Below are 72089 nucleotides of genomic sequence, written 5' to 3' on the forward strand. Positions count from 1 at the left end.
TTTTGGATCAAGTTTTGGTAACTTTTTTTGTTTTACTCCTTTATCTTTTGGTTATGACTGCATCAATCTCTAATTTCCTAACTCCAAACCCTCTTCTCATCTCTTTCAAATGCCTGACTCCCTTTATTCATTAGGTATTAGTTAGTAGTTGCATATATGTATTTGAATACAAATATGTATTCATTATTACCTAGTAGTTTGTGTAATACTGTGTCTATGCATGTTTTTAGGATTTATTTTAAAATTTAGGACATGAAATAACTTGACCTTCTGTCTTCTTTCTCTTTCTCTGACAGATCAGTCGTTGTGATTTCTTTTAATTATTAATTTTACATTTTTCTTCATGTATTGTTTTTCCTTTGATTTTAGGTATCATACTTGGCCTTTCATTTTTAACTTTTAATCTGACACTACACAACACTTAAAATGTCACATAAACTAAAATTTATATTTATTTATATATGCTTTAGGGAGCATCCTCCCAGAATTCTATTCTCTTTCTCTAAGATTTGCAGCAATGTTTCAAATATATTTTATGTTTTATTCTTAGTTTAACTTCTCCCATTGTGTTTCTCATTGGGCAAATTTTTCAGTATTGGTTTTCTTTATTATTTTTCTGTGTATGATAACTAATTCTACATCTTTGTTTTTTATAAATTATTGACAATATTTTCTCATTTCAAAATTTCTAATAATTTGGTTTTATAGAAGTGATTATTTTATACCTAATTATTTTATGCTTAAACCTCAGCATATCTAAAATATTTATGGTCTAATGTGTGTCTTAGAAACATCACAAAATGAATGAAAGCTAAAAGATAAACCCAAAAAGTTCCCTTTCATCATTCTCATCAATAGAGAGCAATGTCAGAAAATACCTCTTCATGAACTAGAAAGAGAACATCTTCAAACACTCTACTTCCCAACACTTTGATCTTTGTTCCTCAGTCTTTAAACTGGAGTAAATAATTCCCCTTTGTCTCTATCATCCCCACTATACAGTATTGTTTTAGAATATAATGCTAAACTAAGAATATCATTCCCATTCCACACAGGGTTCAATAGCTGATTGACTTATCAGCATCAATTTCCAATTCTAAACTCTGGTTTTCTAGTTCATGTAGAGTGAATGGAATTTTCCCCTTGATTTGACTGTGTTTTAATTTTATATATTATGTGAGATATTTGTTACATTTATTTCACTCAAGTAGTAGCAACAAGACCTTAACAATTTGACTTTCAATCTACCCAATGGTGACAATGGCATAAGAAGGTCTGAACAAGACAGAGAGCATGACTTTATCTAAGTGACTACAACTTATTCCTTGTCTGCATTATTGAAACAAAAGGTCTAATAAGAACACATTTGTTTAATTGTCCTTCGAGGTAAGTAACCCATCTTCCCTTATAAATTTTGTCAAGAAGCTATGGCAAAATTTATTGTACTTTTACTTTGAAAAAAAATAAAAACGGAAGTATGCACATGACTTTTAGAAACAGAATCCAAACTCTTAAAACAAAATGCAACTCTGAGGGAAGGCTAAGCAAGAACTTGAGCAGAGGAGACTTCTGCCTTGTGTGAGCCCCTGATCTTTCCTGGTGCCTAGGCTTTTGCAATAACCAACCCCTCCCCCCGGGGGGGGGGTTGACACAGCCGATGGAACAGCTGTTCAATGTTTGCCTGGATATTATGGTTTTAGACCTTCTTAGCAGACAAAAAAAATGCATCTCATATTTTCTCTCAACACCTTCAAACCAAAGCATGGAGCTGTCATGGTAGACCATTGTCCTTTTCCCTTGTTTATTTACCAACTCTGAAAATAACAGGCTTACTTTTTCAAACCTGATAAAACTTGCTTTTTGCTTTCGGTTTGTATTTTATTTAAAATTAGATGCGTGTGATTTTTTTCTTTTTGGATATTTTTTATTTATTTACATTTCAAATGTTATCCCGGTTTCCTGTTCAGAAACTCCATGCCTATCCCACCCCCTGTCTGCCTTCTTCTATGACAGTGTTCCCCTACCTTTCAACCCACCCCTTTCTGCCTCCCTACCCTGACATTCTCCTACTCATGGGTGTGGAGCCTTAGCAGGTCCAAGTGCTTTTCCTCCCATAGGTGCTTGCTGTAAATGTTAATGGCTCATTTAATACTATTTTGTTCATAATATTTCTAACTTCATTATATGATTAGAACTTTTCGCAGGAGTTGGATATTTTGAGTCCTACCATTTGATTCATTATTGATTTCAATGTTTTTTTCAAGTCTTATATGTATAAGCAAGTGCATGCGTGTTGATATAAGTGGCCAATTGGATGACAAGTGTTCTCCCTTTCTACCACAGGGTCACCCAGAATAGAACTGAGGTCATCAATTTTGGCATCAATTGCTTTTATAAAGACTGGCAATGGCTTCTTTTTTTTAATATAGTTGATATATCATGAAATAATCGTAGTCCATTTCAGCCTTGAACTCAGGGATTCTCCATCCTTAGCTATCTAAATCCTGGGATTATAGCCATATGATATTGTAACAGGATGAGAAATTGTTTCACAAATATGTTAATAGTTTTCCGAGGCATTTCTCTAGGGAATTCTGCTGACTCATCTTATAATCCAAGCAACATGAAACACAGACCCTACAGCAAACAAAATGTTATAGACTTTGTAGGCTAAAGAGGAAATATTCTATTTTACCAGCTAACATATTACAACTAATATAGTTATTTAGAGTAATAAATACATTTTGTATTGTACCTGGTGTTTGTTTTACATCACTGAAGAAATTACAGGCAGGTAAACATTATGGGGTCCTCTGAGTCATCATTTTGTCATGTATAGCTCCTATATGATATATTTAAAGATATATTTTTATGTTGAACCAAATACCACCAACTAGTAGTAGAAAACGCACTGTCTTCTCTCAAAGTACCACAAATTAACATACGTTGTTACTACTAGTATACACCTAATCACCATCGTAATATCTGGCTTCAATACCAGTGCTGCAGTCAACTCCCACTGTTTCTTTACTGAATATGTGCTCATGTAACATCAGCACCAACACTTTCATACCAAATGGTATCACAAGGGACAGAATGTCGATCTCTTGGCAAAAAGGACAATCATCAGTTTTTGTTCCTCTGATTTCTCTTTCTTTTTCTTCACAGCCTTCATGTTTTTCTCTAAAAAGTCATTTCTCAATTTACTGTCTACAATTATCACATAGATCCGTTCTTAGCAACTCCACAAGAACTCTGTTTTTATATTACCCTCATGTGTTTAAACATCATAACCATTTTCTTTTTTACTGCATAGGTGCTATGCTTTCCATTGTGAGCATTTTGATAAAACGAGCCACTACCGTGACATAACACCAAATTCAGGATGAAAATAATTATCAAATAATGTAATGTATGTTACCTGTGTTGATTTATGAGATGTAATTTGTTAAATTCAAGCCATTCTAATTAAACTGCAAGTGCAATACATTTCCTAAATTCTATAAATTCTTCAATCGCAGACATAATGGATACCAACCTCTGTGTAGTCTATATTCTGGTCTTAACCTCCTCCCTCTCTTAAACATTTAGCAACATTTTTCCCACTTTTACTTGGCCTTACATCATTTCTCAAAGGTATTTGACATAAGCTTAATGAACTGATCATGAAGTTCACTCAGTGCCCTGAGATATCATTTTTCGGAGCCAAAATTCTTAAATGCATTAGTAAGCTACTTACTTTCTTAGAATTTTTTCAATACATTTGATTTATTGTGTGAATTAATTTTCCTACCAAATGCCTTTAATCTCCTTCCCAAATTACAGCTCAAGGACTTAATGCCATATTTTTCTATTTGGTTTTGACCATATCTTTTAATATCAGACATTTTGCTTCTGCCTAATTTTTTACATCACTTTTTATAAACAACACTTTCCATTGCAGTCTGCAATTCTGTAAGAAGCGTTTGATTATATTCCAAATACTAGGTTTTTTATCTTATTCTGATATCTCTATAGAAACAGAAAAAGTAGGATACCTGGGGCAGAGGCAGGGTTGTGTTGTTATTAGAGAAAGCGTAGAAGGAGAAAGAGAAATAGTAAGAGATGAAGGAGAAGAAGAGGAAGAAAAGCTTATTTTGAAGGCTTGGCTTACAGCTGTATTGAAGCTGTGAAGATGTCTAGTATAAGTCATTGAGTAGTGTATGTAAGCTTCATACCTAAAGGCTGATAGAAATAAACCCGTGAAAACCTAGTCCTCCCCTTTAAATCTAACCACGTAAGTTGGGGCAGAGAGAATAAGACAGCAGCTTGAAGACAATCAGATCACATAAATTGTCTCATTCTTGCGGAATCAATGTTTGTCATTCTATTTAGACTTTCCACTTTTGTATGATGCCTCTCATGAAGGTAGAAAACCTATTTTATGTAATGGCCGGCCTTAACTGGAAGATTCATTACAAAATCTACACAGAATCAAAACAACCCCTCTTCAAAAAAAAAAAAAGTTTCAGCACATATGTCGATATATCTTGTTCAGTATAGATTAAAAAGAAACCCTGTAATCATGTTTTCTTTTCATTTCTTTTTTGATACTTTATGTATTTACATTATGAATGTTATCCCCTTTCCGATTTCCCCCCTCCCATTCCTCCTCCCCGGAATCTATGAGGATGCCCCCCCTCCCACCCACCCACTCCCACCTCAACATCCTGGCATTCCCCTACACTGAGGAAACATGAGTTTTCACAGAACCAAGGGTTTCTCCTCCTATGGATGCCAGACAATGCCATGCTCTGCCACATACGCAACTGGAGCCATGGGTCCCCCTATGTGTACTCTTTGGTTGGTGGTTTAGTGAGCTCTGGGGGGTCTGGTTGGTTGATATTATTGTTCTTCCTTTGGAGTTGTGAACCCCTTCAGCTCCTTCGGTCCTTTCTCTAATTCCTGCATAGGGGTCCCCGTGCTCAGTCTGGTGGTTAGCTGCAAGCATCCTCATCTGTATCAATAAGGCTCTGGTAGAGCCTCTCAGGGGACAGCTATACCAGGCTCCTGTCTGCAAGCACTTTTTGGCATCAGCAATAGTGACTGGGTTTGGTAGCTGTACACTGTAACCATTTTTTAACTTTGACTTATAGACTTTTGCCAATTAGAATTTATAGTCAGTTATGAATTCTATCCATTTTCCTGAATTTTATTCTTGTGACTGTGTATGCTAGATAAATGTACACTATTAAAGCATTAGCTATTTATATTCTCATTTGCATCTTTTCATATTATGCTTGCAAAGTATATTTTAATTTATTTGTGAAAAATATGAATACATCAGAAACAAATGCAGTTACTAATGCCAACTTTAAAAAAAAGTAACTAATGCCAGAAAATCCTAAAGGGATCCATAAGAAAATATCTGATTGAATTTGCCTTACTGTTTTCACATTTGAAAATTCCCCATAGTCTCAACCTTTGAAAATTCCCACAATTTACTGCAGCACATAAATTCCCAAGGAAATATTCCATTCTGCCAATCATAGTATAATTCTAACATATCAGTATGATTTGGAGAAGACAAAAGCTCACTCTGCTTTTACTTTGGGCTACGATCTTTACAATAGCTTATGATCATTATGTTTACTTTGGATACTTATTTTGCTGCAATTTTTCTGATTAATGTCTAGAATATAAATCATTCTAAACTTTTGTTTCTTAATGGTCATTAACGGTATTTTAGTTTTCATCTCATGTTTGTCAGGGAAGTCCTCATACACTTTAAAAATTAGTCTAATGTTGTAATAGTAGCCTCTTTTTGGTTTTTCAATATTTTAGGATATAAAACACACAAGCTTAGTCAGAAGTATTTTACACAGCTGGAACATTCTGCCACTTTTCTGTTTAACATGGCCATTTCCTGGCCTTGATGTAATTCGGTATGGTTTAGTGAGAGCACGCCCCTCATTTTATCCCATTTGGCCAGTTTGTGGTTTTCTCTATTATATTATGATGTTGCTGCCAATTCTAATTTGCTCTGCTGTTTTCATTTTTTTCTGTGTATTGTTAACTAAAACCCCCACCTCTCAAATCATCCATTGCACTGAGCACATAATTGCTTCTCTGACTGAGTGCAGGAGAGACAAATCTAAGTAGCATAAAAGAAATGCTCTTGTATTCTCTTTTCTAACAATTTTCTGTTGTTTTCCAGGCAGCATCTGGGTGATTTGCAATACTGTGTATAATATTGTTTTAGTCATCATTTTTTCTCCCTCTATTTGTTGTTTGATTTAGTTCTTTTTATATATAGTTAGAATTTACGTTTAAACATTCTAAATGGCATAATGTCACATACTATTTTAATTTCATCTCTGGGTCCCATATTCCAAAATGCAGGTCAGAGGAGTCTTAATAAACACAATTGAACTTCCACTATATTTTGATAGTTTTTATAAAATCAAGTTCACCTTTGAAATTTATATATCACATGAATTAACTATAAAATTATATAGATATAAAATTATGATTTGGTTTATAGTAACTTTTCTTTATGTATGTATGGGGCTGTTACGGTACAGTGTGCAACCATGCAAAATAAGTCTAGGTCAAAGCAAGATTGTAAGCTTCGTCACTTATTTTCCTCTTTGTTACCATGAGAAAAGATCTCTCAGTGATCTTGGTGCTTGTAATTTCTGCCTTCCTGATTGTCCAGGAAACACTTAGGATCTATTATCTCAAACGCCCAGAGATGGCTTACTTATATGTCCAGTCATACCTAGCTTATAACAAAGGTGCTGGAGATTTGGGTAATGTCCTCGTGTTTATAGAGCATGAATTATATATGCTGAAGCATCTCCCAAGTTCTTATAAGTAGTCTCTTTTTATAAGACGACTGAGTTTTGGTTTTGAATAGAGGAGGAAGGTAAGGCATGGAGGGACGAAGGAAATTAAGAAGGAAAAAGAAACAGATACAGACATAAACACACAAAGAAAAACACAGAGAGAGAGGGTGAGGGAAAGAGAGGTTGCAAAGGGAGAGAAATATTTCATAATCTAAACCCTGGGAAGGGAAGAAAAAGGCCTCTTGTTTCTTGTGCAGAGGCACAGGTATAAAAACATGTCAAGTGCCTCAAGGCTACCTTCCTCTGTGAGTTATGAATATACAACCTAAAGGAGGATGCTCTTTAGTGATCTCCCTGTGAGCATTCAGGTCTTTTCTTTATGATAAGACTATTAGATGTCCTTGTAAGGAAAAGAAGTTTCATGACTTTAAACAAGTAAAAACAGTCTACATTAGTTTCTTGATTTCAATCGCTAGAGTCATCAACTAGCTACCAAAAAGAATGTACTAGACCCATCATTAACCAAAGAAAATAGTGTTAAGGTTTCTGACCTGTAAGACCATATTTCTGTCCGTTTCTTCTTTACTAAACCATGCCTTACAGTTTGTATTAGTGAAGCCATATGAATAATGATTTTCACTCTTCAATATATTATGTTTAAAAGACATCCTAAATATTTTAACAATATTATTAAATGGATATGGTGTGGGTGATTAAAGGTACATATCATATGTACCCGTATATGTTTATTTTTTATGTTTGTATTTTCAATTGCGTGTGCATGTTTGTTTGTGCATGATATGTCTTCACTCTTCAATGTATTATGTTTAAGACATTCTAAATATTTTAGCAATGTCATTAAATGACTGTGGTATAGTTAGATGATAGCTCAATTGTTAGAGGTTTATATTCTTATCTATGTGAGTACCCTTCTAGCTTTTCAGATAACTTTACCTGTTTTTATAAACATCTTCTTCCTTTTAGCTACCTGATGCTAGTAAAGGTGCATTAACTAAAGAAAGCATACTACTCTCTCGTTTTTGCATTCTGTGACCAGTATGAACTATTTAAATCTTTTGCAGAAGGAATTATTTAAAATTCATGCTTAGCAGGTAGTTTAGTCTATAATTGCTATAAAAAGAGAATGCAGTTTTTAATCATGAAGTTTTAACAGCAATATAAAAGCAACACAACCATCAAGACTCTCGTCCTTTAGAAGGTGTAAGCCAAGAAAGCCATGAACCCGTGCTGCCATATAGAGCCCTTTTCCTGTAACTTGTTCCAAGCACTGGATAAATTCTTATCTCCATATATTGGGGATATGGCAATATTGAATACAAATGCTTCCAGACAGAATCTAATGGAAAGTTTAGAAGAAGATATTGTTGGGATGTCGGATCACCATTACACAGAAACTTTTAAAGTCATAAGGAAAGACATTATAGCCAGCTGGCAGTTGCTCAGGAAACTTGTCCAAATCAGGCAGGTCTGAGACATACAGACATTTTTATGTCATTGATAAAAACCATATCATGGTCAACACACTTCAATTAGCAAGAAATTAAACAATAGAAGCCACAAACAAGACTTTATTACACTTAGGGACATATTAGATTGGATTATTTTAGGAAAAACAGGCAAGGTCTTCTTACCATCATGACAGGTTTGGGGACCTATATACCAGCTTTATGGTAATAATAGGATATCAGTGGGAGGAGAGGTCCTTTTCCTGTGAAGTCTCGATGCCCCAGTGTAGGGGATGCCAGGGGAGGGAGATAAGAATGGAGAGGTTGGTAGGGGAGCATCCTCAGAACCAGGGGGAGGGAAAATGGGATAGGAGGTTTCCAGAGGGGAAACCAGGAAAGGGAATAACATTTGAAAGGTAAGTAAATAAAATATCCAATAACAAAATAAGACAGAATAAATTATTGTTGGTAGTGTTAAGTTCTGAAGGTCTGTTAGGAAAACGTAAGGTGGTATTCGCTGGGTATTTAGTATACACTGGGAAAGAGACAACAATGAGATAAAAATCTTAAAGCTACAAATACATATCTACAAGTATGAATTGTTTTCACAATTAAAAAGTTAAGAAACTATTTTTTAATCCCAGAGAATTTTTAAGCTGTTTTATATTTATATGTAGAGAACCAAGCAGACCCCCTAGAGCTCCCAGGGACTAAACCACCAACCAAAGAGTACACATGGAGCGACCCATGGCTCCAGTCGCATATGTAGCAGAGGATGGCATTATCTGGCATCAATGAGAGAAAAGGCCCTTGGCTTTGTGAAGGCTCAGTTGCCCTAGTGTAGGGGGTGCCAGAACATGAGGCAGGAGACATTGGGTGAATGGGTCAGGGAGCAGCCGCAGAGAAGCAGGAGAAGGGGAGATGGGATAGGGGTTTTCCAGAGGGGAAAGTGGTAAAGGAGATAACATTTGAAATGCAAATAAAAAATAAAAATAAAAAGAACCCATTCTTCCAGATACTTTTTAGGCTACGGAAATTCAGATGAGAAAACTCTTATTTTAGACACACATTTCTGAGTGGGTGAGAGTTCTATTCATAATGCAAATCTATGAGATTTATATGATCACCAGGGATGCATTCTTAGCATAACTATGGCTTCTGTAGCATACAAGCTTTATAGACTGCCTCACATTTGACAGTACCAGAAGAAGGTATCTATGAGTTTGGGGTTATTGCTTCACTCTATTTTACAATAGGACTTCCATTGTTTTCTCTTACCATTGGACCATTTACATAGCAAATGCTGACAATAAGTACATTGTCTATCAAGCATTTCTGTCAAAAGAAAAGCAGTATTGATAATAAATAAATAGACAAACAAGTAATTATACAAACAATTAGCTATCCTTAACCACCACACCAATGTTCTATTGTCATTGTCTGTAGTTGCTTGAAGGGAGCCTTCAGTGTGGAACATCAACCATGTTTCTTCTTTGAGGTCAGCCATTTTAGGTGCTGAAGGACCATGCCACATTTGACGAATAATACACTGTCCCTTATATTTAAAGTGGTAGCATGGGAGCCCATGAGACCATTTTCTGTTTTATAGAACCATACTGGGGTAGATAAAAAAGGCATAGTCTCTCCTAGTTCCAAGTGGCTGTGGAAAGCATTGTTCCATTTGAATCCTTTCTGACACCTAAGGTTTCACTAAGAGGACATGTTATTATGTGCCTGGAGACCTGCATTATTTACTAGAATTAAGTCTAAGACTTGGGCTTCTATACCTGTCATTGCATTCACCAGCTGTTTCAGGCTCTCTTCACTGTGTTTCTGATATAAAATCCCAAGTTAAATTTAAATGTAAACTTTGGTGTCTGGCTTTCTATTGTATTAACTAATATTTTAGAAAAAAATATTTTATTTAACAATGTTTTTTTCCACTTTGAATTTTAGACACTATAGAAGGAATTTTGAAATTTTGAGTAAGTGTTTAAAGAACTTAGAAGACAATATCTAAGAAGGTTGTTGTATGTATCTACATTATTATAATTCATATCAATCAAAAATTTTATAAGAATAAGAACTGCATAAAACCTTACCTCTTGAAATTTTCTCAGATGTCACATAGAATCTTGATATTTTTTTCTCTCATCGGGTCACTAATAAATGACTTTTGTCATAATTGTAGAGTTGCCATTTTACATGAGTCCACTTATTTAAAACAGATACTAAGACAATATTTTAAAGAAGCAGATTTCAAAGCATTGAACTACTTTGAGATGCAAAGTAGGACATGTAACCTTCATACTTTTGTGGTGAATTCATGGCTTACCACAATTCAATCAATTGAATTCATTTATTTTGCAAAAGAAGCGCTCTAGCAAACAGTAAATAGCACATTTTAACATTGAAAGGTTACAAAAGCCACCATGCTGTGCTACAGAGAAACATTTAATTTAGTGAAAAAGCAAAACAGAAATCATCTTCACCAACAATTACAGCAATTTTCCTTACAAAGTCCAAGAGGGGTTTATAAATAATTCTTCTTTTTACAAAAATAGGATAAATGTTGATCCCTGCTAAGGATAGGGAACGCTGTAGAATAGTACGCAGAGAAAATTTATTGGTATTTTAGCTGTGGAAATGGTCTCTATATTTCTGAGAATTGCTGCTGTAAAATCCAAAAAGCAAATTGAGCTAAAGGAATCTCTCCCACCACCCATGTCAAATAAAATAGGCATATTCAATCTATAATAGGCTATTTTGATGATCTAAGGCACACTTTTCAAATACAGCCAGTTTTTTCCATTAAGTTTTCAGACTTCATTCAGAAAATGAATTCATACATATATATCAAAGCATCTGTTAGGGGACTAAGACTTGAATCAGTATAAACAATTGCTCTGTGTCACTATAGGCATGGGCATCTGGATACTGTTGGCATTTTATAACTATGGCTGGTAATCACAAAATGTATTGGTGGGTTTTGCTTAAATACTTAAATATATATAAAGTCTCTGCACACACACACACACACACACACACACACACACACACACACACAGAGAGAGAGAGAGAGAGAGAGAGAGAGAGAGAGAGAGAGAGAGAGAGCGCCAGCCCTGTGACAATGTGCTGAGGATATGTTGTCAAAGTTGATCAAATTCCTTACAAAAACTGTAGCCATTTAGTTATATTTCAATGAAAAAAATGAATTTTCCAATCTCTTTCTAGGGTCTAAAATGTACAGAAAGAAACAGAACTCTAACAATATCTTTAAAAATAGTATCTAGGGTCCCCTCTCCAAGATCAGTTATTTTACATCATTGTAGTAGTACACATGCCAACAATTTGTTCATATATGTTATAGAGAAGGATATTCTAGTGGTTGTGAATAAAAACACTATTTTAAAGACATAATCACTAATGATGCATGAGATCTGTCAACTTTCTCATTTACATTTCTAGCATGTACAATTTCTGTTTCTCTGAAAAATTCAAACTTATTTTCCTGTATACACATTGACAAAACAAATTACATTAGTCATTCTGAATCTTATTTTTAGCCACACCCAATTGATTTTTATATTAATGGGACAACCTCGATCCAACTATATTAATGTACCATTAACAGGTTTGTGTATAGAAAAGACCATCTTTCTCCTGAACTGCTTTTTGCATTTATTTTCTACTTTTCAAAATGTGTTTTAAGGATTTGCATCAGCATCATCATTAACACATAAGGAATTTAGAAAAAGGGCTAGTATACAAAATATATGTAGCACTCAAGCTAACCAACTAAAAGCTGAACAAGACAATCACAAAATGGGGTATAGAACTAAACCAAGGAATCACAGGAAGCTTGAATGGCTGAGAAGCACCTAAAGAAATGTTCAAAGTCCTTAGTGATCAGGGAAATGCAAATCAAAACGACCCTGAGATTCTACCTTTCACCTATCAGAATGACTACGATCAAAATCTCAGGTGACAGCACATGTTGGCAAGAATGTGGGGAAAGAGGAACACTCCTTCATTACTAGTGGGATTGCAAACTGGTACGACCACTCCGGGAATCAACCTGGAGATTACTCAGAAAATTGGAAACAGATCTACCTGAAGATCCAACTGTACTATTCTTGGGCACATAACCAAAAGACGCACCACCATGCTACTGGGACATATGTTCCACTATGTTCGTAGCAGCCTTGTTTGTGATAGCCAGAAGCTGGAAACAACTCATATGTCCCATGACAGAAGAATGGATACAAAAATATGGTTGATTTACACAATGGATTACTCAGATATTAAGAATGAGGACATAATGAGTTTTATAGGCAAATAGATGGTACTAGAAAATATCTTGAGTGAGGTAACTCAGACCCAAAAGGATATACACTAACATATACGTAAATATTAGTCCGTGAAAAAGTACAGAATACCCAAGATACATTCAACAGAACTCAAAAAGGTCAACAAGCTTGGGACCTAAGGGAGGATGCCTCAGTCCCACTTGTGAGAGAGAAGAAAGCAGTCCCAGTAGGGGGGAGGGAGAGATCTAGGTGAGAAAGTGACAGGGAGAGTAAGAGGGGGAACTTGAACAGGTATTGGGTCGGGAAAGTGGACTGAAGTCCTGAGGGCCAACAGAAAGAATGGAAACAGGCCACCAGGAGGTAGGAGGACCATTCAGAATATACCAGAGACACGGGAGGTGAGACTCTCATGATTCAAAGAGAGGGACCTTAGGGGAAATGCCCATATTGGGAATTGAGGACTAGTAGAGTCTACATCCACCAGAAAGACAGGATATCAGGAAAGAGATGTGGTTGACATCTCACAGTCAGAAACTCTGATCCATAATTATTCCTGTCTGAAAGAACTGCAGGGACAAAACCGGAGAAGATTCTGAGGAAAAGAAGGTCCAGCAACAGATCCAAAGTGGGATCCAGCACAAGGGGAGGTCCCAAAGCCGGACACTATTACTGAGGCAATGGAGAAATCCTAAAAAGGGAATTATCATGCTTATCCTCCAAAAGACCCAACAAGGAGCTGAAAGAGTCCGATGCAGATCATTATACCCAATCAGTGGACAGAACCTGCTGGCTCCTGTGATTGAATTAAGGAAAAGCCTGATGAATCTAAGAAGGAGGGTGAAACTGTAGTAGAACTAGCCGGGCCAAATTAACAGAACCACTGATACCTCCTAGACACTGGATCACCAACCAGGCAGCGTACACTAGCTGAGATGAAGCTACCAACCCATATAGAGCAGAGGACTGCTGGGTCTAGATTCAGTCAGAGAAGATGCAGAGACTGGAGGCCCCAGGGAGTAGAGTTTTCTGGTCAGGAGGGGGTTGGGGGAGAACATCATTGTGGAGAACGGGGTGGGGAGGAGGTTTGGGATGCAGAACAGTCAGAGGGTGGACCTGGAGGGGGACGAAATCTAGAATGTAAAAAAAAAAAAAGATAAATAAAACTTAAATAAAATGACTGCATGTGCAGCTCTTACTAGAAAAAAAGTAAACAATAAATAAATAAATAAATAAATAAATAAAAGTTAAGTCCTGTGAGAGAACTCAAAATAAAATCGGGGTTTTAAGGATTACTAAGTTATTTAAATAGGCATTGATGTAAGGGTAATCTTCGTATTATCTAAAAGCTAATATTTTCTTTATTAGTGGCCCAATAATACAAAAAAGCTTTATTTGTAGTTTTCAAAATATTATTATTTTATGGACATAGAAATGAGTTCAATATTTATGCTGTGATTAACATAAAAGTAAAACAATGACGATAAAAACTAGTATCGCTCTGATTAAATAATCTTGAAGAGAATAAAATAGTACACTCAAAGAAAGGATATTAAACACACTAAGGGAAATAGGTCAATTAACATATATAGGCAGGCCTATCAGAATTACAACAGATTTCTCAATAAACACTATGAAAGTCAGAAGATCCTAGCAAAAAAAAAAAAAAAAAAAAAAAGAACAAAAACTAAAAAACTTTTCCAAGTAAAAAAGTAAATGATCCCAAGAGACAAGCTGGAGTAGCCATTCTAACAGTGAATAAAATCAACATTCAACCAAGAGTTAACAAAAAAAAAAAGTCATATGGAAGTATACTTCATATTAATAAAACAAAAATCCAATTTTGAACTCTCAATTTTCAACATCTATGCTCCAAATTCAAGGGCACCCACATTCACAAAAGGAACATTATGAAAGCTCAAAGCACACATTACATCTCATAAAATAATAGTGGGAGTTTCAATGTCCCACTCTCATCAATGGACAGATCAAGGAAACAGTAACTAAACAGAGATATAGAAACACTAACAGAAGTTTTGAACCAAATGGATTTAACAGATATTTATAGAGCATTTCATCCTAAAATAAAAGAATATACCTTCTTCTCAGCACCTCATAGTACCTTCTCCATAATTGACCATATAATCAGTCACAAAACAGGCCTCAACAGATAATAACAAATATTCTCATGCAACCTATTAAATCACGATGGATTAAGGCTGGTATTTATTAAGAAGAAAAATAAGAGAAAGCTCAAATACCCATGGAATCTGAACAATGCTCTACTTAATGATAAATTGGTCAAGGAGGAAATAAAGAAATTAAAGACTTTTTAGAATTTAGTGAAAATGAAGGCACGATATACCCAAACTTATGGGACACAGTGAAAGCAGTGCTAAGAGGAAAACTCATAACTCTGAGTTCCTACAAAAAGAAACAGGAGAGAGCACACAAAACTAGCTTGACAGAATTCCTTGAAAGTTCTAGAACAAAAAGAGGTAAATAAGCCTAAGAGGAATAGGCAGCAGGAAATAGACAGCAGGAAATAATCAAACTCAGGGCTGAAATCAACCAAGTAGAAATAAAAAGGACTGTACAAAGAATCAACAAAACCAGGAGCTGTTTCTTTGAGGAACTCAACAAGATAGATAAACCCTTAGCCAGTCTAACCAGAGGGCACAGAGACAGTATCCAAATTAACAAAAGGGAGACATAAAACAGAATCTGAGGAAATTAAAAAAATCATCGGATCCTACTACAAAGCATTTATTTAACAAAACTGGAAAATCTGGAGGAAATGGACAATTTTCTAGACATATACCAGGTACCAAAATTAAATCAGCATCAGATAAACTATCTAAACATCCCCATATCTCCTAAAGCAATAGAAGCTGTTATTAAAACAGAAATATCTGGAAATCATTCTGGGAGTTCCTCAGGAAACTGGACATAGTACTACCTGGGGACCCAGATATACCACTCTTGGACATATACTGAAAAGATGCTCTAACATATAACAATGACACAATGGAGTACCTCTCAGCTATTAAAAATGACTCCATGAAATTTGTATGCAAATTGATAGAGCCAGAAAATACCATCCTTAGTGAGGGAACCCCGTCACAAAAGAACACACATGGTACATACTCACTGATAAGTAGATATTAGCCCAAAAGTTCAAAACAGCCATGATACAATGCATACACCGTATGAAGCTCAAGAAGAAGGAAGACCAAAATGTGGATGCTTTAGTTCTTCTTAGAAGGGGAACAAAATTCTCACAGGAGGCAGAGAGGGAGGGACTTGGGAGAAAAAAGAAGTGGGAGAGGGAAAAGGGGGGTCAGGATTAGGTATGAGAGGAGAGGGGGATAATATATGTGGTGGTCTTGAATCCCCAGTATAGGGGATGTCAGTGCAGTGAGGTGGGAGTGGCTGGGCAGGAGGAGGAGCATCCTCATGGAAGCAGGGGAAGAGAAAATGTCAATGTGGGGAAGCAGGAAAGGGGATAACATATGAAATATAAGTACATAAAATATCCAATAAAAAATAAAAGCAGGTAAACATGGAAGACAAAATCTAGTGTACACCAGTTGGCCAGTGCTCAAGAGGGCCTCCCATTATTCATGGATCACTGCTGTATGTGTTACAAAATGGACCACAGCAAAAGAATCCAAGCAGTTAAATATAGGTTTTATATCCCCACTATGTACCATGAGACATCTGGTCATGATGACTCAAGGGTATGCTTCTTTAGTGGGACAGAGACTGCACTGTCCCATTTATCCCTCATTTGTCTGGGTATAATCTATTCTGAGCACAGAGTCCTATTATTCTTAAAACTGACAAGTCAGAAAGGAAAGAAATGTGAGGACAGGTAAGGCATGTAAGGACTTGCTACATTCTAAGATAAAAGAAACAAAAATTGGGAGAAAGATGGCAATTGTATAAATAAGAGAAAACAGTCAGGAACACAGTCCTTTTAGAATTTGAAATGGAGAATGAGTAGTAATTGGAAAAAAGACTTCGCTACATATGATTGACAGTCCAAATATGTATAGAGGTTGTCTTCTGTTTGTTTGTTACTGTTTGTTTTGTTACATTTTTTGTTTGTGTAAATAAACGTGACTTGAAATATATAAGTGTATTAAAATTAATACTAGGTAATAAATTCATTTATTAATATGCAGTTGCTAGAAAGCTATATTTTGTATTATTATGATTCAGAAAGTATTTTCACTAGGACAGAATACAAAGAAAAAAGCAAATGAGTCATTACTCGAATCCCTGCTTTCTCAGGACATTGAAGTGCTCCTACGTGCTCCAGTCTGGCAACCATACCTATTCTGACAGGATGGGATGTCTAACCCCATAAATATTCTCTCCTCTCCCTGAAATTTCTTTTGTAAAGCATTGGGATGAAGCAACAAGAAACATAATTGAACCATATTTTGCTTTCTCAGACCATGCTCTGCTCTAAGTGATAATATATTTAAAAAAAAAAAACAAAACAAAACTGTTTTTCTCTGTCTTCTTTGCCTGACCCTAGGAGTCTACATTTCACCAAGAAATGTTTCATTACTATGAAGGAGGATGACTCTAATCCTGCCTGGTTAGACTTGCAAATCACTTACTTTATCAACATTGTCAACATAGACTGATATGTTACATTTTTTTAAGATAAAAATCAACCCATCCTATCAATTTAACAGTTTGAATTAAAACTGTCGGAACACTTGGTTATATCTGAAAACCAGGTCCAAAAACCAAGAAGAAATAGCCAAATAATAAAAGGTTGTAATTTCCTTATTGCTCCAAAATATCATAGAAATATATACATGGTCAAGGTGTGGTCGCATCCTAGTCTATTATCTTAGAGAGTGTGTGTGTCTGTCAAGCACTGGACTGCAGAGGATTCACAACTGTCCCTAGAGTGAAGTCCATTTTCTTTTTTTTTTTTACTTTGTTGTGAAGATATTTATTTTAAAAATGAGATTAACCTTTTTTTTTTTCTTTTGAGGTAGCCTTTTTTTTTTCTTTTGAGGTAGTCTTATTATATGGTCCTGGATGGCTACAACACACTACGTGAGACAGGCTGGCCTTGAACTCAAATCCAAAGAGATATCCCTACCTTTGCTTCTGTAGTGTCCAGAGTTTTTTTTTTTTTTTTTAATTAACTTGAGTATTTCTTACATACATTTCGAGTGTTATTCCCTTTCACGGTTTCCGGGCAAACATCCCCCTAATCCCTCCCCTTCTTTATGGGTGTTCCCCTCCCCATCCTCCCCCGCTTGCCGCTCTCCCCCCAACAATCTAGTTCACTAGGGGTTCAGTCTTAGCAGGACCCAGGGCTTCCCCTTCCACTGGAGCTCTTACTAGGATATTCATTGCTTCCTATGAGATCAGAGTCCAGGGACAGTCCATGAATAGTCTTTAGGTAGTGGCTTAGTCCCTGGAAGCTCTGGTTGCTTGGCATTGTTGTACATATGGGGTCTCGAGCCCCTTCAAGCTCTTCCAGTTCTTTCTCTGATTCCTTCAACGGGGGTCCTATTCTCAGTTCAGTGGTTTGCTGCTGGCATTCGCCTCTGTATTTGCTGTATTCTGGCTGTGTCTCTCAGGAGCGATCTACATCCAGCTCCTGTCAGCCTGCACTTCTTTGCTTCATCCATCTTGTCTAATTGGGTGGCTGTATATGTATGGGCCACATGTGGGGCAGGCTCTGAATGGGTGTTCCTTCTGTCTCTGTTTTAATCTTTGCCTCTCTATTCCCTGCCAAGGGTATTCTTGTTCCCCTTTTAAAGAAGGAGTGAAGCATTCACATTTTGATCATCCGTCTTGAGTTTCATTTGTTCTAGGCATCTAGGGTAATTCAAGCATTTGGGCTAATAGCCACTTATCAATGAGTGCATACCATGTGTGTTTTTCTGTGATTGGGTTACCTCACTCAGGATGATATTTTCCAGTTCCAACCATTTGCCTACGAATTTCATAAAGTGATTGTTTTTGATAGCTGAGTAATATTCCATTGTATAGATGTACCACATTTTCTGTATCCATTCCTCTGTTGCAGGGCATCTGGGTTTTTTCCAGCTTCTGGCTATTATAAATAAGGCTGCTATGAACATAGTGGAGCACGTGTCTTTTTTATATGTTGGGGCATCTTTTGGGTATATGCCCAAGAGTGGTATAGCTGGATCCTCAGGTAGTTCAATGTCCAATTTTCTGAGGAACCTCCAGACTGATTTCCAGAATGGTTGTACAGTCTACAATCCAACCAACAATGGAGGAGTGTTCCTCTTTCTCTGCATCCTCGCCAGCATCTGCTGTCACCTGAGTTTTTGATCTTAGCCATTCTCACTGGTGTGAGGTGAAATCTCAGGGTTGTTTTGATTTGCATTTCCCTTATGACTAAAGATGTTGAACATTTCTTTAGATGTTTCTCAGGCATTCGGCATTCCTCAGCTGTGAATTCTTTGTTTAGCTCTGAACCCCATTTTTAATAGGGTTATTTGTCTCCCTGCGGTCTAACTTCTTGAGTTCTTTGTATATTTTGGATATAAGGCCTCTATCTGCTGTAGGATTGATAAAGATCTTTTCCCAATCTGTTGGTTGCCATTTTGTCCTAACCACAGTGGCCTTTGCCTTACAGAAGCTTTGCAGTTTTACGAGATCCCATTTGTTGGTTATTGATCTTAGAGCATAAGCCATTGGTGTTTTGTTCAGGAAATTTTTTCCAGTGCCCATGTGTTTCAGATGCTGCCCTAGTTTTTCTTCTATTAGTTTGAGTGTATCTGGTTTGATCTGGAGGTCCTTGATCCACTTGGACTTAAGCTTGGTACAGGGTGATAAGCATGGATCGATCTGCATTCTTCTACATGTTGACCTCCAGTTGAACCAGCACCATTTGCTGAAAATGCTATCTTTTTTGCATTGGATGGTTTTGGCTCCTTTGTCAAAAATCAAGTGCCCATATGTGTGTGGGTTCCTTTCTGGGTCTTCAATTCTGTTCCATTGGTCTATCTGTCTGTCTCTGTACCAATACCATGCAGTTTTTATCACTATTGCTCTGTAATACTGCTTGAGTTCAGGGATAGTGATTCCCCCTGAAGTCCTTTTATTGTTGAGAATAGTTTTAGCTATCCTGGGTTTTTTGTTATTCCAGATGAATTTGTAAATTGTTCTGTCTAACTCTTTGAAGAATTGGATTGGTATTTTGAAGTTCATTTTCATTCAAATGCTGTCAGTCCATCCACTCTCCCTTCTGAGCCTGTAGAAAACCCACTGTGTCCTGTTCTGCTCCCTGTTGAGCCTTCGCCTTGTTGATAGCTCTTATATCCTGTTTCTAGTACTGCAGCTCCATTTTCTACCTGACTCTGCTCTGGTTCGTCATCTCTCTCAGTCTTTTCTTTAGCCTTTCAAACCCTGCTCTGTTCATTCTGGAAACCAAATACATTGAGATAGATATAATCTTGAATAATTTGTCCTTTGCAATATGATACAGGATTCAATATTTGTAATTACTATTCTAATAAAACAACTTGTAACCTCCTAGGCCAGATTATTAGGGTAGCTTCATTTTTCATGAATGACACTGCAACTTTTCAAATATGATTTTGAAAGTAATGTTTCTATAAGCTTATTCTCTTCGCTTGCCAATGTTTTTTTTTTGTTGTTTCATACATTAAAGTTCAAAACCACATCATTTCTATGAATGTGTTGAACTACATTTTAACCATATTCTCATGAAAATGTACAAAAACAGCAAGAACAAAACTAATAAAAACTCAACCAGTCTTATTCTGTAAGGTTGTGAATGAGGTTTGTTAATAGGTAACTTATAGACACTTTAGATGACCAAAACTGTCCAGTTAGCTTCACTGCCTCTGCAGACAATTAATAGAAAGAACTTCACTGTATTAAAACTGAAGAAAGGAGAATGGGTGAGGAGAAGAGAGGGAGGAAGGAAGGAAGGAAGAACGGACCTGGAAAGCATGTAAAGGTATTAAGTCATCAGCTGGTTAAGAATCAAATATTATTACCTAGTATGCAAATAGGCAGAACTCAGAGTTTCAGAAATATTCTGCCAAAATGTTGCAAGCTACTGTGTATTAATCTGCTGAATCACATCCTGTAATGTCTTTGTGAAGCAATTCTGGGAGAATATTAACAAGCAAATATTTCAGTATGATTGAGAATACAGCACATACCTAGCTCTTAGTATTAAATACGAAATAAACATAGTATTTTAGTGTTCAATTCTATTGTAATTTCAGTGTTATATTTGCACACTCAAATTTTAAAATTCTAATTTTATTATAAACATATATATGCAAAGGCAATTTTGTTTAATAACAATAACACAATTTCCAATTCTTCTTACGAAGGAAAGATGAAGTTATTATACGATGTGACTAAAGAGACCAGGTTTTGGGTTTTTTTTAATACTAATTGGCATACAATGCAAATTTAATCCAATATTTATCATGTATACATAATATATATTCACAAATGTGTGGTAACAAGTAGTAACACGAAAGGTCATTTAACATAAACACATTGATATGTTTAACTTATAAAATGCTGCATCAATAATTTCTTTATTTCAATATTAATAAAGTAACTACTATGGGTTTTCATGTTATTCAATAAAACTAGTTAGCCTATCATGGTAATATTAAAGGTTAATATTATTGTACTTTTAATAGATATATAAAAATCAGAATTAATTAATTTTCAGTTAGTATAAATATTCATCAATGTTTCACAACAAAGATTAATGATCCTAAGTCAATATGCCTTAGACATGTTTTTCTTATGCTATGTTACATATTGTAACATAGGGGTATTAGCCTTGGTACTCTATTCTGGTTTAGTTCTATTCAAATGCTTACCTTATTGTACCTGCTTAAAGAAGCATTTTAAAATATCAGAATATTATTAAAAAATCTAATCCTCATGAAATTGAAGTATTTATAGATCAAAAGTCTGAATGATTTAAGTTACATTACAAATTGGGAGCCAAACACATCATTTACCAGAAATATTGATGTTTCTATACTTAAGAGCTCATCATTGATTTAATCATTTTTAGCTACTCACGTGTTGATATTTCTGATAGACTAGTCCATAAGCGTCAGGAATTCAGACAAATGCATGGAAATTTTCAACCAGCAAGCACAAGGCTTTCTTCCTCTTTACTCTCAGTATACAGACTTCTCGGTGCCTGGAAATTCCAGGAGAAAGTCACAGGTTCTGCTCACCAATCTGCTTTCAAACTTGACTTTTTTTTTTACATTATTCCTTTTTGTGTTTTATTCAAAATCTTCAACACTACCTAGAAGTTTTCCTCTCTTTAAATCAATGCCTTCACTGCATATCAATTATTTTTCATAGTATGATAGGCTAACACTACTGCTACTGATATTTGGCATTTGTTTTGACAAATTTTAAACATATCGATTCCCTGGCATGTTCGACTTGTGCTATTTGGACAGCATAGTTCTGAGGACTCAAAAAATAAAAAAAAACAAAAAAAAGTAGAAAAATTATGTAGGGAATTTTTTTTATTTTTACCCTACAATTAACAGTTTATGAAATAAACTAATTAATATAGGCTGGAAAAATGCACAGATGAATTAATTTGAAAAACAAAAATGAGGCTATACTCAAAATGCAGAATGCTGAAAATAAGGCATATGTCAAAATTCAGTACCACTTTAACATACAGAAAAAGGACATTCGAGGTCGAGGACATTAAAGGATAGAACCGGCCCTGCTTGCACTCACTGGAAATGGCCAGGTGAAAATGCGCAGTATAAAAGTGGACTTTTTTCATTTTATGGATTTTATATTTATTACGTTTACATTTAAGTAAATGTATGTGGATGTACGTGTGCAACCACCTTGTGTATGTTCATGTGTGGTTTTTGTGTGTGTGTACATACAAATATCAGGTAGGATGTTAAATAGGAAAATATGAGATTGTTTACATAATTCATCAACTTAAAACCTCTAGAAAAATGAGTTTCCAGTCTTAGGTGTACAAATAAATCTGAGAAAGTGAACATAGATGTTCTTTTCTAACACCATATTCCATGTAGATAGTCTCATTTTATACAAAACTGGAAGGGCTCTGAGGCTACCATTTCCTCCAATTTAACAGTACAGGAAAAGGAGACTCTAAAATTTGATAGTTATTTTGTCCTTTCAGAAGATGGATAAAATTGCTTACAATGTGTCTCACATTGAGAGAATAAGTGGCCGAAATCAAGGTGCTCTTTACAAGGACTTATCATTAGTTTTTGAGTGTCAAAAAACCTTTTCAAAATCAAAATTCCTCCTTTATATTTATTATTGTTGAAATCAAATTTTCTGTTTTATGTCATTGGTCATTTTATATTTCTAATAATTTCTATTTTTATACTATATTGACTAAAAAACTGATACAGCATTGATTGCCATATTTTTTCTCTTTTTTAATTCTTATTCAAGAATATAACTGTAATATAATTCTTATATATTTTCTACATTGTTAGGTATATCTTTAAAATAATCTCTCTTAATCTAAACTCAATATTAGTAAGTATAGACTCAGGAAGACAGCAATCTCCCAAGGAAAGGAGACTTCATTAGCTCATAGGTTAAACGAGGGAAATTCTTCAGTTACACTGGGTAGACTGAGGTTGCACCAAATGCTTTCTGTGTGTACTGTATTTCAGAGACTAGAAAAAAGAACCTGCCGCACTGTTGTAGTGGGGTGTCCTTTTCTATATGTTGAATTGATTCAGACAAGGTTCAAGAAAAACAGCACACCTCTGGGTATGTATATGAACAGTGAATCTACAGGGTTGCTGCTGTCATCCTTACTGACATTCAAAACCAGGTTCTTAGACTTTACAGGATAACCCGTAGGCTATTGCTCCTGTAGAAATCATCCAGTAACCTTGACTTTCAATGGAATTTGTTCTCCATTCAGCTGGTGATTAAGTTTCATGAGGATTTTCTCATTAATTTGTTGGCCATTTGTATGTTTTCTTTCCAGAAATATAAGTTCAGATCATTTGCTCAGTTCTGTCTAAATATGTTGCATATAAAATGTTAAATCTAGGAAGGGTGGTCATTTTAGAATTCTTTGAAAGGCTGAAATTTTATATATGTTTTGAAGTGTAACCAAATATTTTCACCGTTCTTTTCTCCCTCCAACTTCTCTCTCTCTCTCTCTCTCTCTCTCTCTCTCTCTCTCTCTCTCTCTCTCTCTCTCAAACTCATGGCCTCTTTTTTTTAAAGATATTGTTAAATCTATATTATTTTAATTATAATCTTATAAGTGGCAATTATTTAATGAATATTTTCCCCTAGTTTCCCTGGTTTCAGACCAGATTGAGATGTCTGAAGCTTGTATATTGAGTCACTCCTGGGTTCTCAGTCACTCTAATGTAAAAACAGCCATTATTAGATTATTAAGGTAATATATTACCATTTAATATACATTTATTCTACTAGATATTTTATCTCTAGAGACCACTGAATACAAAATTTGGAACTTCTATTATATAGGTAATAAAGCTGTAGATATTAGTTATTTATTTGCTTTGTATCTTGGAAGTTCAAGTTCAAGGTGTATGCAGAATTTGTGTTCAGATTTCTCACCATGACATGCAAATCACAATCTCTCTCTAATGTGCCAACCTGATCTTTATTTGCTTACTTTGGACAAAAGAATGTGTTGGTGACTCTAAACCCCTTAACAAACAGGGATAACTTTCAAATAGCTATAAACATCCACGAATATCATGTTGATCGTATAAAAAAGACTTTATACATATCACAAGATTTTTAACAAATATAGTTAAAGCTAATATGTATGTACTATTTTATATATTTATATATATAATCTTTTAGCAACATGCCTGCTCTGGCATGGGATCATCAAAAACCTTCTAGGTCTGTGTAATTCAGATGGATGGAACACAGATATACCTTTGGTCCCAGGAGGCACAAGCAAACTGATCTCTGAGTTCAAGGCCAGCCATTTTCAAATAACAAAAGCATAGATGCAGCCCTGGTGGTATAGGCCTTTAATTTCAGCTCTCAGGGGAAAGAGGCAGGCAGATCCCTGAGTGCTTGTCAGTTCCGATGAGTCAGTGATGGAGAGGCAACACAGTGGAGTGTAGTTCATGGCAGTTCAGTTCCACAAGCCCAGAGGCAGTTGATAGCAGAACAGTTTTACAGAGACCTATTGCAGAGAGAACGAGCAAGACACAGAACGTGCCAGAGTATGAGAAGCAGCAGGAAAATTAAAACAGCTTGTTAGAAGTTAGTTTGTGGTCAAGCAATTCAGTCAAAAGCTGAGAAAAGTCTTTCGACTTTAATTTTTCAAACCCTACTTTAACAAGAGTTCCCAAACACTTCTACCCCCTCCTAGCCTACCTTCCAAAGGTAGGGGAGGACAGATGGAATCGGACAAGGGAACATCCGTTCTGTAGTGTCCTAATACCAAACACAAGGCATGATCCAGTAGAAATAGCCAGGCCCCCACCAAATTGACACAAGTCAGCAGGAGCAGCCATAAACAGATGGGATGCCCGAAAATGTAGTCTGCTGTTGTGCTGTGCCTCCGGTGATGAAGCATGGCAAGGCCAGCTACGTAAGCTCCCTGTCACTGTCTGTAGAGTCCTCCTTATACTATCTCCAACAACATGTGTCCCATGAGTCTGCCTCAGCAAAATACCGCGTGAGTCTGCCTCACATGACAAACAGAATGTCCACTAAAGAAGTCAGTTTTAATCAGTCAACCAGGAGAGGAGTTGGGCCAGAACAGCTGAATTGTAGTAGACATCCAGAATTCCCAGAATTCAGACAGAGCTAGAAAGGGTATGGAATACTTATTCAGCAGTAAACCTTGTCAACAACAATTATATCAGGGAAATGAAAGTTACTTTACACTCTATATGGGAAATGTCTTAGTTTAATATATGTGGGAAATATTTTAATTTAATCTAAGATAAATATTTCCGAAGTGAAAAGTATTTTCTTTTCCTGGATATCCCACTTCCCAAAAGATAGCCCCAGCAAAAGAAAGAATAATTCCAGATTGTATTTCTTAAATAAATAATTATGCCCTTTTATTTATATTCTCTTTTATCCACATGAAATCTCTATTTGAGGTTACTAATTCCCTGCTTTGATTTATTTTGTGGCTGATGCTTAATAATATAGGTTAAGTCGGCTTGGTGTGTATTTTAATTAAAAATTTCCATTGTATATAATGACCTCTATATGCCTATTAAGTATATTTTAGAAGTATTTTGGGGATCTTGGATATTATAATATAATTATATAACCCATTTGCCCCATTCTTTTTATTATTCCAAAATCTCTTATATATTGCTTCCTTCTGTCTTTCAAATCATGGACTCATTTTTCATTAAATGTTGTTCACATATGTATACATATTTCTTGTATCTTTGTAAAATAGAATAATGTTACTCTTGTCTTAGGTGTTTTTGAACATCCATAAAGACTATTCTATATACAGGATATTTCATGCACTGCTGATTATTTGGTCAAGTTCAGACATTTTACTCTGAGGTTATTAATTCCTGAAGGCTTTATGTGTGAGATCTGGAAATTGAAAAACAACTTCTCGGCTCTTCATCATCACACTTGTTTGTGCCTCTTTTTACAAAAGTTCTAAGAAGGATTCTTATTTTCTAAAGATCTATAGCTATGTTTGATTTTCAAGCACAAGCTGATTCCCAAACTCCAGGTTTGCTGAAAATCTACAACTTCTGTATTACCACTATTTAGGCAGTGGACGGTGAGTCAAGACCAGATATGTTCAAAATGTGCTGTGAAGTATGAATCAGAATGATTTAAAGTAACACCTCCACCCATGTTCCATACACCTCTGAAAATTTATTAGCATCAGGCACAGAATCCACAGTTATTTCTTGAATTCTGCAAACAATCGCACTGGATGAATGGACTCCTGACATATGTACAGCTACACCCTGAGACCAAAGCATATGAACACTAGTACAGCACTGGAATAGGACCAAGGTCAACACTGGTCTAGAAAACTAATGGCTGTTGTATCCTCATATTCAAGACCAATAAGCTTGCCCAGTATAAAACCACAGTTTCTGCACGACACTACTCTAACTCCAGCATTTCTAATTACAGACATTAGGTCAAGGTTAGGAATCATCAGGATCTTCCTGGTGTCAGTTCACAAGCCTTACAATTAGTTGCAAGGCAATAATACTTGACAAACTACTCTGTCTTCCTTGCAGCAAAAGGAACATTGTTATGATGTCTGTAGGTAATAAAGTTGAAGAAGCTGATTCTCTGCCCACCATGACTGTTCCTGAACTTGGTTTTTGTTTGGGTCCGACAGATCCAGGACAGTAGTTGGTCCTTGGCACAGCTGGCAATGCAGCAGACTGGGATGTATGTCCATACCTGGTACCAGACATGTCTAGTCATTTCATTTATCAGTGCTGCTTTGTTTACAACTGCAGTCTTCTCTGTCTTCTGTGCTGAATGAGTTAATGGTCTCTTGGTTGTGAAGACTGACATTAAGTTCTATTGCTACAAAGAACTATCCAAACTATTCCGAAGGGTGCCTTAAGGCCAATTCTGAACTGGCAACCAATATTAGATGAACCTCCCTTGTATACCTTTGCTCTTCTCTTCATAACCTGATGCCAAAAATGGTGTGAAATTTCCACTTGTGAATCCTAGCCTGGATACAGACTCCTTCTACAGTGAGTCTAGTTATAAGGTCTGAGGTAAAACCCTGTGCAAAAATTAAAACATCATTCTCCACTGAGTAGAATCACATTCCACATCTGCTCTTGAAGTTTAGCAGAGGAGTAGTAAAGGAAGTTATTCTTACAGGAATTCAGTTTGCAAAAACTGTTAGAAAATGTATGTTGTAAGACTGTCTAGTACATGATATCAGGTTGGTTGACTTGATAACAGATCTTACCTATAAGGGCTTAAGTAACCCCTATCCTTCCCTAAGTAAGGTGTTGATCTTCATGCTGTTCACAGATAGAGGATGGGCAGTACTGAAACTATGTTCTTTTTTGCCTTCTTCAACATATGTTTTCTTTGTATTATATTGCAGTCAAGCTCTGTGTCTTTCAACTGAGTGTCCCTAGGTTAGGGCAAGCTGAAATCATTCTTGGAGAATTCCATACAGACACAAACTTGCTCCATCACCTGACCATATTTACTTTCTCTGTTATTTTATGAAAATTTGTCGCTGTTGAATCTCACTAAAAATTTAATTCAATCATCATTTGAGTAAGTTTCTCAGTGCTTTGCACAGCGACTGCAACATTTTACTTCTCTAAGAGCAATGGATAATGGCCATTTTCTCCACATCCTAGACAACATGTAATTACTGTTACCTATTTGTTTCCATGTAGCAATGTTAATAAAGGGCAGTCTTATTTCCTGTGGTTTGAGTTTGCATTTGTTTTTCATTTATTTCTTGAAATTTTATCAAGTTTTACAGGGGTGAGTATAGATGGAAAACAATTTTGCTTTAAAGGGGAATAAGAAAATATTCTATTTTAAAGCAAGTATGAATGACCATGTCCTAGGAACACGGATTCAAGCTCTACTTAATGCATACCAGATGTCACTCAACAAAGGAATGGATACAGAAAATATGGTAGATTTACACAATGGAGTACTACTCAGCTATTAAAAAACAGTGACTTGATGAAATTCATAGGCAAATGGGTGGAACTAAAAAACATCATCCTGTGTGAGGGAATGGCAAAACAATAACTGTACTAACTTGAGACCAATCCCACGGGAAAGAGACAACCCCTGATACTCTTAATGATACTCTGCTAGGCTTCCAGACAAGAACCTAGCATAACTGTCCCCTGAGAGGCTTCATCCAGCAACTGATTGAAACAGATGTAGAGACCCACAGCCAAACATCAGAGATCCTGGAGTCTTGTGAAAGAGTGGAGGATAAAAGTGAGCAAACAGGAGGTATCAAGGTCAACACAAGGAGACTTCCAAAGTCAACTACCCTGGACACTAAGCTATTTATTTGAACATGGGTTAGATAAACTTGCATCTTTTTATTATTCTAATAAGTTTGTTTTCCCTAATGAAACTGTGAAAATCTACCCCACATTTTCTATCCTATAACTTTTAAGGATGCTTAAAGAGACCACTTGATTAATAGATGTTTAGTGTCCTTTCCTGAATAAATTTTGGTCATTTTTTTGTTTCTTTATGAGATAATAATTCAATTCCAATTTTTCTCTCTTCTACTTATTTCCTCCAATTTACCTTCCATTTCCCACTCCTGGCTCCCATTCAGCTTCATGCTTCTTTATTCACCAACTATTATTCCATGCATGGATTTATTTGTTTATATTTACTCAAGGTTAGTCTTTCACGTTTAGTGGTTACTGTTAGTAGTAAAGAACACCTTCCCTTACTTTTAGCTGATAAATCATTACCACTGGATAGTGTTTTTATTCTGAAGCATTAAGAACATGTCTACCTATGCTGCAAAAGTAGGGCAGAACCTAGTCTCTTGGGAAATATTCATCTGATTTGGAGAAGAAATGGAAATTGCAGATCAGTGCAAACGTTCATTAATTACACTGACAATGTCTTGCTCAACTTTGGTACTGTTAAAAAATTCAGAATGGCTTGAGATCACCTCTGAACATCTTATGCATTATAATATGATCCTCAATGTGGGATACTCAAAAAGAGGAAACTTACTTGGATTTTTGTTCGTTTGTTTAGAGGTGGACAATAGAGGTGGGAGGGTTTAGATTAAAACATATCCTTCAAGTACATCACGTGAACTGAGGAATAGCACAGCACATACACATATTTCTGCTCTGCATATTTCTAGATAAGTGGCATCAGTTGCTTTATCAAGTTTGTGAAGGCAGGGTTACAGACAGATGTGCATCTTGACATTGTACCTCTAGAATCCTGAATTAAAATAAATCAGTAGAAAAATTACGTAGTCACAATGATGTCACAACAGCAATGACAGGCAGACTAGTACAGATATCCATCTTTACTGTTCAGCACCTGGAGAGAACAATTGAATATTGTATTTTTATGTGTTGACAAAGATAAGGTTTTGTCTGATTTCTACAAAAAGGTATAAGTAACTCCCATTGTTCTTTTTGCATCCTGTAGACTCTACATGAATATTTACATCATTATTTATATTTAGCAGTTCTTCATTTCAAAATGGTAAAATAATTCTATAATTTTAATATTCCACTTAAGCAAGTGAATTTTTACTTTTTAGGGTAATTTACAGTTATTCAACAGTAATTTTAAAATTCTATTTAGTAGTTCATGAATGAAAATACATAAAACTTATATTTTATATATGACTGTAGAAAATGCTTCTGTAGAACTTAAAGCCTCTGTATTACTCCACAGTCATCTATCAAAGAATAATGCTTATCATCATATATGTGATCATGTCAAATATGTTTCGTTTCTAGAACATTGACAAAGTCATAAAAATATAAGGAGACACTTTTATAGATTTATGTGCAATATAAAATCACTCTTATAATTTTCAGTGATGCCACTCAGCTTAATATTTCATTATGTAAATTTCAAATGTAATTACAAACAGAAGATAATACCAGGAAATATTCTTAGTACTTGGCCACAAGCAGTTTATATATTATCTATTTCATACAGCAATTACAGTACATGAACTTCTATGACAGTGACTTTACATACCCAAGTTTATATGCAAATAGTAACCTGGAGAATCATCACCCAGACAGATATAATGCAAACTACAAACTATTCCAAGTTAAGATACCTGTTTATTTCAAGACCATGGTGTTTTGAGTTAAATTCAAATGAATTTTATACCATGCTGTTTGGCATGTCTACACATTGTCTTACTAAGATTTATTTTATAGTTTTCCAAAATCCAGGTAACTTTAAGCATTTAATAATTAGATGTGAATTATAAAACATTTTCTGCCCTACAAATGGTACATTGAATTGTAAAATTTACAATAAAGACACTAAATAAATGGGGTAATATTTAGCAGCCAGATGGCTTTTTGAATGTTTTAAAATATGCATGAAAGATTTTATTAATTTTACCACCATATGGGATAGGTATAAAATGCACTTCTATGCGCAGTAAAATCCAGATGCAACCTGGCTCTTGCACTGTGTGTAACTTTTACTTCTACCATTTCTTTCTCTGATTACATTCATGGACTCATTTTGGTTTTTCTCTCCCATCATTGTCAGAAAGATAATTTTCCTATGTTTAGGAAGACATGGTTGAAATTTCTTCAAACTAAAATGGGAAATTGCACAGTCACAAGGCAAATACTGATACTCACACAGATCCTAAGGCTTTTGGTCCATAAAGCCTACTACGTAAATTATTTGTAACTATGACCATGCATTTTATTTCATCCTTAAAGAACACATGGAATTTTTCATATTGAATCATAGTTTTCTAAGAAAATATGAACTATTTTCATCTTTTATTATCCATTTATAGACATAAATAAGATGTGCTCTTTTAAGTGAACATCTAACCTTAGGGAGGAAGATGAGCCCCAAAGTATTAAGGAACCCTATTCCTTACCTCAGCACTCAGGGTGACAACGTGAAACATGGCTTAGCAGTAGCATAACCTTATTATTATTATTATTATTATTATTATTATTATTATTAACATGGGATTGAGTCCAATTCTCAAAAAACTACAGTGTGTAATCTGCAGTTCTTAGCACAAAGATTTCAAACACTGAGCTAGATTATAAGCACATGTTAATGCCTTTGGTTTATGACAAGGTAGTTTACAGAGCTACACTATATACAACCTTACATGAGTTTCTACAGCTCTTTGAGGCTAAATAGTTTAAGTTTAGAGCCTACGCATCTACAAAATATTGCCACTCACCATATTAAAAAAGAAACTGCAACATGACCTAGTTAATTTTTCAAGGGAAAGATAAGAGTTTCATTTAATAATTGGAATTATTAGCATATTTACCTTTAAATTCATTGGAAGATAAGTACATGTTTTAATTTACTCCTTTTTATGTAATTAGATCCTTTTTCCTAGATGATACATTTTGTTGCCTTATTTAGTTTTTATTTAATGCAAGTGAAAATGTGTACACATTTAGTTTTAAATTAAGTGTATGTGGGTTGGTGAGATGACCTAGTTAAATTTACTTAGTGCCTTTTCAGAGAACCAGAGTTCAGATCTGAGTACACATACTGGGCAGTTCAAAATCAACTATAACTTCAGGCCCAGAGTATCCAACATGCTCCTCTTACCTCAATATGCACTTGTGTTCTTACAGGCATTCAAACACACACACACACACACACACACACACACACACACACACACACAGGCACGAATCATTTTTAAAATCTTTGAAGTGTAACTTTGCTGGAGTATTGTATCTTCCTTTCAGAGAAGTCACACCAATAAATTTATGAAATGCCTGACTGTGGTTGTTTAAAAAAAAAACAACTCCATAGGAAAAGTGAATGAAAACAAATCTGAGAGTCCATTTTACATATGTCAGAGTGGCTAATATCCTAGACACAAGTGACAGCTCATGGTAATTAGGATACACAGCAAAGAGAGAAACTCCTCCATTGCAGATGAGCATGCGAACTTGTACAATCTCTTTGAAGAGAAATATGATGGTTTCTCAGAAAACTGGAAATTTATTTGACCTCAAGTCCCAGGCTTACTGCTTCTTGGTAAATACCCAAAGGCCACATCATCATACACAAAGGACACTCTCAACTCTGTTGTTAGTAACTTTATCCATAATAGCCAGAAACTGGAAATTACCTAGATGCCCCTCAACTAGAGAATGGATAAAGAGAATGTGGTACATTTAGAAAATGGAGTATTACTCAGGTTCTAAAAAAAATCCATAGAAAAATTGATGGAACTAGGAAAGATATCATCCTAAAAGAGGTTACCTAGACCTAGAAAGATAAACATGGTATGTACTCACTTACAAGTGGACACTAGATGCAAAGTAAATGTTAATCGGGCTGCAATCTATAGATCCAGAGAGGCTAAGCAAAAGGATGGCTCAAGCAGGAGACACATGAATCTCCCTGGGAAAGTGAAAGGGAATAGACATCATTGGTAGACTTGGGCTAGGTGGGGATGGAAATGGGAGGGAACAAGCAGGGAGAGGGTGAAGGAAGAGAGCTATCTGAAATTCAGTGGCAACTTGGAACAAACTAGAAACCTACTTAGATGGAAATTCTCAGGAATTTGTGAGGGTGACCCTAGAGTCTTTATATTAGAGATAAGGAGATTCAACCAGCCATCTTGTGTAATCAGGTAAGAATTTCAGTGGAAGAATTGTGACACCAACACAGTCAAAAAAAAAAAAGAAAAAGTACAATTTGTCTTGCCTGCAAGATGTTCTGGAGTAAAAGTGGTGGTACACTGAGTAGTCCATCTTGAGACTCATGCCATAAGAGGGAGGATCACTGCATGGAGGGACAGGAGCCGGAGACCCAAAGACCTAGGATAATCAAACAATAACCACACAGTTTATGAAATGACTCCTAATGATATTCTACTATACTCATAGAATGGTTCCCAGCCCAATTGTCATTAAAAAGACTTCACCTAGCTACTGAAGAAAACAGATGCAGAGATCCACAGCTAAATATTAGGTGGAACTTGGGGAATCCTGCAGAAGAAGGAAAGGAAGGATTCTAAGAGTCAGAGGGTTCAAAGACACCAGAAGAAAACCAACAGACTCAGCAAAGATGGGCTCACAGAGACTGAACTTACAAGGGATTTCCCATGCAATTGAACTAGTCCCCATGCACTGATGTTACATTTGGGTATCTTGGCATACCTGTGTGACTAATAACAGTGACTGTCTCCAACTCTTTGCTTTTGCTTTTGCTTTTGCTTCTGCTTCTGCTTCTGCTTCTGCTTCTGCTTCTGCTTCTGCTTCTGCTTCTGCTTCTGCATCTACTTCTGCTTTTGCTTTTGCTTTTCGTCCGGGATTACACTGTCTTGCCTTAAAAATGGGGAAATGCCCACTCTTATTACAACCTGATAGGCCATGCTTTGTTGCTATGACTTGGTGCTCTCCCTTTTCTGAAGGGAAATGAAGAAGTTGATTGATGGAAGAGAGGAGGAGGCAGGGAGGGATTTAGAAAACAGGAGGGATGGGAAACTGTCGTTGGATTGTAATATATGAGAGAATAAATTTAAACTTTTTTTATGAATGAAAAAAATAATAGCGACTGGAACTTACTAAGTGTGGTCTTCTTAGAGTAGGTGTGATAGGTTTGGAGGAAGTGCCTCACTGAAGGGTGTCTTTGAATCCTCAGAAGATCAAGCCAACCCTACTTGATCAATAATTCTTTCTGTTGCCTCTGGATACCGATGGAGAGCTCTCTGCAACTTCTCCAGTACTAGTTGTTCCAGTCTGTGGTGGTACACAAAGGGCCTTCCCCTTCTACTCAGAGAATGGGAGAGAGTAATTAGAAGAGTGATTTGTTAGGTGAGACTGGAAGGAGAGGAGGGGGAGGCTGTGAAAGACCCCCGAAGAGAGACCCTTACTCAAGTCTCAGGAAGTCGCGGACCCCAGACACAGAGAGACCATTTTGGATGTAATATGCAAAGGTGAAGTTTATTACGGAGATCTATTACAGAGATCTCCGGCCGACACGTATCCCATGCAGGAGACAGAGGTGTCGACCCCGAGTGGCTGGGAGAAAGGCTTTTTAAAGGAAGAAGTCACAAGCTCCAGGAGATGGGGGGATGTCAGAAGGAAATACCAAAAATGTCACAAGGGGAAACTCTCAAAGTCACAGGATTGTCCTCATGATAGTGTTTTATGGTCACCTAGTTCCTGGGACAGGGCTATTACTAAAACTGGAGGAAGGTCAGGTCATCCTCATTGTTCACAAAGCAGGCCTCTTCTTTGTCCTTTTGGGGTAAGTGTTTGTTAGAGTTAATGACGCTCCTGCACCTGATAAACATCTGGATAGGCTTTGCTCCGGCTACCCGGAACTCTATCTGTAGGACACAATGACTAGAGCAATATACAATAAGGACTTGGACAAACATCACGGGGGTAGGGCTCTCATTACTCGTTTACTCACGTCTGGAGGGCTCGTAAATGAGTCAGTACCAGATGCCCTGGAATTTTTAATTTTCTTATCTGCCTTAAGACCCCATCTCTCAGCTGTGATTTGGAATTGAATGTGAATAAATTAAAAAAAATAAATTATAAAAGAAAGAAACCTCAAAACCCTATTATAAAATGGAAGGAAATGTAGAGCAAGTCCCTTGAAAAAACAAACAAATCGAATATAGGCACAGATTTTAAATATCTCCATAGAATGGTAAAATGCTGCACTGTACGTGTGGAAGGAATGGGCAGTACTCAGCAGAATATTGAAATCACCTAAAAAACACAATCATAACAAAAATCCTGAATTGGGACATTTGAATAATGCTTCTGAAATTATGTAAAATTACAAATATTAATTATGTAAAATTATGTAAAATGCAAAGTAAGGCACGTTTACATTCTCCTTTCATTTTACAATGTGGTCATCACCTGTCATATAAATAAAATATTTGATCTGATTCAGAACCTAAGGTGTTGTATTTTAGTGAAGTCAGGGTGGGACTATGCATTTCTTCACTGATATTCATTAGTTTAATATAAAGAAAAAGTTACTTGATTTACGGTTTTTGTGGACCTCTTTTATATCACAACCATTTGTGCTGGTTTGTAAAACTATAGTTTTATGAGTCCTCTAAACTCCTTATACAATATTACATAAAACAGAGGACTGCATATTCCTTGTAGTATGTAATCTTACACACTTTCAGGCCTTTATGTTGTCAGAAAGTAAAAATCACTTGGTTACTGCTGTTTTTAATATATAACCTTAACACCCTAAGTACATTTACACACACACACACGCACGCACACACACACACACACACACACGCGTGCGCACGCACCCACACCCACCCACACACACACACACACACACACACACACACACTCACTCACTCACAATGAAACAGCTAGCATTTCTAGTGGATAGTTGTAAATTCAATACGTTGCAAAAACTCCAAATCAAAGTTTCATCTTGAGATCTGGTTTACATGTAAGACTAAATTTACAGGGATTGGATCTTTGAATAAGCTTGTTTCTATCCATATATTTTTGTACTGGGGAATTTTATGATTTATGTTTCAACTGTGCTCTAAAGGTAATATTCGGATAAAATAAATCATGGGAGTATGTTTTTATGTGGCCTGTTCTTTACTCCAGATTGCATGTGATCAAATATATTACATGTTACAACCTAGGTAAGTGGCTTAAATATTCAAAAATAAAGCCACGTTATTCCAGACAGTTCCTAAACGAGTACAAATTACTTTTGTTTTCTGACTAATTTGAAAAACAAAGAACTTGTGTGAACATAGCAGCATCATAACAATAGCAAATCATATTAATGTAATTGGGAGATAACAAAGTAGAGTTATAATTCTTTATTCTATTACATTTTATCTTTTCCTATGATTTTGGCAATTGTTCAGAACATTTCTGCAACTAACAGTTTTGTGCAGGATCTAACATTGCCTTAATTTCTTTACTTTTAACTTGAAGGAGAAAGTTACAGCCTACATGATTAGGTAATATCCCTGAAAGCCTTACTTTCTCAGATAGAACAGAGGACAGATACATGTGTTCAAGCATGCTTTGTTATGTCTAGATCATTGTGCTGGCTATCTTGTTTATTTCACTTTAATTTTAACAAAATTATTCTAAAAAAATAACACAATGAACATTTCTCACCATCTTCCTACATGCAATAGAGAAGTAAATGATTTAGCAACTTTCACGAAATGTTCATTTTAGGATATAAATTTAAACATCACAAAAGAGCCTCCTTAATTGACACACGGAGTTTCTCTTTCCAAAGTCACCATTTGTTTTCTCAGTAATAGAAAGGACTTCCTTTTAACAGCCATAGGTAACACCTCCTGTGTATTTCCATCTAAAAAAACTGACCCACTCAGAACAAGAGTGATCAAACACAGCACTAACACTGATTTACTACAGAAGAATGAAAAGCACAGTTACGTTTTCCATCTATTGGTGTTCTGTTCTGCGTTTGTTTCTTTTTTTAACACAGCATTCATAATCATAGCAACATAACATATGAAAAGTATGAGCACTAATTCATCTCGCTGTGCTGAGTTCACTCCTTTTAAGTTTGACAACAGTACACTCATAAACTTAGGGACTTGGAATAATTCATCTGGAGTATTTAGAGCAGCAGTTGCCATTCAATCCATCAATTTGTTTTTTCCTTACTTATGACCTTAATCTACAGATATATGAACATTTATATGGAACAGAAATGTATGTACTTCATTTCTAAATTAATGATGAATTGTATAAACCTGAGCATGTCTGACCCAAATGCTCTGGCTTTGTTTACTGCCATCCATATTCATTTTCCTTTCCAACCTGTAGATAAGGTGTGTGTGTGTGTGTGTGTGTGTGTGTGTGTGTGTGTGTGTGTGTGTGGTGTACTACTATGAGATGTTCTAAAACACTATAATCATTTAGAGATAAAATTACCAGTTGTCTTTATTTTTGCTAAATTAATCACTATTCATTTTGTCACTGGGCTATGTGTAATGGTCAATAAATATATATTGGATGAATTATTGAATCACTACTTTAAAAATGACATTTTTAGAATTGGTGGGTTCACCCTAAACCATTAAGAACCACAATATACATCAATAATAAGCATTTAAGATTTTAAAGCTAGTGCATAAACACTTCTCTATTATTTTATAATGTTTGAGTCCCAAATGATGCTTATGTTAATCAACAATCTTTTGAATTATCATAATTAACAATAGCAAGTTACTGTGGCAAACCTCATTTTGAAAAATAAGCTAGAAGAAAATATATAAATTTAAAGAAATTTAAAAAGTTTGTAACTGAATAAACAAAGATATTTCATGTATAAATTATTGAATAATATCCTAACCACATTTCAGTATGATAATATCTGTAGTACTTACTATTACTCTGTATTTAAAGGAAACTATCTGTTCTTTCCCTTTACTTACTATTTCAAAAGTAACTTATGTATGTGGTGGTATGAACACAAAAGGCCTTCATAGGCTCATACGTTTGAATGATTTGAAACTTATTTAAATATGAGGTGGTATGGCTTTATTAGACAAACTAGTGTCACTGGTGTGGGCTGTGTACTATCAAAAGCCCATGCCAAGCCCACTGTCTTCTTTTTCTCTGCCTAAAGATATGGATATAGTATCTGGCTACTGATCCAGAATCTACCTGTATACCACCATGTTTCCTGCATTAATGGCAATGGACTAAAGCTCTGAAACTGTAACCAAGCTCCCAATTAAATACTTTCTTTTTATTCTAGTTGCCTTTGATGATGTCTCTTCAAAGCAATTGAACAAGGACTAAAACAATGTACAATAACACTTTCTCAAAAACAGACATTATACACGAATACCGGGATGCTCACTCAGGTGCTTTATAATTTCAGAGTTATCAAACAAAAGATATGAGGTAAACATGTATCAACTTTGAAAAGGGATTTTAACCAGTAGTCTATTACTGGTAACCTAATAATTATAGTCGAGTAATTTTCTCTTAGGGAAGTGTTGAGAGAAAAAAACATAACATGCCGAAAGATGACAGCACCAAAAACACTGACAAGAATACTTTGTGCTACATACCAATTAAGTTGTTTCAATGTGTCATTACACTTTTATTCATTTTTAGTATTTAGTATCTTAAATACGGTACAGTATTATTTTTTTAATGGAGAAAGTTTGACAAAATCCATTCAAAAGAATGGAAGATATAAGTAAAATATGCTGTAAGAAATGGCCAGACTGAAGCCATTTTGAATAGTGTTTCTATTTTGAATAGAATAGGTCAAATAATGCTAAATTTCTCAAGTCCTCCCTGGTAAAAGACATATACATGGGTAGAGAGGGGCATATACATGGGTAACTGCCATCCTGTTTGGCATGTAGAAACATGAATGCTAGGCAAGTCACCCCATCACAATTGAATAAACAAACCAATGAGAACTCAATAATTGGGCCATAAAGAAATGTTCCTGGGAAAGTCGCCTATCCATAAATCCTGAAGTATGTGAAGCTGTAACTGTAACTTGGCATGGATGTTTGTGGGCTTTATGCTTAACAGCTCTGTAAAATTTTGGTTTAGGGTCACAGATCAGTTCCCAAGTTCCTTCTGCTTCACTGAAGGATCCAAATGGCTTGGTTACAATGAAATGCCCTTTTCTGCATTTATCTAGTGTTTTAGTTATGTTAGATCAAAGCAGGTGCCATATCAATACATGCTAAATTAAAAAGTACATAATTTTCTCGTGGAAGGAGTTCCTGGATACCTGTCTTTAACAATATTGATGGATTTCACAAGAGAGACCAAATGTGATTTAGAAGGGAAATGACTTCCACTTTCTCTTATATATAAAAGAAGTGATGTAATTTTCACGGCAAGCAATCAGCTAAAAATCCACTTGACTAAATCATGCACACATTCATGTTTAGTATAAGGAGAATTGTTGCGGTAAATTTTTTTTTAAAAAATTGTTTGCTATCAGTTCTTGTGAGCCAGATCTGCTCGCTCCAGCTGCTGCTCTGCCATGTAGTCTGCAAGCCACCCTCTCCCTGCTGTCTCTTTTTTAGCCACCCTCTCCGCATGGTCCCCTAGACAGTAGTTACCACGCCTGACACACATACATACATCTCGTTTTGCCGTCCCTGTGCCTTCTCACTCTGCACAGGAGAAAGAACCAGATTCTGCACGCTCCAACTGCCTCTTAGCCATTTCTTTCACATACTGTCCTCTTCAGTCTGGTAAAATCAAAGTTCCAGAAACTTATAATTTAGCAAGTAGATTTATATGTTAAAATCTTAATCCATAATTCATCCATACAATACATTCACTGATAATTGATAAAGACATAATCCGCCCACCTGCAGAAGAGAAAATTGATCTAGTTCATGTAAATCCGAGATAATCTTGCAGTAGACTCCATCTTGATCTCTCCCTTTCTCCTCTCTCCAGTCTTTCAAAAATTTTGTCCCCTCCCCATTCTCTACTGTCCAATCATGTATTGCCTTGACAGTATCAACCTACAGAGTATAGGAAAATGTACATTTTGGAGAATTATACAATTTTTCTCCCAAGTATTTGAAAATGATAATAGTCAAAGTTATAATCATTATGTGGCATAAGTCAATAAACATTATAATGAACAAACTTGCCTATTGACAAATAAATTAAAGATATAATTGCCTTATAAGTCCTCAGAAGTGAAACCATTGGTTACAAGTAGTGTAATTTTGGAAGAAGCAAATTCCTTAGTTTTAATGCATGACTTAAAATTATTACAATTAAATCAATTTTAGAAGGACTTTTTAGTAGAGACTATAAATTTAGTCATTTCATCACTTTAAATATGTACCATACATCCTAAGGTTTCTAAATTTACTTTGGCAGTTTAGAACTAGTTGCTTTCACTTAATCCTCATTAAATTTTATCTCAATTACTATGATTCTTTGAAAGAAAATGTCTCCCATAGGTTCACAAGGAGTGGCCCTGTTAGAAGTTCTAGCCTTGTTGGAGTCAATGTAGTATTATTGGAGAAAATGTGTCTTTGGTGGAGAGATTTGAGGTCTCAGAAGCTCAAACAAGGACTAGTGCCTCAGTGTCTCTTCCTGCTAAAGTGGTTCCCAATGTACTAATCTTGGATCCTTCTCCAGCACCATGTCTGCCTGGAAGTTGTCATTCTCCCCACCATGAGGTTAATGGACTAAACCTCTGAAACTATAAACCTACCCCATTAAATGTTTTTTTCTTTTTTTTAGATCCAATTGATAAGATATAATTGCCCACTTAAACATACAAAGCCCAGTACCATCCATCCCTTAAGAACATTGAAAACAACCTGTAATTACACAGAGCAAGATCTTTACGTCAGCCTCCATCGTCCTGCCACGGCTTCTCTAAATGTTTTTCTTTATAAGAGTTGACATGATCACTGTGCCTGTTCATAGCAATAGATAACCCAAGACAGTTAGTAATACGTATTTTTTGAATAAAAAACATTTATTGAGAAATGGAAAGTAATAAGCCCCTCTGTTCCACAATGTCTTTCTTTCCTTATCAAGACACAAAGAAGTAGTAAAAGGGAGTGGGGGACATGCCGGTTGGCTCACCTACTTTTCTGTTTCTCAAGATGGCATTTTGAAATGCAGGAAGGGCAAGCACTGCACTCCCCAAAGTACCACATGGTCAGGAGGGTGAGGCTCACTCAGTTCAACTTTGCCATCATAGCATGCCTGGCTCAAAAAGGAGCAGGGGAAGCAGGAAGAGCCTCAGCCATTCCAACTCTACACAAAGCGAAAGGCATGCCAACTGTTACCTCACCTTTACTGAGATGGAATGTATGGTTTAAAAAAGTTTCCATTACAATTTTCATTTAAACATTTCTTATTTTTTGTCTCATTGTCCAGACCTTGTCTATTAGAAGGCGGAGCATTACCAAAGTAATTCATTTATACAGTAACTTTCTCATAAAATCTGAAGAAACTCTTGTATGATCTGAAGTTGACCTTAGATATCTGGGCAGGAAGAAACTACAATTTCATAGGAAGGTTAATAACCTTTCATGGGCATGGGCTTAACTTTTAGTGAGCAATGCTTTAAATATCACTGATGCTTTCACTTTTTATTTTTCTTTTACTGAAATGAGAACCTAGATTCTATACAATGGAGATGTACAGAAGAGTTTGGGGAACTTCAAATTTATGTATCAATTATAATGGAACCCACAAAGAAAAAGGTGGTATCTGCAGAATAAAAAGAAGAATTAAACTGAAGAACATGCACTTGCACACTGCATGCTTTCTCTCCAAGGAAAACATAATAACTTTTTAAACCATTAGGTTTGTTCAGGTAAGCCCTAATATATTGCTTTCACTATCAAACATCTTTTTTACGTACTTAAGACAAAAAAAGATTTGAGAAGTTTCATATTATTTTCATATATCATTCTGTAAAGAAACTTCTATTCTTGAGAGTGAAAAGATCTCCAGCACACTGTTAAAGCACTCGCTTGACAAAATGATTTTAGGAATGTGCCTTAATTTTGTAATGGTTATGTAGTTTCTTATTTTAATGCACATCCATATATTTTTATCAACAGTGACTAATTTTTGATATGGTTATGCAATTTCTTATTATAATGCACATGGTTATTTTTGCAATAGTGACTTAATTTTGCAGTGGTTATATAATTTCTTATTATAATTCACATTTATAAAATTAATTCACAAAGAGATGGACTTATAAGCCTAATGAAAACTCTCTCTCTCTCTCTCTCTCTCTCTCTCTCTCTCTCTCTCTCTCTCTCACACACACACACACACACACACACATTTCTGTATTTGTCTAAGGTTTTTAGAATGCCATGGGGTGTAATCTCATATGATGATTCTTATTCTTGGAGCATGAACAAGAAGATTCAGGTAAACATAAAATTACAGGGATTTCACAAGGCCTCACCCCTACATGACTAGATTTAAAAAAAAGAAAATCAATGATGGCTAAGAAGAGGCAGGGTAGCAGGTGCACATCGCTAGGAATAAATACATGTGAACAACATGAAATGGACAGCAATTCCATTCATATACACTCACTGAAAAAGAGTAATATATATAAAGCAACAATAATAAAGAAGAATAGATCTTAAATTAGAGGGAGTTGACTGGGTAGTAGGAGTTATGGGTTGGAGAAAAGGAGGGGTAGGAGGGAAAAAAACCTGAAAATTGTAGAGAACTCAGAATAAGGAACTCACAAGGTAAGGATAACCAAGAGCTAAAATTCAAACAGGAAACAATAAGTAAATTAAAACTTGAGTAAGAGATAAGATATTGAAAACAAATGAAAAATAACACTGATGTAGGAAACATTTGAAAGTAAGATATTTGTGGATAGAGACAAATGAAACCACCATTACTGAAAGGGAGATAAATGTCTAAATATTTGCACAGTGTTGAGAAGCAAATGAACAAGACATTTGTAACTGAATACCAAAAGCAGCAGAGAATTGTGGAAGGAGCTATGTTTATGCTATTAACATGGTCAATATTCAACCAAGCGGACAATTTAGCACGACATGAGCCTCAACGTGCATTAGTGTTTATAATCTTGTATTGATTGTCAGCCAATCTGAAGATTACAGAACTCCATTCTTCTGTAGGTTGAGTAAACAATCTCGGAGAAAGCCTTGATTTATTTAAAACAGATGTACACTATATCTAAGAACCTGCAAATATGCCAAGTCTGATCAGTTTGAATACAGCTTATTTTATGATAGTTTTATATATAAGCATATTGTAAAATGAAGTTTAAAATAATACCAATGCTGTCATTGAAATATTTAAAATAGCATTGTGGTTTGGTGTGCAGTGGGAACTCACATTATGATCAGATTGTAAATTACATAGAAAAAAGAAACAAACTCTTCTGAATTCCGATAATTACTAATGTGCAATAATTTAAAAAATCATATGTTTGCATGTGTATACATGGGTGAGTGTGTTCACGTGTATGTGTGTCTAGATAAAGTATAAAAAGTAGAGGTGGTATTCTTGAAGTGATTTAGTGGTACTGTGCTTGCCTGGCATCTGCCTGCATGTGTCTGGGACCAATCTACAGCATCTATAAAATAAGATAGCATATAAATACCCACACATGCAAAGACAAACACATCATACATGCACATGCAGAAATATACATATCTGCACATACATACAAACATACACATATGCACATATATACACAGATGCACATGCATACACATAAACTCACATATGCATGCATGCACGGAAGTACACACATACAAAGGAATTTATTGGAGTGGTTTATAGACTATAGACAAAGGAGTCACACTCCAATGGAAAGACCAAGAAGCCAATGGTTGCTAGATTCACAAGACTAAATGTGTCAGTAGTCCATCTGTTGTTAGACTGACAGAAATTTCCTAGAGAGCTATAATCTATACATTAATGCTTAACAAATGGGTTCTAGTACCGGTATAGGCATATTTCAAAATGGAGATAAATGAAATTTCCAGAAACAGTTAATGACAAACAGGGAAAACTCAAACTATTCTTTCTTTCATGTTTTTTATAGGCTTCCATGAGAAATTATGGCCCATATTTTGGATGGCACTTCCCACCTCAAATTATTCAACCAATAAAATCCTTCACAGGCATGCTCAGCTCATGATTTTTAGTTGATTGCTGATAACGTCAAGTTGGCAAACAAGTGTCAAAACCTGGGTGTCACAGTTATTATGTAAGTATTCTATAGACAACCTATAACTCTTGGTTCTTAGTTATTTTTTGTTATGTTGCTTTTGTCTTCATTGTAAAAATTACTATTTTATTATCTGTACTGTCATATTATCAAGCTTGCCATTGGTAAATATTTCTTTCTACTTCATAGTTGGTTTTAACACATTAGGCACCTGAAAACTTTATACCACTGTAATTTTGCAAATTTTAAATTTTATTTAATGATAGATGGATAATGGTGTCTATTGTTTTGGATTTTATTAGGTTTAAAGTCATAGCTTGCCTATATAAGCCAAGGACAGACATACATCGTTTCTTGAGGAAAAATATTGATATTTCTATTTTGTCTGTGCTCATACATTTACTTCATTTTTCTTTTCTCCAACAGCTCACTTACTAAAAGAAATATGTTAAGTGTCCATACATAATAAATGGTTTATTGATTTTTCTTACAGTTCTTAAATTTAGAACTGTAGAGTTATGGGAGCCTGGAGTTGAGTGACTTTGACTCTTCACCTATCCTTGACTCAACACACTTTGTCTAAAGACAGTCCTTTCCCATCGTTGCCCCATCTTTCTTCTTTCTGTTTAATGGAATTTAGTGGAACACGACATGACCTTCTAGAGCTTGGGGAATCATGCTTTTTGCTTACCATCTGCTGGTTATAGTGATTACTTAACCTTGCTAAGCTTTTCCAGAAATCTCAGTCAAGACCATTCAGACTAACATGTAATTACCCAATGAACAGTTATATTAATGATATTATTTGATAGAAAAAAAACATAGTAAATCTAACTCTGAACACATCATTTATAAGCTCATGAGAAAACTTTCTTCAGCTAGAATGGGTTTGATCTTATATATGTGCACAATTTTAATATTTTTAATATTCTATTGCATAAGGAAATGACAAATGATTTTTGACTTTTAGAGGTATATACATATACATTTTATTGTCTGACCAGAAATTGAGAAAATATTATCATGTCTTTTCATATGATACATACAAGATTGGCAACATCTCTTGTTCTTTTCTTTTAGGCTGATTTTTATTGCTAAGGTCTTTTTTACCTGTGCATATTTAACATTTTATCCTTGTTGTATATGGTCTTTTCAGAAAGTTGAGTATAGTTGTCTTCATAGCTAATAAATTCTCATGAATTCTGTTGCCTGGTGTTCCTTTTGAATATAGATAAGACTTTAGATAACGTGAGGAATTAAAAAATAAATGGGGACTTGTGGTGGTTTCAATGAGAATGATCCCACAGACTTACATATTTGAATGCTTGGTTCCTATTTGGATGAACTGTTTGGGGAAGGTTAGGACTTCTAGAGGGTGATGTGCCACTAGAGGTGTTCTTTGAGCCTTTAACTTGCATATCAGATGTAAGCTCTCAACTACTATCTCATATTCATATGTTCCAGCTTCCTCACATGTTTCCCATCATGATGATCATGGACTTACCTTCTGAAACTATAGGCAAACTCCCAATTACATGTTTTCTTTTACTACTTATCTTGGTCATGGTGGCTGCTCACATCAACAGAAAAGTCACTAAGATAGTGCTAGTGAGATGGATCAGCAAGGAAGGCCGCATGCAAAGTCAGGCAAACAAACTGAGTGGATCTCCGTAACTGCAGCAATGGAGAAAAAGTAGCTATATGAAGTTATCTTCTTACTCCCACAAGTGTGTCTTTACATGGACAATTCCCTTCTCTCATACCACGTGTACAAGTCATAAAAATAAAATAAAATAAGCACTGGCCTATTGTATAAATGTGGCTACATTCTCTGCATCACTACCCTCTATTCATAAAGGATTGAAATATTTGAGCAAACTTGATGATTGGAGTGGTTAATTTAAATTCTACTGAAGGATAGATGACTTGTAAAAATCATTTTCTGCATAGAACTGTGAGGATGTTTAATTAAATATGGCATTCAATGGAATGCTGAGTAGCCATTGCGATCTCTATATCACCACATCCTGACCCCAAGCCTTAGGGCCCAATGCACAAGAAGTTAGAAAGACTGTGAAAGCCAATCATTAGGTAGAACTGAAGCAGTGCACACACTAGGACTTCTGCACTGTTGAGCTCTGGGCAGCTAAAACTTGCACTAAAACTGCACAAGACACAAGCAGTCAACATTCTAACATGCAAGTGAGGGAGGATTTCAAGCCTTCCTTTATGGGTATAAAGGAAGACCTATATAGAGTTGATAGAGTCTCTGGAAAGGAAGATCAATTTTTTCAGGGTATGGTCTTGCTATTTATAGCTCAATGTATCAGATGGACTTATACCTGTGAATATATGTGTGGCCCAAATAGACTTGGTGGAATTTTAAGACTTAAATGGTAGACATAAATTTGGGAGGTGGTAGGGACTTGAGAGTTGGACCTGAGAGGAGGTAGAGAGAGACATAAGAGTAAAATTGTTCAAAATATGTTTGAAATTCTCAGTTAATTAATGAAAAATTATATTAAGAAGGCAATATAAACATTAAGGGCAGACATGAAACATTTGGCAAGACTCAGACCCTCCTTACCCTCAAACCAGAGAAGAGGAGAATTTATTCTCTGCCCTAGAGGTGTTGAATGCTTCTCTTCTTTCCTTCAAAGTCAGAAACTCATGGAGGAGCCATCAGCAAACAGTGCTGGCAAGAATGAGTTGTTCACATTTAGTTCTTACAATGGAAATCTTTACCAGTATAGTCTAAAGTTCTCATCCTTAGGAATTGCAGCCAAGCATTACATCATCACTTCCCCCAAGTCTGAGGCTGACAGTCTAAGATTGAACAGTACAACAGAGATTTTCCTTAGCAAATGCTCCATATTCGGTTTCCTGGATTATATAAACTAAACTCTCCAGCAAATACTCCATAAAATAAGTCCCTCTACATTCTACTTTTTATCTTTATTATAACGCTCCTAGCAATTAGGTGGACTACAAACGTTGCTTTTATTTCCTCAAATGATGGGATGAGATGAAAGCCTTACACATCCTGTGTGTATACATGGTTTGAACTGAGCCTGGAACATTTCTCTTTGTGTCAAATTACCTCTAGGCCAATGTGTTGAAGCTTCTACTCTCCCTTCAACCTAATCTTCTAAGTTGACGGGTTCATTCTAGCTTCCCTCAGCTTTCCCTCAATTGTTCTGATTGAACTCCTATTAACTTTGGCAAACTGTTCCAATCTTCTAACTCCTTCTCATTCTCTGGCTCATTCCATCTTGACCTGTGTCTAGCTTGTTCTTTCTGCAACCTGTCTTTGTCACACACACACACACACACACACGCACACATACCTCTGCTCTTCAGTAATCTTTCTTTGTTCTCCTTCTATAAGTTAGGCATATCCTATCTCTAACTCATTTTGTCTCTCTCTGATTTGATCCCGTGCCTGCCCTTCAATTAGTTGTTACTTTCAAACACTGCTGCTTTATTCTACACACTAAATTTACCCTCATTTTAGGGATTATATACACTAAGGGTGTGTCCGTATTCCTACCAGATTGTACTGTAATCCATGGCATGTCTACATTCTAACCAGATCTCATAGACTTAGAAGGCATTTGGATATAACCCCTTGGAAGAGCTCTGCCTAGTGCTTGGCTGTGGGTCTCTACATCTATTTTCATCAGTTGCTGGATGACAGTTGAATGCTAATTTTTAAATGCAGACCAACATAGCTGTGCTAAGGACTAAGTATTTTAATTATTCTCTCACTTTTTCTGCCAGATGACGATTGTTTTGTTGATATTGATGTTGCTAAGGGTGTCTTTGCATGTGTATGCTTGCATGCATTTGTGTGTTTGTGTGTGTGTGTATGTGTGTGTGTGTATGCGTGTGTGTGTATGTGTGTGTGCATGTGTGTGTGCGCGCGTGTGTGTGTGTGTGTGTGTGTGTGTGTGTGTGTGTGTGTGTGTCTGTATCTGGGTGTGTAACAGTTAGCAACAAGATGTCAAGATGTGCAGGGACAAAGACAGGGGAGACACTGAAGGAATGGCCAAACAATGACTGCCCCAAATTAAGACCTATCCTATCATCAAGAACCAATCCCTGACACTATTAATGGTACCCCATTATGCTTCAAGACAGGAGCCTTGCACAACTGTCTTCTGAGAGGCTCCACCCAGCGGCCAATGGAAAAAGATAAAGAGATTCACAACCAAACATTAAATGGATCTTGGGGTGGGAGGGGTGGGGTGTCTAATGAAAGAGTTCAGAGGAGGACTGTAGGACCAGAAAAAGACAGAGAATCCACAGGAAGATGACAAAGTCAACTAACCTGGACCTTTGGCAGCCCTCAGATACTGAAACAACCACCAACCAAAAAAACAGGCCCATATGTAACAGATGTGCAGCTTGGTCTGCATGGTGGTCCTCCAAACTCTGTAACTGGGGATGTCACTGAATCTGTTGCCTGGATTCCATTTCCCTAATTGGGATGCCTCCTCTGACCTCAGTTAGAGAAGATGCGCTTAGTATTGCAGTATCTTGATGACCTGGAAGAATAGGGTGGAAGTGAGGTTTGGGGGGTAGTAATGGGGATGGGATGGATAGTGTGTAGGGGAGTAAGGCTGGTGAAATGTGGGGAGGATCTGTGTAAGAGGGCAATGTTAAGAGAAGACTGGCTGACATTGGTATATAAAGTGCATAAATAAATAAGTTTTAAAAACCTGTTATAAAAGTAAACCAGTGTTTCAGACTATACAAAAAGCCTATCTTAATAATTGAGTGCTCTCTCTCTCTCTCTCTCTCTCTCTCTCTCTCTCTCTCTCTCTCTCTCTCTCTCCCTCTCGCTCTCTCTGTCTCTGCTTTTGAAGTAGTTTTGGTATCTAAATTATTTTCTCTATTAAACATTCTTGACTTACTTCAATATTTGATTAGTGAAAACCTATATTTTATCAATGTACCAAACCTCACAACTGAATAAAACCAACCCACTGTTGATACTGTATGTATGCCAAACCTCCTCACATTTTATAAAAATAATATATGTAGTCAACGATACGTGAACCTCATCTCTCCATTTATCAAAGTCTTGTTATTGCCTGAGTATGCATAGATACTCTGGTGTTCTCAAGCATATGATAGCAGAAAGCTACTGAAAGAAGTGAAAAAGAGTAAAGAGATTAATATGACCAATCTGCTCTAAAGTGCAATGTTCAGGACTGGGATGATCACTCAAATGAATGTGTGGAAATAGTTTCTGAACAATGAGGGGGACTCTGAGTTGAAGTGTGGAGTGCCAGGTTTGCTTATGTGCAGCACAACTTGAGAACTAGGAGGACATAGGCAAGATAAGGTGAAGGGGACCAGCCCATCATCACCAAGGTTGAGGTTCTACCAAAGACCCATTTAAGAGAGCAAGGCAGAAAGTGCTAGAGTAGGACACTTGGTATCTCCTTATGCCCTCCACATATGTGCATGCAACACACTTGCAGTACATAAACAATTACTCACAAAGATTTTTAAAAAAGGAAAAGAGAAAAAGTATAATTTTTATCCATAATACTTCAGGTCAGAAAAGGAATTGCATTATAACATTACTTTCAATTTTAATCTGATGGTAGTAAAATATTTGTATTCCAACCAAAGTCATTACAGAGTGTTCATGCTAGATGGTGGCCATCACCATTTTATGATATTTCATTCAGATAAAAAATTTCCAAATATTATAAAACGGAAGGTTAGAAGCAGAAGACTAAAAGTGAAATGTATTAGGAAGATTGAAGTCCACGTTATAAATGGCCCAGACTTACACTTTGTATTTGGATAATTTAAACATTTAATAACTCTAAATGAGAAAGTACTAGTCTAAAACACCAGTTTTATACATAATCAATTTCTATAAATGCAAATTTATTTACATTATGTTAATAAGACAGTTGGCCTTTGTTAGACAATTATAAAGGGAAGTGCTTAATTTTGTGTACATTTTTATAATTAGCTTATAAAATTTAGTAGAGAATTGAAGAAGATATTTTAAAATTCTGAATGTCCTAAAATTGGGTCATGGTAATTTATGAGAATTATCCATCTCATATTCTGGCATGTTTCTACATATCTGTAATATATTTATCATATTGTTTCAATCACATAAAGAATTAAAATATGAACCAGGTTGGGGATTTAGCTCAGTGGTAGAGCGCTTGCCTAGCAAGCTCGAGGCCCTGGGTTCGGTCCCCAGCTCCGAAAAAAAAGAAAAAAAAAGAATTAAAATATGAGTTTTTCTCTACAAAAAAATTCTCGAAGCCAAGAAAATATATAACATAAATTAAGTTTTATAATTACTAAAATGATATAAACATTTGTTTAGAGAATGTTATTTAAGATATGTAAGTCTTTACTGTCAAGCACATTTAAAATAATACTCAGGTCTTGTTCTAACAGCTCATCCTGTACCATGAGCTTAGATTTCAACATAAACAAAATTATTTTCTTGAAAAGACACAGAGGTATCTCTCCACATAAAACACTGAATTTATTGTGTGAAAGTTGCTATTTTCATGAGAGGAGTAATGTTTACAGCATAAGGACAATGGCTGTTTTATTTGAAAATTAATATCTAATTAATAATAATATTTTTCTATGCTGGATAATTTGTGACACCAATAGCCTAAATGTATAGGAAAGTATTGAATATCATCTTATAACTTTCTCCTTCATATCCTAATCATCTGTAAAGCATTCTTTTGTGGAATAATAGTGATTTTACATATGTGGCATGCACATTGGTGTCCATTTTAGTACAGTAAAAAATTTTTATAGTTAGATTCCCACAAAAGAAAAGGAAAAATTGTAGGGGTCAAAAGAGGTGCAGGTCAGCAGGAGAAGATGGCCCACTGAATCAACTAACCAGGGCTCACATGGGCTCACAAAAGACTGAAGCAGCTAATGCCAGACTGAGAGGGTCTGCACAAGGAGCTCTGCCTGAATGCTACATCTGCTTAGTGGTTTTGTTGGAATCCAGACCAGAAGAGTAGGTGTGTCTCTAACTCTCTTGCCTGATCTTAGGACTCTTTCTCCTACTGAGTCACCATTTCCAGCCTCCATATGAATGATTTTGCTGTGTTTTATTTTATCCTGTTTTTGGCCTGTTAGGTTGTTGTCTTTTGGAGGCCTTCTCCTTTCTGAAAGAGGAAGAGGGATCAGGTCCCAGGAAGAAATGAGGAACCTGGAAGGAGTGGAGGGAGGGAAATTGTGGTGTGGATGTATTGTATGAAGGAAGAATCTATTTTCAGTGAAAAATTACACTACCTGTTTTTCAAATTTAATTTAATTTGACAAGACCATATCTGTGAACTATGTATTGCGATTTGATGTACGTCCTGTCCACTCTCTGTTCTGTTGATTCAGTTTTCTTCCAATATTTTTCACCCCTATTTGCATGATTTTTTTACCCATGATCCACTGAGTGTTATTAAGGTAGCTCAAATAAGCATCCATTACTGAAGTTTAGGCCATATAACATTGGTTATAGCACTGGAAAATTGCCTCCCATTCTCCCAGCAGCCCATCAATTGCCGATAGATTTCAGAAAGTGGGGACTCTAACTTCTTCTCTTATCAATTGAAGACCACTAAAATGTTTTAATATGAAAGAAATCAATTGCAAGAACTGTCTCAATTAAAAATACGAAGTCATGTGAAATAATAATGTTTTAAATATATGAGTATCTATGCACAGATATATGTGATATATAATATATATCATGTATATTTACTTGCATATATGTGTGTGTATTTGCTTGCATATATATGTGTGCATGTGTGTGTGTGTGTGTGTGTGTGTGTGTGTGTGTGTGTGTGTGTACATTTGCTTGAACAGAACATTGAATGGTGGTTCCGCATCTGTATAACAATAAAATCAAAATAGTGTCACCTTTTCAGATTTCAGAGTCCATGAATTTCTTATTTCAGAGATAAGAAAACTTATATATAATTAATTGTTCCATGTACAGAAAACATTTGATTTTCTATGGAAGAAGACAGCAAATAGATGACAGGATGTCTGGAAACGCAGCTGATGACCACCTGAGTTTATGTTTTTTTCTTGGACTCTTCCTCTGTGGTTGCCATTCCTATAAGCTTCTTTTATGAGAACAGGGTTTTCCCCCCTTACTAGAACAGCTGTTTTATACATATTTCTCCTTATCTAACCTCAGTAGAGGCTCCGTTTTCCGGTTATTCCCTATTGAACTGTTTTCTGTTTGTTTGATTTTTTTGTTTATCAAAGCCCCAATGAGAAGCCAATAAGTAGTCTTAATTCATGGCAAGATAACAGAACAAAATAGCTTTTCTGAGCCTTCTCCTATGCATTTTTTAAGTGCTGGTTTCTTTTTAACCAATACTTGGGGACAGCCCACTTTACTTTCCGACTCAAGTGTTACACTTCTTTGCTGTTAGAGAAATAACCCCTAGATACCATTTCCATTTCAGTGGAGATAATGACGCCATGAAATAGCTCTCAAGTAGACCCGAAACCATGACATTGCAAGGAAGTTTATATTTTAAGGCAAAGAAGTTACATTCCATTAGGTGTTAGTGTCTAATAAATATGCGGAGCACTGAGAGACTTCCAGGAAAGGCATTGAGTGGGTACATGTTTCCAAAATTGTTTGACAGACATTAAATGTGATATAAATCACAATAAAGTCGACATGAAAACTTCATCTATAGTAAAACTAGACAAGTTCCTCTCATCATCCCATACATTCTAAAATATCAAACTGATTCAATGAAATTTAGATGAAGCTGAGAGATGCTATCAGGTACTAATGCTTGATTTTCTGGCATAGCTGGGACAGTAAGATTGGGAAACTATATATAAGATTTTTTAAGCACAGCAATAATTCTTATCCTGAAGGTATGAGAGCTGAAGTCTGGAATAGAATGTCAAGAGCATAAGAAACAAGCTATTTGGAAATCAGCACCGTAAGGAGGCCTGGGGTAGAATTCTGCCACTGACAGCAATGTTTCTCAGGTTTTAGTATCAGAATTACCAGAAAAGCTTGTTAAACACATGTTATTGGATCCTGCTGGCACAGTTTATGATTTGTCAGGTTGTTGAGCAGTGCCCTGACTATTTGCTTTGCTGCAACGATCCTAGGTGTTGCTGAAAGGATTTGTCTCTGACGACAATTGGTGGTGTAAATATTATTTTCGAATGCTGTTAGTTTTATCTTTGACCAAACTCTATGAATTGAAGAACATTAGATAGTAGATAAAAACATGTTCTTATTGTTCTATGTGTAGTATTATATGAAAATAACTGAGACTACATCATAAAAAGCTACACTGATTTATGATGTAAAAGTCAGCTGCTAAGCCATAATGACTTTAAACTGAGTTGGCTTGAATAATCTAAATTCCATTCCCTAGATGTCCGTTCTTAATGAGTTCATGGCACTTTTTTAGGAGTGGATTATCTTGTTCATTCGCCAACAGAAAGGAGGAGAACAGCAAACCGTAGAAGAGTTAAAGCATTGTAGGACAGTAACCTGAACCTCTTTTATGAAGGGAACAGAGAGATCAATGAACTTTGAAATTCACTATTGGTAACTCTGGTTGACTGTCAGATTCTGCAAGTTGGTTTTAAGCACCATATTGGATGATATCAACAGTGTGGCTACTTACGCTTGCACTTGCTCTCCTCAGTCAAGGGGATGTTGTGATCCACCTGACCACCTGGCTCAGGAACTCTTGCTTGTGTCTCAACTAGGCAAATACTCCTGTGTATTTCTGTCAGATGTTTGTAAGTAGCTGATTTGGTGACGTAAAGGGGAAAAATGGCCTTTATAACACTGGAATAGAGTACATTTTACTCCAAATTTTATATATCATTTCATAAATAAGGAAATACTTTAAGTGTTAATTAAGTCATTAAGTCATACAGCTTAAAAATGATTTTAACAACTGCCAGCCTTTTAAAATATTTCTCAAATTGTGAAAGAGAAATGAGAGAATAATATTTTATTAATATCATTCCTTTTCTTTTCTTTCGACCTTACTTCTTACATAATAGAATGTGTAGCAAGACTGAACCCCCAGTGAACTAGACTGTTGGGGGGAGGGTGGCAATGGGGGGAGGATGGGGAGGGGAACACCCATAAGGAAGGGTAGGGGGAGGGATTAGGGGGATGTTTGCCCGGAAACCGGGAAAGGGAATAACACTCGAAATGTATATAAGAAATACTCAAGTTAATATAAAAAAAAAAGATTGTTTGTAGGTTAATAACAAAATTCACTTGTTTGGGAAATATGCCCATGAAACTAGATAAGAAATCAAGTTCATTTTGTCTGTAAATATGTTTTACCCTAAAATATTAGAGATTATTGCCAATGTCCTAGATTGGCATGTGAAAGTTGAAGGTAAGACATCATTGCTGAAGACACCAGATATTCAGTCATAGAACATGAAGAAATCAAGCTGGTACTCACCTGGAATTTGAATTTTCATACCATTTGGCAGACTTTCACAATGCAGAAAAGATCTAAGCATGCTTGTAAAGGAAAAAGCAGTCATTAATTTTACCTAACCACAAACTTTGTGAGCTATAATAATGCTACCCTTTTCAAGGAACACCCATTGGTGCAGTAGTGAGTGACACAAACATCACAGAAGTAATGAAATATCTTTTGGTTGTATTTAAGGTATACTCAAAACCTATATGCTCAACAGTTATTATGCCAAGAACCTGTGGCTAGATGTATCATAGATTTTAAGACAAAACCTACCACCTTGGTAAATATACAGTATTGAACTAATTCCTAATGACTTATTCTAATTCAAAATAAATTGTATTTCAAACTTCATCAAACAGAAAAGTTCTGTTTTTAACACAATACCCATACTTGGCAAAGGAACAGAGAATTAAATACTGAATTATGTGTAACTCTAAGAGAAACATGTATAGTGTAATCCATCCCACAAAAATCTCAAAGATCACTGTAAGAGTTAGCAGAAGGATAGCAACACCCAGAGGTGGAATAGAATATAATTATGAGGAAATACTATCTTCAGGACACAAGTGTGTAGCTACACAAGTGAACTTACAGCATTTATGGCAGCATACACAAGTCCTGTGTAAGCCTGAGACAGACCAAACACCATTGTAAAGAGAGGAGTTGAGTATGAAGTTCCATACCTCGAAAAGAAACCATTGATAACTCTTAGTTTCCAGGAAAAGAAGGATCATTTTATTCTCCGAAGATTGTAGATTTTGAAATGTTGCCCTTGCCCCAGTAGAAGAAAAGAGCCAATGATCTGTTAGGTGCACAGGAATAAAATTATCCTGTGCTTTCTTTTATTTTGTTTCATTTCTGTTTTTAACAAAACACACATATACAGACAGGTATAAATAATGTAGGTTACCAATGTTTTACTAGCCATCCAAGTTCATATACTGTATGACAATTTCCACTTGTCCATGAGATGCATCATGGATTTTTGAATCCTTAGATGCCATGTTTCCTGAATGACATGAATAAGATTTTCCTGGTTTCTCTTCATCTAATGGTGGAGTTATAAGGAGAATAATGCTTTAAAAATATCCAACAATGGCTGGAATATAAAGAAATAGAATAATTTAAAAAGCCAGCATTCTAATAATTATTTTCAGTATCTACTACATAAGATATATAATGCATGTGTGACAACTCCAGAATGAATGTTAATATATCAAGGACTTATAAGAGAAAAAAATCTCTTTAAGTTACTATGCATCATGAAAGACTTTGCTGTCTCTAAACCTTATAACTTTGTTCCACTGAAATAATGTTTGTTTTGATCTTCCTTCCTGTGACCAAAGACAGATAAGAACACAATACGACTAGCTTCTTCAGTGTCTTGTATACACAATGTATTTTATTTTTCTTGATAATGCCCCCTTGATAATAGCAGTATATTTAAACAATTCTATGTTTCTAGCAACATTCTTTTATTCATTAAAAGAATTCATTATTTATTCACGTTAGTGGTAGGTAAGAGGCAAAAGAATCAAAAAATGATGGTTAAGAAACAAAAATATATACAAGTGCCTTCACGTTCTATTTGAAAAACTGCCATGGGAGAAGCCTGGAGCAGTTGAATACTCCTCAGGGATGCTCTGTTTCCTTTCAAACAGCTTCTTACTTGTTCATCTTGGATATTATCAGTCAGAGTAATTTTCTCTACATGTTTATGATGCTGACAGTGTACATTGCAATGAATAATGATTTTTCCTAAGTGAATTGAAACAGAGCCAAAAAATCCAAGCACAGCATTTACAACTACTCATCAAGTGGGAAAGGTATCAACCCTGAAAGACAGAAACAATTGCATTTGACCCTGATAACTGAATGGGTTGCATGAACCCCAACCTTGCTCTTTATAACCAAAATAACAGAAATGTGCTTCAGAGCAGATAAATGACTCTACAGAGACAAGGCAAAAGAAGGGCTCTTCTCTACTCTCTAAAATGTTAGTTATAAGAGCGAGAGATTCTTATCCTCATAACTCCCAGAGGAGGAAAGGCGCTGAAGGGTTGAACAGACAGGCACATCATGAATTCAGGGAACATTTTCACTTCCGCTTTTCATTTCAGCTAGTATCTGCCAGCAGATAGTAAACCTGGGGGTTCTGTCACACAGCACGGGTATCTTTCTCTCCAGTAATGCCAAGAGAACCTTATAGTTCCTGGCATAATTGTTCTTGTTCCATTTCTAGCAAAACGTGGATGTGAAAACTAAAATAAGCTTAAAGACAAAATATTTTGACTCTGTTGAAGGAAAAATATTTCTTACAAACGTACTTTTCCTTGATGCAATTCATTTTGATGAATGGATACGTTCAAATGTAGAGAATATTTGGGGATTCTGAAATGTATTGCTAATCCCTAGGTAAGCTAGTAACGTGTGTACTAGTTCTTTCAAAGGGGGAGAATAGAAAACTTAAAAAGCAGTAATGACAATAAGATGCCGCTTAGCTGTCAAGGACTTGATGGACAAGCATTGCTTGGAGACAAATGTAATTGCTTGTTTCTACCTGTGGGTGCAGAAGGAGGTCATAGACATTGTAGGTTTATGCTTACATCAAGGTTATCCCTGAAGCACAGCAGATCCTTCTCCTCACATGTACCTATTATGCTCGTTCCATAAAATAAAGCGAATCTTTCATTTTATTAATCACTGACTTATATTCAGTATAAGGAACTGCATTTAAAAAATGTATCATGTGTGATGTAAGGGATGAAAATTATAAACATTGATAACAAAAAGTACTATTATTAATGCTAATAATTCATACTAACTCAACAATTAATAAAAGACAATTACAGTATAACCTAACTTCAATAAGAAGGGCAAATTGGATATTGACAATAAGATTTTCTACAATTTGGCAGTAGCTTCAGGATTGCATATTTTCATCCCCGTAGTAGGGGTACTTTTAGATTACTGAATCTATCAATGGAAATATGTGTCTTCAAACATCTTGGAAGGATGAAAGGTTGCCAAGGTCATGAAGTGTTTTATCAGTGGAAATTGCATGTACACCACAGAGATTTGCTGTCAGAGTTAATTTTTCTCTCTGAATAACCATGAGAAATCATTTAAATATTTTACTTTGTCATTACTGTGTTGCAGAGAATCATAAAGAACCCATAACAGCTCTACTTTGGGGCATTTCACAGAGGTTATAGACTAACATTCGTCGTTGATAAATAGCACTTGTTAACTAATCACACACTGTCAGGTCATGTGTCTGAATAATTTGCTGTATAATTTTCTCACATTAGTCAAATGAACATGTGAGATGCATATACTATTACAGCCAGTTAATGATAGGTGATATGTTAAAAAAATTAATTATCTGGCATGTCATATTACTTCAGATTTGAATTAGTCTCACATTTGACCCCAAAATTTGCAAACATTTTACAAATAACAGTAGTTTATTAATTGATTACATATGTGTATATAGCCATTTAAGGGAAATATTTCTTATACTAATATGCTTCCTCATGTTTGTACAAGCTGAGAAAATGGCTGTTGTGAATGTGACTAGGTTCATATGATGGAGAAATGATGTGGCACTTTCTCAGACTCTGACCTGGCAAAGAGCTAGCAGAACGGGCAACAGACAAGAAAATCTTCCTGTTCGAAGCCTTGCATCAGCACTGTTGTATTATTCTGTATTCCTCAATACCTGTGCTGCATAAATCCCTGCTCCTACCAACAATCTGAATATGCAGAACAAAGCAAGCATATTCTCCTGTGCTCTCTTCTATCCGTATAGTTTTCTCTATCTACGGGTCATAGTAAAATAGAACATGCAGCGTACCAAAGCAAGAAAAAATATACCAAGTGACTAGGATTTACCTTCCTGAAATATTAACTTCAGCCAGCGTATAGTTTAACTACATGACTCAGATCACATAACCTCACGTACAGCAATGCATTAAGTGGCAAAGCAAAAAGTGACTCTTCAGTAGGATCCAGATTGACCTATCCACATTTTACACCTGTCCTCATTGGTGAGGATTAAATATAAGCATTGTGATTCATTTTGATTGATGCCACCTGTCCATGTGTTGCAAGGCGCTGGCTGTAGGAAGCTTATCATTCTCAGGACTGTAAAGTGGGTTCAGTAGGGATGAACATCACTCAGACAGTTTTGAGTTAGTTTCCAACATCAATGCCACATTGGAAATTAAATCACGTCATAGAGAGAATTAGTGTTGTGAAGCATTACTTAGATTTGTCACTTAGAAATTTATATTTTTTCTGTATCAGTAATAGAAAAAGATAATTATTTTCACACAACTCCTCTATCCTTATTTATTAATTCCCTAGTGATGGGTGTACATAGCCTCAAAGAATGCGTGTGGTTATTAGTACAGACAAATCACATTTCTGAAATAGAAAAGGGTTGAGTCTTTGTTAAGTTACAATTTCTATCACTGATTCTCATCTAGTAGCAAACCATGAAAGTCTGCTTGCTAAGAAGTAGATAGTCAAGTTATTTTTCCTTTGTGTTTTTGCTCAGAATATTGGCTGTGTACCCATTCACTGAGATTAAAGGAGACTTATTGCACCTGGCAATCTGTGCATAGAAGTCACTGAAGGAGCAAAGACAATATTGTTCTAATAGTGAACGATTTCTGTGTTTCTTTCTCCTATACAAAAATAAAAAGAGAAAATTTCTAAAAATGAGAGAAATGCGAAATATATATTCCATTCAGAAATATATAACCAAATGCCACATAAGGGCAAGAAACTAAATCTTATTTTTCACAGTTGTGGAAACATGGAAAGAATGCTAGGATAGTTATATTCTTTTTTTTTTTTTTTTTGGTTCTTTTTTTTTTTTTTCGGAGCTGGGGATCGAACCCAGGGCCTTGCGCTTCCTAGGTAAGCGCTCTACCACTGAGCTAAATCCCCAGCCCCGGATAGTTATATTCTTATGAGAACCTGGCGTGTACCTCTTGATACATTTCAAATTGTAGATAGAAAAAAAATGTTAACACCTGACCATTATCAAAGTCTCCATCTGCAAACATCATCATGCTGTGTTTCATTGTTTTCTGAAGAATACATTTTAGGAATGTGTAAACATGTGGTCTATAGGATTTTAAAACTATCAGACCTTTTCTGTTTCTAGAATGTAAAACTAACACCAAAATCTATTTCCTTAAATCTGAGAATTATTTGTAGAAATATGAAATGGAGGGGGAGATAAGTCACTCTAGTTTTGACAGATCATGCCTTCCTTTTGAAACATTGCCTTCTGTCCTAAAGGTAGAACACATTTTGCATCTCACTTTTGTTTCTATTTTTTGTGTTTCCTCACAGAATAAACTTTAGCTAATAAATCCAGGTAGCTTCAGTCTCAGGGACTGACTTTCCTCACCAACATAATCAGGCATCCCTACAGAATTTATTTTAAAATCTTACTTCAGCATTAAGGAAGTTTAGTTCAGTTCTTAAAAAGTGTTCTTCTCTATTATTCCAGCCATAGTGCATTCAGCCCATGCTTACCACTGGGCAGCCCTTCAGCTCTCTTATCTTTAATATGGTGGAGATGCTAAATGACCTATAGATATCTATATATATAATATATAGATATCTATAATGACCTATATATATCTATGGATAGGCTAAGGAGTCTGAACTTCTCTCTGAATGAAGCTTTTTCAGAGATTATAAAACATTGGCTGTTTGTACATCTTGGGAATCTGCCAGGAAAACCTATATAAATACATATGGTTAAAGTTTGAAGAACACCAGTAGAATTTTAGACATGAGTTTCTATCCCTTGTGTATGCACTGTGTTATTGACTGTCTGCTGTGCCCACCCAAAAGCTTATGTCAAAACTAAGCACCAATGTCAAGCCATCAGAAGAGTTTCTTGAGGGAATGTTATAACTTGAGGAGATTCTGACAGTGGCATTCTTATGAGTTATATTTTGGTCTCACTAAGGAAGGTAGCTTCACATACATGAACATCTTGAAAAATCTTGCTTAGGTAGACTCAAGTCAGTGACCACCAAACAGAAAAGGAGTCCTTCAGGCACCTAGCTGTGATGACATCCTAATAAAGACTTCCAGCTCGTGCAGCTATAAAATTAGACAGCTATTGTTTGTAAGACATACAGCTTAAAGAATTTTGTTATGGAGATATAAACTGTCTCAAAAATAATCCTCATTTTTTCTCCTTATTATAAAATGACAGTCAAATTAAATGAAGAATATCTTAGATTAATTTTCAGATTGCCAGTCTTGTGACAATGCTAGCTTGGCTGCCCACTGATAAGGAATTTGAAGTAAGAATATTAACCATGAAGATTAATTGTCTCACTAAGGATGTTATCTATATCTATATCTATATCTATATCTATATCTATATCTATATCTATATCTATATCTATATCTATATCTATATCTATATCTATATCTATATCTATATCATTATCTATATCTATATCATTATCTATATCTATATCTATATCTATATCTATATCTATATCTATATCTATATCTATGATAGTCCACATATTTTTCACTTTTCTGTAAAATGCTCTTAGGATACATAGATAAATTGTTGCTAATATTTGGTAACTCGTTTCCTTGACTATGGGGTTTGAGGATTGGTTGGGGCTCAATCACCCATGTTGATATATTTTAACAGATATATAAATTTATATTTAATAAATTTTATGGTTAATAAATTTCAAACATGCATCTTCTTGTTATGTGTTCTGTATCCCCTTACTTCATCCCCCTGTCTCTTCTATAGCACACTCCTTTCTTCCGGCTAACATTATTTCTTCTTCATTCTTTTAAATTGGCCACTTAGTCCAATTACATTAGATAGCATGTTTTATGACCAGCACCACAATTTGCATTTCAGATCAGCAAGCACAGGATTGTAGGTAGATATATTGTCAACAGTTTGCTCATTTATTACGGTGGTTGTTGTATTCTAACTGGTGTATTATATGTGCCTGAAAGAGATATTCTAGAACTAATGAAACATATTATACTTTAAGTATCCAACCTTGAGGGAGATGGCCCTATATTTTATTGGTCAAATGAAGTAGTATGCAAGGTTGGTTATACTTGAGTCCGGGGATGAATACTGATCTGCTAATGATGGCAACTATCTTAAAGGGGTCCCCACCCTCTATATCTTTGACTGATAGGCTTGGAAAGCCACAGCCCCCGATTGCTTATCATTTTACTTACATGAAATAATAAAAGGGGGCAGAAAATTTCTATCGCTTCTAAAACCAAAGCAAAGTGGAAACAGTAACAAACGGCACTAAGATCAATAAAATTTGGAACATGTTGGGTGACAAATGTGTTCTGTGGGAGAAACTGAAGCACACCACTAGTCTGTCATCCTACAAACACATTGAGAGAGCTTCGCAAATAGCAACAAAGCACACCATGTGCTACCTCAGTAATCATTACTCCACAGTGGGATAGAGTTTGCCTAATACGAATTTTTACCAAGTTTCCCATTTAGAGTTGTATGCCTGGGTCGGCAGCAGGACATCTGGTCCTGTTGCGTTGCCCGCTCAGTTTTTCAGTGTAAACCAAGAAAATCATAGTCACTCCTTTACTCTGAAAATACAAACAAAGCTCTGGATAACTAATGGACGTGGGAATGAATGTAACAAGGAACACATTAAGGAAAGAGAGCTTGTTGAAATGCTTTGCACAGCTGCTGATTCAAAGTCCTCTTGAGGCAGAAAGTCTCAGCTTCACAGAGAGGTATGCATCACTGCTCAATGGCTTGTAGTGGAGGTTGATTCATAAGGGAAGGAGACACTCCTGATCAATATTTGATGTGCTGTTTCCCTTTCCACTGTGAGTCCTGCCACACATGGGCAGGTAATCTTGGATGATAAAAAAAAGCCAGTAAAACAAGCCACTGGGTCAAGCCAAGAAGTCGCATTCTTCTATGGTTTCTGCTTCAGCTCCCGCCTCTACTTTCCTGCCTCGAATTCCTGAACTGACTTCCCTACAGAGTAGACTACAATTTCATGGTGAAATTAACTTTCCTTTTACCAACATCCTTTTAGTTAGGAAGTTTATCACCATATAACTAGGTCATTCTTTTATCACCATCTCACTATTTTGTCCCATTTCTTGTAATACATGCAAAGACAATCATGGGTTATCAAATAACATTTCTTTTTTAACTTTTTCTTTTTATTATTATTTACTATTTATTTATTTACTTATTTGTTTATTGATTTATTTTCTTTTTTACACTCCAGACTTTATTCCTTTCCTGGTCCACCCTCTAACTGTTCCACATCCCATAGCCCCACCCTCCAACCCCACCCCACACCCAGTCTCTAGGAGCATGTCCCCACCCAACCAGGCCTCTAAACTTCCTATGGCCTCCAGTCTCTCGAGGGTTAGGTGCATTTTCTCTGACTGAACCCAGACCCAGCAGTCCTCTGCTGTATATGTGTTGGGGGCCTCATATCAGTCAGTGTATGCTGCCTGGTTGATGATCCAGTGTCTGAGACATCTTGGGGGTCCAGGTTAATTGAGACTGCTGGTCCTCCTACAGGGTTGCCCTCCTCCTCAGCTTCTTCCACCATTTCCCTAATTCAACTACAGGGGTGAACAGTTCATTGGTTATGTGCAAGTATCTACATCTGACTCTTTAGGCTGCTTGCTGGGTCTTTTGGGGGACAGCCATGATAGGTCCCTTTTTGTGAGCACTCCATAGCCTCAGTAATGCTTAACTTTTAATTTGTCTGTAAGAGACTTAAGCTTTGACTTAGACCACATTTTATTTTCAGTTGTGGGGTAAATCATTTTGAAATGTTTTAGGGACAAAATTATTTTCTAGCCATTGAGAATTGTAAAATAATATGAGGCAGATCACATGGAAAGAAATCATACAGTGTAAGGGAAATATAGTAATAAATTTAAAATACCTTCATCACAATATTACAAATACCTGCAGAGAACCCTTGAGAACGGCAGTGGTATAGACTGCTTGGGGGAAGAAGTGGGGTCAATGCAGTTTTACAAATGGAAGCTGACAAAAGTAATATAGAGAGAAATGGCACTTTCATGATGAAGGTGGTTGAAGGTGGAATTATAGACTAAGAACAAGTATGAACAAAGTCATGGCGCTATGAGAAAACAGATGATTGGCAATTTAACTTACTTCTCAAAATGCCTGAAGCACTGAGAGCAGAATGCGAGAGATAAGGTTAATGGATACACAGGGGCTCCATCATATACTGCTGGAAACTTATCTTTAAACTTTATGTTATGGTCAGCAACTGATAGATTTGATACAGGAGAGAAACTTAAGTAGAACTGCATTTAGAATGAGCACATGGGGAGAAATACAAAATGCGAATTAAAAGAAGTTCAAATTAACATTGGGGAGACTTCATGAGCCATTCAGAAGCAGAAAGAATTACATTAACTCTGTCTTGCAGCTTCCAATCTGCTCTGTTTTAATGTGTATTTATTTATTTTTTTGTTTACAATATCATTTAACCTAAAGCGAAGAAATTTAGAGCCAATGTCTGCCAAAATATTTAGGGAAATAAATAGCAAACATGTAAAAAAAAACAAACAAATAAAAATTGGAATGAGGTGTCAATAAAGTAAACATGGAACATGTGCTTTCTAAAATCAAAAGAGTTTATAATTCAGTGAAGGTAAATAAATTAAATTCCCAAACAACTATGAGCAAATATCCTGACCTAAAAGGAACAGCCAGACAGAAAGTGTACACTCTCTACGTGGTTTACCTTGCTTTTGTCACATTGTAGAAAATATTCCAAGAAATCCTATAAACTCATTGCCTGTACTGAATTAAAAAACCGCATTAAATCATGCGGTTTCCAGTATTTATGCCGAAGACTCAATATAGTCCTCCTAATTTCTGAGTCCTTGCTTTTCTTTGACGCTGTAAGTAGATTATCTTCACAGTTGACTGTGCAGACATGCCCATATTTTTCAATGTTATTTCCATTTAAGTAAAAGCAGGCTTTCTTGAAGGTGAAAGTGTAAGATATGGTTACATAAGAAGAAAAGTTAAGATATATCCTAGAAAGATTTCGTCTATAATTTCCTCCTAGTCACTGGAATCTCAGAGAGCCAGATGTGTTGTACGCACAGGTTAAAGCTTTGGCTCCCCCTGGAGGATAGGTTTTAAGATGTTAATAAATATGATAAAATTTACCAAAACACAAATAAAGGAAAAACATATTTGTAGTTCAATAAAGGTATGCAAAAAATAATTAATCATGAAGAAAATACACCCAAAAGATAAATCTCAAGATTACTCTGAGTTCTTCTTTGACTTCTTAACTTCCAAGCTCCTGGTGAATAATATAGCAACCAAGGACTTCACAGAGCATCCTGGTGTTAGAACCTTAGGAATAGATTAATGATCAGGCCATATCCTTCAATTTTAGGACAGGACTCCAGGAAGTCATAGTTGTCAGTGTTTAGGAAATGTTTCCCATTCCGTGCACCTATCTTGTGAATGGGGTAGTGAATTAGGTCTTACTTATATAAAAGTAATTGCTACTAGTTGGAAAAGGAGCAAATGGTAAGGAGACAGGGAAACAGGCCTTCAGGATATCAGAGGTATATATTATCCAGAATGAACAGAACTCCTTAATCTGTAGATCACAGTGTTAGAGATGATAGAAATGCTGTGATTTAAAAATATGTGATATGTAAGTAGGCTATATTATCACTAAAGCTACAACTGAGTAAAACCCCAAAAGATATATCATAGAACAGTAAGAATTAAAAGCCTTGTGGCAGTAGCATTATTATAAGTACTGATAAGTGATGAATAAAGAATTTTGTAATAATAATAATAATAATAAAATAATTAATCATTGTCAGGTTTTGTCATTGCAACAGAGTTGCTATTATTGCAAGAAATACTTGAAACACCTCTAAAAAATAGTGTATCCTGGATTCAGAAATTTCAATGCATGGAGAAGAGATGGTTTCATCCTTGGGAGCTAAGCAGAAATAAGCTGCCATGGAAGGATATGGTAGAATTATTGCTAGAGAAAATAGTCATCTATCCCAAAAGATATGACGCAATGCAGTAACTGACTTCCACTCACTAGGCCCTAACTCCAAAGGGCTTGAATAGCTCCCAGTAGAATCATGAAATTAGGAATCTATCCTTGGATGAATTTATTGATTAAGCAGTGCATTCATCATGATGAATTATACCTTCATACTAAGATTCACCACATAGGAACCAAGTCACCAATGCAGAAACATTTCGGGATTGCAATGAATATTTACATTAAAACCTTTTACATATCTATATGCAAAACCACAGAACTTCAGAACAGATTAAACAAAACCAAACAGAATAAAAATGTAATTCTGATAAACTAAAAACAGAAATTGCACGTTTGCTTTATCGATTAATACTTAAAAGTATTTAAGGCTTTTCTAAACTAATAGAAAGTTTAATCAGTAATATTTTCTAAAGTAAAAGAAAAATAAGACTCATGTCAAAAAGTTTTCAGGACCATAACCAAAGGACTTTTTCTATCTCAAATGAGAGAAGAGAGACAGCTGTAAGCATATTCATAAACATGGAAACAGGTATACTCACACAACAACTAGTAGATGAATAGCAAAGTGTACAGAAACTTTAGCCTCTAAAGTTTAAAAATTTTAGTGTCTACGGTTTTCTGTATAAAAACAGAAAAATCTAGTGTAGCTCAATTATGACATCGATTTGGACTTCTAATCCTCAAAAACTTTTATTCTTTAAGCCTTTTATTTTTATGGCCTCTTTATAATCTAACCCAAGTATTCCTTTGAAGGTTTTGAGGTCTCTCTGGTGCTGCTATGTATTAAAATCTAAATATTGTCTCAACTAGGTCTCATTGTCCCAAGACTAGCAAATTCTTTGCAAACATTTGTTTTTGTCATGCAAGTCTTGCTCCCCAACTTAATTAGCCAATAAAGGGGTAAAATCTGTGATTGGGAAATAGAGAGAGATGAGGCAGGATTTCTTGAAAGGAGGAAAGGAACAGTGGAGTGAAGAAAGAGGAAGGCCATTTCACCAGGCTATATCAGAGAAAATGGATGTCACTATGGGCATGGAAATAATACCTAACCTTGTGGCTGTTTGGACCTAGGTTTGGGTTCAGATCAGCTAATTGAGAGTCTGCCCAGTTAAGGCCTACGCTTCCAAATATTAAAAGGGGGAATAAAAATAATCATAGGAGGAGATATAGAGACAAAGTTTGGAGCAAAGACTGAAGGAATGGCCATTCAGAGCCTGCCCCACCTGAGGATCCAGCCCATATACATACAGCCACCAAACCTCATATTGATGAAACTAAGAAGTACATGCTGACAGGATCTTGATAAACCTGTATCCTGAGAGGCTCAGCCAGAGAATGACAAATACAGAGGCGAATGCTAGCAGCCAACCATTGAACTGAGAACAGGGTCCCCACTGGAAGAGTTAGAGAAAGGATTGAAGGAGCTGAAGGAACTTGAAACCCCATAAGAACAACAACACCAACCAACCAGAGCTCCCAGGGAATAAACCACTACCTGAAGACTACACATGAACAGACCCATGGTTCCAGATGTATATGAAGCAGAGGATGGCCTTGTTGAGAGGAGAAGCCCTTGATCCTGCTAAGGCTGGACTCCCCAGTGTAGGATGGGAGGTGGGAAGTGGTGGTGGTTGGGGAACACCCTTTAGAAGAAGGGGGAGGAGGGATGGGATAGGGAGCTTATGTATGGGAAACCAGGAAAGGGAATAGCATTTGAAATGCAAATTAAAAATATCCAATAAAAAATTTAAAAAGGCAAAAAAAAAGTCTCTGTGTAATTATTTGGGAAACCAGGTGGTCAAGGAATAATTGCCACCATATTAATTTCCAACAATGTTTAATATGTAGATTATTAACAATAATTTTTACAGATGGGGTGTCTCTGTAAGAGTTCTTATAGAAATAGAATGTTTCAATAAATACCTATAAAATGTGAACCATATAATCCATAGAGACTAGAGAAGTTGAGGTGTTTAACACAAACCATAGGTTCCTTTGGTGGAATTGTTAGCAGATATACTGATGCTACTTATGATTCTGGTATGATACCAAAATGTAAAGAAATAACCATAGATTGTTATTTCATCATGGAGAAAACACATGACGTAATGACTGGACTCCAATAGAAATATGAAACCTAAGCTGTATGTTAGAGATTTATTAGAAGGCAGCTAGGAACATATCCGGTTGTTATATGAATACAGTATTCATTTTGCAAAATGTAAGGGCACTGGGGTGAATTGTTTGCTACTGTTTGTTTTCCCAGTTGTACATATGTAGGGAGAACATTGAATGTTCTATGATTGAAAAACAAATCCTTGTTTTTGTGTTATCTCCACTTTAATTTGAATTGTTACCCAGTTTTAACTACATCCCAGAAAGGCTGGGGTATTTTTTGTTCTGTTCTGTTTTGTTTTGTTTTGTTTGTTTTTTGTGGCGGGATGTCACTTGACAGTATTGGTCAAACACATCGTCCCTAGCACAGTGCTTGAGTCGGTTGTGATGGATCTTGTTGACTTTCCTTGGGGGGAAAGTCAGCATTTTCTGTGTTTGAATTCGTTAGATGATTATTGATTCCTTTTTCTTTCTAGTGCTGCCAAGCTCACTTAGTGTTGGTTGGACTTCTCTTTGATCTAGCAGCTCAGAAGCTGAGGGGACTCCTTTCCCTTGCTTACTTAGAAGTTAAGAAGTGAAATAAATTATTTCACCTTATCTGGCTGATAATTTTATATTTATCTCTCGACAACATTTGAAACAGAACCTATTACAACTCTTGAAGTTCTTTCAGTAAATATAAGGAGAAAATATTCTAGAATCCATAATCATGAAACTAGTACTTATTGAAAACAAATCTAAAATTTGGATTTTCTAAACATATTTTTAAATCATTATGAACATAAATGAAGTAATCGCCAGAAAAAAAACATTAGAATATCACTCCAGTAACAAATGTTTTATGAATTATCTGTAGAAATCTTTGACTTACAAATTTAAAAAATATATAAAAATCTAATAATTTTACTATATAAGAAGATTAACATATGAATTGTAGGTTTATTTCCATTATTGCAGAAATAAGAAATATCACCATTTGTTGAGCACAGTATTGAAGACAACAGAAAAAATTCTAAAATATTTTCTCAACTTCAGTGTTGTATCTAGATACCTTTTTTTTTTAAGACAATAAAAATAAGGCTAGGTTTAGGCTCCAGGAATAGAACAGCTTGTTGTACGAACAGGAACTGCTGGTCTCAAGTCTCCAGGACCTACATATCAATACTGCTCTTAGCAGCCTTGGCTCTTCAACGTCAGCACTAAGAAAACAAAATGGGTGACCCAGAGAGCTTTAGACCAACCACTGTAGCCAAAATGGTGAGCTACTTTTTGAGGTGCTAAAGTAAGAGAGTATTAGAAGACATCCTATACTGAGAACTGAATGGGTTGGTGTGCACAGCTACACAGTTCTAGCATGCACCACACATGTACAAGAGAATAACAACATCAAGGACAACAGCAACAACACACCAACACACAACTACACACACACACACACACAGAGAGAGAGAGAGAGAGAGAGAGAGAGAGAGAGAGAGAGAGAGAGAGATCAAAGCCAAATACATGCATTCTAAACATTGATTTAGAATGAAAATAAGCTCTCACTATATACAAAACACTCTACAGGTTTATACTTTTGTTTATTTTTTTCAATTAAAATAAATTATGTATGTATGTGTGTATTTATTTATTTTGTATTTTATTTTTAATAAATATTTAAATAAATAACATTCAATATATTCTCTTGGGAGAAACCAGAGAGAATGATTGTAGCTGTAAATAAAAATACAAAAATTTAATTTTTCTCAATTTTCATTTTTCTTCCTCAGTTTCTTAGTACATGTAGCAACATTACAACTGAATTTAATGTCCTGCATATCTTATTAAGATTTAGACTGAAATGTATGATGTCACACGCTGGCATTGTGATGGGGATGGAGTTAAGGAATCATCTTCTAACACTTCTTTAAATTTCAACCACTTCTTTAAAATTCAAGTGTCTAACTGTGCCCACTGGAAGTAAAAGAGGAAATATACCTAAATTCATTAAAGCTGTGAAAGAGAACAGACATATAAACCAACCTGATGACTTATAAAATAATTTCTTGAAAGTAATCTGAATAATTAATTCTGAAATAAAACAGCAGCCCAGGCATGGACAAAAGACACCTCCAAGACCTGTCTGTCCTTCCTTTGGTCTCTGTACATAACAGGGTGGCATGGGGCAACATTGGGAAGGGTAGATTAACAGATCTGAATGTTAGTTGGTCTTTGGTGAAATATCTGCAGCAAAAGATTGTTTCCCGTGACATTTCTAAAGGAGTGAAGTGCAGGTGAAAAATACTACTAAATTTGCCAAAGATAAAGTCTTCAGCTAAAGTCATATGCTTAGATCTAGGGCTTGAACAACAAATTCATTAATTACTACTAAATAAGTTATAAAACAAACTATTGATATGAACATGGATATAGTTTTTCAATAATATATACACATGTATTTTATATTTACATTTTTATTCATTGAAATTGTTCATTGACAATATCATATATGCGTAATATATTCTGGCTACTCCAAGCTCTTGCCCTTGGCTCCCTACCTTTCACCCCTGTCAATTTCTTTCTCCTTTCAAACTTATTACTTTTTGTATTGTGTTGTAACTCAGTCACTTAGCCAGGATTTCTCCCTATGACTGTGGGTCTGGCACTGTCAGCTGTACTCTGAATAGTAGACACATTAGTGGGTACAACATTCTTGAAGTTACCCAAGATCCATTAGTAACTGTTGTTTAGTCAGGAAGAGTTAGAGTCCTTCAAATCCTTCTCATGCTATGCTTGACTATTGGCAGACCTGGCCATGAGCACTCAGTTGTTGTCTTCCACACCCACTATCAGGTCATGCCTTCTAAGTCTGTATCCTGACCTAACAATAGTGATTTGCAATGATTTGCCCAATCAGTCCCTTACAATCTGGACTTTTGTAATGATTCCTGAGCCTTAAAGGGGATGGTATAAGTGTCATTGATGTCTAACTATTCAACATCCACCCACTCTAGGCAAGTGAAGCCACACTGAGTTTCTTCATTTACTGCCATTCACTACACCAAGAAACTTCTTTGAGCAAGGCCACAAACAGGAATTGTTTATGGATATAGATAATATAAATATTGTGAAAACAGAGTGGAGCAAAAGATACATGATTCTTTTGAAGAATGGAATGAAAAATCTTTTTTTATATCCCCAGAATAAAAGTGAAAATATGTTACAATATATTTTATGGAAGAAAAATGATAATATCCATGAAAGTACAAATTTTATCTAAACATTGATAAAAGTATTCTTTCTTGAAATATACTATAACATTATATACATGGGTGTGTCTAGTTGGACAGATCATATGTTTAAAATTATGGGGTGGATAATTAGTGTGTGTAATGAATTACAGATAATAAAACACTATATAAGCAAAAGAAAACAAATAAATTCATATATATTCATATAAAGATCATAACTAAGAAGTAAATGAATATATATAACATTATGTACATACATGTATATGAGTCTATGCATATGCATACACATGCCTATTTCTATGTAAATATAATTTTTCAAATATGTACATGAATAATTTTAAAATTCATGACTTCCGAGAAAATGGAAGAAGTATACTTAAAGTTGTGAGAAAATTTTCACATTTTATTTTTAAAATCCTGTTTCTTTGCTTAAATCTTATGAGAAAATATATTCATATATGTGAGTGGAGATGTGTGCAACATAGATTTGCATGTACGTGGCAAAGTATATATAAATGTGAAGGCCAGAAGAACATCTCTCTTCTCCCGTTAGAATTCACTCCCGTTGTTTATTCTTTTGAGCCAAGGTCTTTCACTGAACTTGGAGCTCATGACTTTCCCCTGGGTTGGCTGGTCAGCCGCCCCACTGACCTTCCAGTCATCCAGCACTGCAGTAACTTGAATGTGCAGCCACCAGGTTCTTACCAAGCTATCGAGCATTCACAGAAGTGTTAGACAAGTGCTCTTACCCACCAAGCCAATCCTAGCCTCAAGACATTATGCATCTATTAGGAGTTCTTTTTATTTATTGCTTTTATTTTAATTTTTCATATATTTGCATTATATCTTCTTTATCTGAATTTTCCTGATACTTTTCTCACCATTCCACTCATCTGCTTTATGGTATTTCAACATCTTTCTATGTCTCTTTCTCTCTAAATATACACACATTACACATGCACACACAATTAACAGTTACATAAATAGCCTAACTGTAGGAGAAAAATATCAAAACAGAACAAAACGAAGGCACCTATCAAACAAAACGAAACCAAAGCAAACAA

Source organism: Rattus norvegicus, chromosome 11 (genome assembly GCF_021556685.1).
Source record: "Rattus norvegicus strain SHRSP/BbbUtx chromosome 11, alternate assembly SHRSP_T2T, whole genome shotgun sequence".
NCBI lineage: Eukaryota > Metazoa > Chordata > Mammalia > Rodentia > Muridae > Rattus > Rattus norvegicus.